The 72,089-nt window shown below is 42.5% G+C and overlaps 3 protein-coding genes and 1 pseudogene across 8 annotated transcripts; all 4 read left to right on the top strand.

Moving 5' to 3' along the window:
- The first annotated feature begins 19,600 nt into the window (after positions 1-19,600).
- LOC148011943 (uncharacterized) lies at positions 19,601-55,497 on the top strand. Of its 6 annotated transcripts, none has more exons than XR_015689284.1 (4): positions 19,601-20,032; positions 20,846-21,109; positions 47,768-48,021; positions 55,226-55,497. XR_015689284.1 is itself a non-coding variant. In XM_087670034.1 (3 exons), exons 1-2 carry the CDS (start codon positions 20,023-20,025, stop codon positions 21,103-21,105), a joined length of 309 nt encoding a protein of 102 aa, XP_087526160.1. In that variant the 5' UTR covers positions 19,605-20,022; the 3' UTR covers positions 21,106-21,109; positions 46,867-47,715. The 6 variants fall into 6 exon arrangements, 4 of the variants coding, with proteins under 4 accessions (XP_087526160.1, XP_087526158.1, XP_087526159.1 ...); XR_015689283.1 differs by having other exon boundaries at positions 19,611-20,032; positions 20,807-21,109; XM_087670034.1 differs by lacking the exons at positions 47,768-48,021; positions 55,226-55,497 and adding an exon at positions 46,867-47,715 and having other exon boundaries at positions 19,605-20,032; positions 20,807-21,109.
- LOC148011946 (uncharacterized) lies at positions 26,059-27,489 on the top strand (annotated as a pseudogene).
- LOC148011944 (uncharacterized) lies at positions 27,407-46,167 on the top strand. Its single transcript, XM_087670030.1, has 2 exons — positions 27,407-27,515; positions 37,036-46,167. Exon 2 carries the CDS (start codon positions 37,383-37,385, stop codon positions 38,655-38,657), a length of 1,275 nt encoding a protein of 424 aa, XP_087526156.1. The 5' UTR covers positions 27,407-27,515; positions 37,036-37,382; the 3' UTR covers positions 38,658-46,167.
- On the top strand, positions 30,995-34,341 carry LOC148011945 (uncharacterized). Its single transcript, XM_087670553.1, has one exon. The coding sequence runs from the start codon at positions 33,006-33,008 to the stop codon at positions 33,654-33,656; it is 651 nt and encodes a 216-aa protein (XP_087526679.1). The 5' UTR covers positions 30,995-33,005; the 3' UTR covers positions 33,657-34,341.
- Positions 55,498-72,089: the final 16,592 nt, after the last annotated feature.

The raw sequence follows: 72,089 nt of genomic DNA, 5'->3' as shown, positions 1-72,089 counted from the left end.
ACTTTGGTCCACCGCCACTTCGGCTCATTCATGAGATCCTCCAGTGGTTTGAGATTGGCAATTGGGTTACCTGCTAGCTCTCTTATCAAGTATTCAAGGATCCCCTGGAGCTCGAGTTTGCTAGACAGAATTTGGAAAAGGAAAAGTGTTGGGAGAGCTCTTGGTCATCATGCAAAGTGGTACTAATGGTAGGGTCTTACCCTTTGGTAGTTGAGATTTGTGGCTTTACAGGACTTATTGTGACTATCTTTGCAACCTACTTATAATCCTCTTGATCATCTTAGAACGACAAGTCGATGGTGGCCAATACATGCATCCAATCCCACTCATCCTCAGGGCAAGGGATATACTTCATTAATGGCCCATAAGAATTCCTAACCTGTGAGTCTCCTTTCAAGATAACAAAGATGGCATCTAGGTTAGTTAGAGTGGTCTTCCAGGTATCCATCTCGACTCTTACAACCTCCATTCTATTGCCTAAGAATATAAGACCGTTGCTCCAATCTTCTATCACTTGTGTGTTTTGCATCCAAGGTCGGCCTAGCATGATGTCATAGTCCACTCCCTTCATGACTATGAAGTTCACTGAGAACTAGACTCCCGCTATCTCCAAGGGCCAATCTTTTAGCACTCCAAATGGTTTGACCTTCATTCAATTAGCCAACGTGACATTAAACCTTGCGTTCTCCATAGGTGGGTAACCCCAAGCTTGTAGGATTGTATGGCTGAGCACACTGACCCCTGCTCCTATATTTACAATTCCCTTACTTGTAACATCTCCTAACTCACTGATAGGCAAAACTATGTGCATCTCTGTGCCTTCCCAAAAAGCATTTGCGTGCAAAGAATTATGCATTGAGTTCAAGGTTAAGCTCGATATATGTGTTACTACATCATGGTCGGGCAAGTTGGTCACTCCAAGCTCATCAAATCATTCTATCCTCTACTTCAACCCTTGCCTTAGCATTGGATTCTGCCTGAGCATCTCTCCCAAAGATAGAGTCAGAAGGGCTGATACCAATGTTGTGAGTAGGTTGCTAACTGCTTGCTTTCTGTTAGGCTCTACACCCATTTGCCAATTATCTTGGCCAGTATGTCTACCTATGGCATCTAGGCTTTGTCTATGTAGTTCTACGTGGGGTGCAAATGTGTGTCTTGATTTGAATTGAGTGGGTGAGACCAGTGTGCTCCACCAGAGAACTCATTGATTTCGTCTTTGATAACGGGTTTCGCATCTTTTAGGTGTGCTTGGGCTTCTCTCACCCACTCCTTGACCTTATCAACCACTTCTAAATGGTACCTTGGATCATGATATTCTCCAACCTTGGCACTTCTCTTTTTTTATGTCTTAGGAGTAGATGTCTCTACTTTTGCATCCGTAACTTGCTTCCCCTTTGGTAATGTGGTAGCACTATCTATCTCTTAAGCGTAATCTTCATCTTAGCCCTTTTTTTTCTTCTTCTACTACTTTTCTTCCCTATTGAAGCTATCTCAAGGTTGCTAGGTTCGAGTAATGAAATACCGACATGCTTTGCCTGTGCTCGGGTCATGACATTCAAGAGAATTGGCGTGGCTTTGCCATCAGGTGTTTCAACTCCAAACATCCCCAATGGTACAAATGGCATGATAGCCTAACTAGTGGAGGTTTCCACCTAGGGCTCTCGGCATACAAGTGTGTGATCCAACACTCATGGCATCTCAAATTCACATTGTCTCAATTAGCTTGCTCCCTTTTGGGGCATTGAGATGAGATGTGTCCTTGGCGGCATTGGTTCTATCCTCCTAGACCTCTAAGGACCTCTACCTCTTCCCCTGCCCAATGCCATCACTGGTAGTGGTATGAAATCCATCAAGATGGGATTGCCCTCTTCATGGTACATGATGTAAGGGTTTATGTATGCTTCATCCTCGTTCGACTCCTCTATGTAATTACTGGAGCGTCGCTCGGTGAGTGGGTCACGATGAGTCCAAGTGTTCTAGGTATCCCTATGGGGTTGATATCCATCCTAGGGACAGCTGGCTTTGAATCATTGGCTGTGCTGGGAGAGCGAGTGGAGCTCTCCTTTTGAAATGTGGCGGTTTATTCCCTAGGTAGTAAGGCCAATTGTATGGCTATGAGTATGGCAATAGCCTTGATAATTGGGAATGCATTGTATCATGGCCAAACCTATCGCAATTGGCATAGGGTCTGGATCTAGGATCCATGCACTCAGTTGGGAGGTGATTTCCTTAGCAATGCATCCATTGCATATGAGGTCATGTGGGCCTTCTCATCATTTCTTGAAGCTTAGCTAACTCTAACTTCATATCTGCCAACTCTTGGCTTTGGTCAACACTCTTTCCCTTGTCTTGGGTGCTCTAACTAGATCTTTCGCTAATGGTCATAGCTCTCTTTGAGGATCTAGTGGTACTGCCATCTCGGGTCGTGGTTCTAGAGCTTCTCTCCTTAAGGAGGTCAGTCACACGTATGGCTTCTTCAAAGATCCTAGGTAGCACGTTCCTTTGCAAGTCTGGGTTGCTTACCAAAGGCCTTATAAAGCTCTTCATTTTGACTTCTGCTTATAAACATGGTGGAGACCACTTGTTTGCTAGGTCGCTCTCTATGTCTAGGATTCTCTTAAAGAGACTGTGCACATGGGTGATGTAGTCTCGAATATCCTCCTTGTCCTTTTGAATAACATTCATCAACCTAACTATGAGGTTGTCAAAGTATTCCACCTTAGAGAATCTCTTGATGAAGAGACTCTTGAGGTTATTGAAGTTATTGAATTCAACATTATCTAGGCTAGTGTATCATGTCCGTCCTTTGTCTCCTAGGCAAAGTCCAAAAGCTTGTGCACATTGAGCAAGGTCCGTGAGGCCGTTCGCCTCCCATACTTACTAGAACTGCTCCACAAAGCTATATACGTGATTGTCAGGCTAATACTTGTCGAGTTGCTTAGCAACCACAGGTATCCTAGTCTGGCTCTTAGAATTCGAGGTGATTCCCAGTCGTCCTGCTAACAATATAGTCGCTAGGGCTGCTCCGCCTCTGTTTTGCAACTATGTTGTCTAAGAGTCACTTCGTGAGAAGCTCAATTACCCTAAGATCAGCCTCTAAAGCTTTCTCCCTCTTAGCATTTGGTCCTATCTTGTTTCTATTGGCAAGAGCTATGACATGTTGGACCTCATGCATTTTTATGCCTTGTCTTAGCTTTTGAGCTTGTTGCTCTTGTTGTAGGCAGCTTCTCTCCTCCTCTCCTCCTCTAAATCAGCTATGATGTCCTCGACTAGTCTATTGTGAAGCTCCATTTCCTTGCCAACCTTCTCTCCTCCTCTAAATCAGCTATGATGTCCTCGGCTGGTCTACTGTGAAGCTCCATTTTGGTTTGCAGGTCATACCAGGTGATCAGTTGTTGGATGTTGACTTGGAATTCTCCTAAGTCAGGCTCATCATTTTTCAGGTTGGCACTGGTTTGTGACATGTTGCTAGTTTCTTGGGCAACTAGGGTGTTGATCAAATCGATCAAGTTGGGTAGAATTACATCCCTAATAGTGCATGTTGTTGTTGCTCCCTAAGGGCCTCGATGATTTAAGTCTCTCAATATTCAGTGATTGGGATCCTTGGCCACTATTCTATGTTTGGGGTTCTCCTCCTACTAGTGGGTTCATTTAGCTTATCTTATCTTGCATGAATTCCTTGTAATTCAAAACAATCCTCAATGTTGCATGCACTCAAATGCTAGTGGGGTGCTCCTCAATGTGCGCTATGAGAAATCAAGCTTTCAACTTTTCTGGTTCTAGGCTGTCCGATTCTGGATTGTTCGAGTCAATGGTCAAACTATCCGCTTTTTGGAACCATTTGATTCTGGAATGGTTAGTGTTTGTTCGATCGAACGATCTAATTGCGTTTGATTTTGAAAATCGGTTGAGTTCAAGGCAATTGGACATTCTGATTCTAGGAATCAGATAATCCAAATGCGGCGGTGAAAACTAATGCAGACCACCTGAAAATCCATTGTGATGCTCTTGATGCCTCGTCCTAGTCCCAGGCAAGCTCCAGAGTGCTATCAAACCAACTCAGTGATAGCCCATGAATGTGTTCAGTCATCATTCAAATTGAAGCACTCCTTACTTGATTGCTCCCTTGCAAACAACCCGTCCAACTCTGCCTCTCAACTTTGAATGTAGAAATGAGCTTTCCTTTGCTCTCTCTACCTCTTAAACCCCTTGTTCTTCAATCTTCCACTCCCCTTCTTCTGTCTTTTCTCTCTCAATGCATTGAAGCCCCCTTTTTCTTCATGTTTTGCTATGTTTACAAAAGCAATCCTACTATTTGTTTCTCTATTTTTCCTTACCTAGATGCATCCAAATCACAAGCAACCACTTACATTGATCCCACCTACTTACCTAAATTGAAAAAACCAAAAAAACTTACTTGCAAAGGAGATCAAATATTCTTTAACTCCCTCGCTTCCTACCTATCTCAAGCACCACTTCGAGGCAAACCCTACTTCAATGCTCGATTCAAAACGCGCAAGCACTCAAAACTTAAATCCATTTGTCCCAACAATGGAACCAAAATGTGGGAGCTTCTCACCCAACCACTAAGACCCCCCACGGACCGCTTATTGCTTCAAGCATTTCAAGCCAAATGCAACGACTACCTCTCCCATAGTCATACACACTCTCACACATATATTGTAATGAGCTTACCTCCATGCTCGATCAAGTTGCCTCCTCCCTTAATAAGCACTTCGGTAGCTCCACGATCCAAGGTGTTAGCTCAAGCAAGCTTGATCCTTAAGCTCCAAGCTTTATGCTCCATTGCCATGCGCAAGACAAAAGAAGAGAATAGAAGAGAAGAAGAAGAGAGGAAAAGATAGAGAGCTTCTCCACCATGGTCCCTCACCCTCACCACACTCACTGTCTCACACCCCCTCTCTCAAGCACAAGCTCAAGCAAGCAAGAATAAGAAGAAGAAGAAGAAAAAGAGGAGATCTAGTTTTGGCCACACACAAGAATGAGCTTCTTCATTCACTTTTTGCCTTTTATACAAAACCCTAATCCCCTTTGGACACCCATCCCTTTTTTATATGCCCGGCCGTTTTAGCCTAGGTCCCTTTTTCCTCTTTCATTTCCATTTGCATTGTGCCTTCACCCATGCCTGTCTACATTTACAAATTGCATAAGAGGAAGTATGTCGCTCTCTTACAAAATTTAGGGTGTGCCTTTGCATTTAAAATGTGTCTTTCCTCTTTTGCACTCACCTTTTGTGCTCGTCCTAAACTTTTAAGGTTGTCATTGCGCTTTTGGCCTTTTTTTCCTCCTATTTCTTCAGTTGAGCCGCCTTTTTCCGCTTTGCCTTGTATCTTTTTAATTTTCTTTTTTCTTTCTTTGCAATGGGGTTAACAAGGAGCCTTCAAAGAAGTGTCCAGGAGCCAAAGGTGATTGAGTCGGCTAGGAAGAAGAGTAAGGACAACAAGCGCAAACACGTTACCAGTAGCCCCTCTTACTTCTGCTTATATTGGTGATGGTGAGGCTTTAGAAGCACTCTAAGGTACTCAAACACCACACAAAGCCCTAGAACATGCCTCAATAGGCCTTGGTAGGTGTTGGAGCAATGAGAGGTCACCGCATATCTTGAAGGTTGAAGCTATGGCTGCCCATGATTGTGAACTATTGTAGGCCTTCAAATGGAAGCTAAAGCAATGTCGGCTCAAGCTCAAGCTCTTAGGGAAGATGGCTTTGATACTAGTTGTATGGAGTGAGCCCGATAGAGTGGAAGCACGCGGGTGGAAGCAAGAGCTATGGTGGAAGAGAGAGAGAGAGAGAGAGAGAGAGAGAGAGAGAGAGAGAGAGAGAGAGAGAGAGAGAGAGAGAGAGAGAGAAGATGTGGGAACTCCAACAGTCATAATGTGTGACCGGCCTTCCCTTATTCAAATGTCACTAAAAGAATAAAGAATGAAGTGATAGTGATGGGTGCTTGCCACCTACAATATACATGTGTGTGAATATTGTTAGTGTAACTAATACACGGGTAGCTAGGCACAAGCGCCTTTACCCCAACACATTTATACTACATTGAACAACATAATTCCATTACTTAAATTGGATAGAGTGTGCGAACCTAATGTGAAACAAGAGCTTGATTTACGATTGTATCCACCATTGTACATTGACTTTGTATTGTATTTTAGTAAAACTATCTCTTATATCTCCATAATCTAGTTGAAGTGATCCTTGTAAGAGCTAATACAAGGGCAAAAACAATTTGATTGATTGATTAGGGAAATGCCACAAGGCTAAGCATGGAGTGGATAACAATGGTTCATGCTAGAGCTTCTATCAGATAATAAAAAATAAAGATATTAAAGATGTATGTTCAATCTTACTATATTTGGAGCAGGCCACTATGATTGGCACAAAAAAAGGAGCTTGTGTCTATGGAGAGAAGAAATGGAGGAAGGAGAGAGAGAGAGAGAGAGAGAGAGAGAGAGAGAGAGAGAGAGAGAGAGAGAGAGAGAGAGAGAGAGAGGATAAAAGAGAAGAAAGAAAGTGTGTCTATGGAGAGAAAGAGAGAGAGAGAGAGAGAGAGAGGAGAGAAAAAAATGGAGAGGGTATCTTGATCATTAATTCAAACTTTTTCACAAAAAAAAGAGGGGATTGGAGAGAGAATGTGTGTGTAAAAAGAGAGAAAATGGTGGGAGAGAGAGAGAAGAAGAAGAAGAAGAAAATAAGAGATTGAGTGAAAGGGGAAAATGGGGAAGGGAGGGAGAAAGAGAGAAGCAAAACCTAACTTGCCTTGGTTTGGGACATTCTGATGGAAATTTGTTACCACTACAATTTATGCATTGGACATAGACCTATAGGTATTCCTAGGCTTTAGACTCTCTACTTATCTCATCAATGCATGGCTTTTCTACTTGTGTGACAATTTCTTGCAATATATTATTATCATCCATTTGGTGACCTTTTCTTGAAAGAAAGTATGCTCATCCACTTGGCTATCAATACTCCTTTCCTTATGCAGGTCATGGACTTGGATTACTTCTTCAAAACCTCTATTTAGATCAATTGAATCTATGCTAGAGTTGCTAGCAATGGCTTCATAGAGACTCACACCTCAAAGTTGATGAGAGCCCTAGAGATAACCTTCTTTGGAGGTTTATCATTTCTTGGTATTAGTTTAAACCAATCTTGGACTCTATATACATAATCATAGATGGATTCTTTCATGGGTCAAACTATGAGATTGCCTCAACATAGCCTACCTTAGTGAATCTCTTGATAAAGAGATCCTTAAGGGTTGAGAAGTCAACGTTTTTGGTAAAGTCTAAGATAGCAAACCAAGTTTTCATTTTCTTGCGTAGGCCTAGGCAAAAGGTTTGAGCTATCTTGTCCATAGTTATGATACCATTGAATTCACAAACTTGCTAAAAAGCTATAGGAGTCATCTCCAAATTAACTAATTTATGACAAGGGATTTTGTCTTGCTCCTTGTTTGTGGTCCATAACCCAAATGACTAAGTAGATTTGTTGCTAGTTTGAGTTGTTTTGTTTGTAGATTTTTGGATGCCTTTTAGCCCAACTTTCTCATTTTTTAACTTATTTGAACATACTTGCCTAGTCATCCTGGTCTATTATTACTCTTGTTATGGTATCAAATCTATGATCTTTTATGTACTTAATTTGTTTCCTCAACTACTCTTTAGTCTTTCCTTCTAGGCTTCCAGATCCTATATCATTAATAAGTTTAATGGAGTCATTGGATCCTTTAGGGAGTTGTGAAATAAGAAACCCTTTAAAAATTGGGTTTATATTAGGGCATGACATTTCTTGTAGAAGCTCAATTCTACTTACAATATCCCCCACAAGTTCTTCTTTTACTTGGACTTCAAGGTGCTCTAATTTGACTCTTCAAATTACATGTACCGCTCCTAAGTTTGAGGATTTAAATGTTTTTGAAGCTCTTTTAAATTTCATTTCTTTTATCTCAAGGTTTGGTGTAAGCTTTGTGGCTTTAGGTCTATTAGTATGTGCTCTCTATGTTTTCAATGGAATGCAAATTTCCTAGTCTTTGGGGTTTGAGATAAGTGATTGAGTCCCTAAATTATTGCACCATTTAGAATATAAAGATACTAAGTTTTACTTGTTTTGGATTGTTATTTTCCACCCTTAGATGTGCAAACTAGGTGCATCGAGAATGAAGCATACTAAAGATAAATAAGCAAACACCATCTTGAGGTGGCTAAATTTTCACCTCCCTCTCAGCTTTTGGACTTGCTCAAGCAAACATTTTCAACTCACTTCCCTCATTTCTTCCTTTTGGACATATTTGAGGTTTGAATGTTAGTATTCTCCCTCATAATTTTCTTTCTCCCAACTCTCTTTCTACCCTTTTGTATATGCTCACCTTTTCTGTCTTACATTTGTCGCTCAACTTCACACACACACACACACACACACACACACACACACACACACACACACACACACACACACACACACACACACACACACACACACACACACACACACACACACACACACACACACACACACACACACACACACACACACACACACACACACACACACACACACACACACACACACACACACACACACACACACACACACACACACACACACACACACACACAATGTACTTAATATGTGCATGGAACACTAGATTCTATGCAATTGCCAATGTGCTCTGACTTTTAGTGAAGATGGTGGTGACAACTGACTATCGAGCACCCAAATTAGTCAAAAGACATCTAAGCCAAATATACTTGACCATACTTATGAAGGTTGCCATGTACTCAGCTTCAACCAAGTGGCCTATGTCTCTTACATTCAATGATTGTCCCCCCCAAAGAGCAAGAGGAGCCTATAATCTTAATGGAAAGAAGTCATTTCTAGGAGAGAAAGATATGACATATTAGAGGAAGTAAACACAAGTACTATTACTAAATTAGCCTAACTATGCCATAATTACTAAGCCCTCATACAAGCTCCTTATGGTATTCCTGTGGATTAAGGAATGCCATGAAGCTTACGAGAAGCTTAGAAGGCCCTAATTTTCATATCTACATTATGATCCTCACATAAGACATCACTTTGCATGTGCATATCGATGCATCAGAAAGAGCTATTAGGGGCTTTGCCTACCTAATGATTATAAGTTTTATTAGTTGACAACTCAAGGAAGCTAAATTGAGTCAAAAGCTCAATGAAGCTAAATTGACTTACTCCATGATTGAAACAAGAGGTTTGAGGATGGTTTACATAATCAAGAAATCTAAGCATTACCTTCTGGCCACCCCATTCACTTTCTTTGTTGATAATCAATCACTACTTTAACTTGTAAACAAGGCATGTGCTACAGGGCAACTAGTATTATGGTTTTTTTTTGTTGCTTGATTTTGACTTCTTTATAGTGGTGTGAAAGGAGAAAAAATATCACATTGTAGGCCACATGTCTCAAGGGGGAGAACTTGCCTAAGGGAGATGACAGCCTTCCCTACACCCACTTGTTTTTACTTTAACAAGAAGAGGCCAAGCTATTCAAATCTAAAGTGACACCATATTGAGTAGATCACAATTGAAGCCTTAGGTAATGGACTACTTGAAAGGCCCATTGAGAAAGCATGATTGTGAACACTATTTCTTAAAACTGGACCTAATCAATTGATAGCTAGATCATTGTATTGGTTATGTTGATATAATATTAAGTAGATGTGTGTGCAAACACGAGGTTGTCAATGTTTTTCAAGAAGAAAATGGAGTAATAGCTAGAGAATAATTCAATGTTAATACCATTGAACCATTGATAGAAACTTCAATTGGAGGTGTGATAGCCTACCTTATTTAAGGATGTAGTGCAATTTGTCAAGCATTGTGACATGTGCTAGCATATTGAGGTCTCAATCAAGAAAGATAGTATGAGTTTGATACCCATCATAGCCTATTAGCTATTTGAGAAGTGAAGAATAGACTTCATTGGCCTTATTGGCCCAATTTTGCAATGATCATAAGCACAATATATCATTGTTTCTATGGATTATCTAATGGAGTAGGATGAGGCAAGAGCCATAAGAAAGAATGATGCCTAAACCACAACAAACTTCCTAATGAGAGCAAGTCATGTCAAGAGTTGACAATCCCATATGTTGGGGGTAAAGGCGCCTCCGCAGCCACCCGTGTATTACTACACTAACAGTACCCGCCACTGCACAGTGCAGGTGGCGAGCGCCCATCACAATCACTTATTCTTTATTCTTTTAGTGACAGTTTGAATAAAGGAAGGCATGGCCACACATTGTGGTTGTTGGAGTTCCCATTCGTGTCTCTCTCTCTTCTTGCTCTTGCTCTCCGCCATAGCTCACTTCCAAGCAAGCTTCAATCCTTCTCACCTTTCAATTGGTATCAGAGCAAGGCTTCCCAACTTCGTGAGCTTGGTTCGTGGCATTCTTAGCTTCCATTCAAATAGCTACAGCATTGGGTCTCCTTCCCGGCAGCCATAGCTGACCTTCCCAAGCTCCCGTCACTCCCCGGCTTCCTGAGCACCTTCCCGGCCTATTGAGGCACCCTCAAGGCATTGCTAAAGAGGTATTGAAGTGTCCTTTTAGTGCTTTTCTTCATTTCTCAAGTTGTAGTCAAATAGGGTAGCCATAGCTCAAACCCTTGGAGCTTGGATCTTACTCCCTCTTGCATTTGGGCACTTGAGGCTTGTTGTGGGCCTCCCTTAGCACCCCCCGAATCCTTCAACCACTACCATTGAGGCCACGCGGATGCACAGGAGTAGAAGAAGAGATTAGCAAATTTGCACCATTTTTTTGGCTATTCTGGACATCACACTACAACAGCTCACCTACTACTCATTGATGGCTATGTCTTGCTTCTTCGGGCTTGGCAATGGTCTTCAACTTCGGTTGAAACCTCCTTGATCATTGGTATCAGTTTTGGGTCTAATTTGTACATTCCCAGGACTGTTTATAGTAGTCCCACAGTCATGTTATACAGAAGTAACATTGGCATCTAATGCTATGCTTGTTTGGGCACTTCTACTTAACTAGTTTGGTACCTATTGATGCCCGATTGTTTGGGGGATGCAAGGCACATGTTATGCCATCATTTTCGACTAATTTTCTTGCTGAAAATACTCAGTTTTGAACAATAAATCATTGATATGCCACAGTAGGCTAAAGCCTATTATCTCATGTTTGGTTATGCCTATTGGTTTCAGGCTATGTCTTTGGGATATGCAATGAAGTATTGACCTTCGGGGTACGACATTGATCTTGTATTTGGTTCCGGAATGCTTTTGAGCTTGTATTAAGCTCCGACTTGGTTGTTCTTCACTACCATTTGGCTTCAGTTGGCATGCTTTGGATCGGTCTATGCCTATTGTCACTGCTTGACATTTATGCCTCTTGCATTTATGCTTTGGTTAGATATGGATGCCACTTGGTTTGCCCATGCTTGATAGTTACTTGGAGCTTCATCTTTAGATGTATTTGAGAATTTTGGATCTACTGGGCATTACATTTGGTTGTCAGTTACATGCTCTCTGAATGCTTCCAGGCTTATGCTTTACGGGTTTGAGAGAGCTTGGGATTTATGCTCCGGATGTACCCTATTGGGATTTGGCATGTCTGATGCTATGTATTTAATGTATTAGAGTGTTGCTTGCTCTCTTTGCATCTGATTTCACTTCCAGTGGGAGCCTCTTGGTATATTCGGATGTACGCAGAGTCTTATTTACAGATGAGCTTGAACTTGTGGGATAGTCACATGCATTTACTCTCTTGAGAGCTTTATGCCAGTAGTTTGTCTGTAGTGGGCTGATTTGATACGACTATTGAGGCACGCACCTATCTATGTCACAGGTTTGTCAATTTTGTATGCATCTTCGATGGTTATGTATTGAGCTTCTTGCTCTATCAGTTGTGCTTGTGCTTGTGCTGCTTGATCTCTTGTCTTATCCCAAGACCCATTACATGCATGACTTCTGGACCTATGAGATGTCTCTTGCCTGACAGGTTATTGGTTTGACAGTTCTTGGTACCTTCTTGCCCCTATAAACTCATTGTTGGATGTATCTTGTTACCTGGCAGTTGCAGTGACATATGTATCAGTGATTGCTTCATTTTTGGGATAGTTTTACATACTGCTGTCATTTATTACAGCAAGCTGAAATTTGTAGATTTTGAGCACTTCTATGAGGGTCATGCTTACTATTTGATGTTATCTTGGTCATATTTAGTGGATAGGTGCTTCTCTTGGTGAAATCTACCCTTTCAGCCAGTTTTAGCAGTGGTTTTAGTGCATTTTTTACTAATTACAACAACTTGCAATTTTACTTTTTTGCTTTGATTTGGGATAGTATGGCTGGTCATTTGAAAGATATAGCTCTCTTTAACATTACCGAATTGGATGGTACCAACTATGGGTATTGGAAGTCCCAAATATGGCAGGTTTTGGTGCAGAAGTTGCATATTAAGCCCTTGCGTTTCAAGGATGTTAAACCTGAGGATATGGATGATGATCTTTGGATGGAAGTTGATGATCTATGCAAGTTTACCATTATTTTGTCACTCTCAGAAGAGGTCCATTATAATGTTGTTGAAGATGAGAATTAGAGTGCATGGGATTTATGGGAGAAGATTCAGGAGCTTTATGCGCAGCAGAGTCCTGCGTCACAGATGTATTGGCTGAAGCAGTTAATGGACCTTCACATGAAGGAGGGGACCTCACTTTCATCTCATTTCAGTCAATTTCATGCTATCATGAAGAGTTTGTTGTCATAGGGTATTGAGTTCAAAGACAACTTGCACCCGTTGTTTCTGCTTGGCACAATCATGGGATGTATTCCATACTGCCATATGCACGAACAAGCTTGATGGGCTAAAAATCAAAGATGTTGATAGTGCTTTATTGACTGAGGAAATCAACAAGAGAAACAATGATGCTTCCCGCTCTTCACATGCATTGACCGTTAGAGGTGGCAGAAATGGTAGGCATGATAATGATCATAAGGGCAAGGACTCTCAGAAGTCCAGGTCCAAGTTACATGGTCGCAGTAAGTCTCGTGGATGGAAGTCTGATCTTACCTGTCATTATTGTGGGAAAGCAGGACATATTAGGTCGTAGTGCCATAAAATACGCAATGATAAGTGTAAGGAAAAGGGAAAAAAAAAAGTTCAGGAAAAGTCTTATGAGCGCAGTATTGTACCTGCAAATTCCAATGTGAAGATAGAAGAGGTTAATGTCATGCAGGCCACTGATTCAGATGATGATTATATACTTGCAGCTTCTTCATGCAATGCCTTACAGGCTTCTGAGATACATTCTATGTATAGCTGGCTCTTGGATTCGAGTGCATCCTTTCATGTGACACCTTGTCGAGATTGGTTTCATACCTATCGTACTATCTCTAGTTCTATGCGCCTTGGTGATGACAGATCTCTTGACATTGTGGGCATTGGAGATGTTAGGCTGTAGTTTCCTTCTGGTAGTTCTTTTGTTTTGCATGATGTATGCCATGTACCTGCGTTGACTCGCAACCTTATGTCCACTAGACAGCTTGATGATACAAGGTTTTTTGTGTCTTTTGGAGACTCTGCATGGAAGATTACTCATGGCAGGCTTGTACTTGCAAGAGGTGCCAAGTTTGGCAGCCTCTATCCCTTACTTGTATCAGGAGCTACATTGGATCATGTTTTGTTTGTGGGTTCTATTCCCCATGTATCCCTTTGGCATACTCATTTGGGGCATATGTCTCTTAAAGGAATGAAAATGCTCCATGCTTTGCAGTATCTTCCGTCTTTTTGACTCCACATTTTGATTCTTGTGATCATTGTTTATATGGCAAACAAACTAGAAATACGCATAAAAAGTCTGGTAAGAAATGCATGGGTGAGCCCTTGGCTCTTGTGCACTCAGATGTATGTGGATCCATGCCCTGTCAATCACTTGGTGGGGCAAAGTACTTTGTTAATTTCATAGATGATTACTCACGTAAGGTTTGGGCTTATCCCATAAAAAGAAAATCCGATGTCTTAGACACATTCCAGCATTGGCTTGCATTGGCAGAGAACCAGTCTGGGAAAAGGCTCAAATGCCTAAGGTCAGATAATGGGGGTGAGTATGTATCACGTGCTTTTGAGCAGTTTTGTGATGAGCGGGGTATTAAGCGTCAGTTGACCGCCCCTTACACCCCACCCCAGAATGATATGGTTGAACGCATAAATAGGACCATTCAAGAAAGGGTCCGTAGCATGCTTAGCGAGGCTGGCTTGCCGCAACACTTTTGGGCTGAGGCAATTACTACTGCAGTGCATCTCATTAACAGGTCGCCTAGCAATGGCATAGACTTTCAGGTTGCAGAGGAGGTATGGGCAGGCAAGCCCCCCTCTTATGATCATTTGCGTGTCTTTAGATGTGAGGCATTTTGCCATGTGCCCAAGGACAAATGCAATAAGTTGGATCCTAAAAGTGTTAAATTCATTTTCATTGGCTACAGAGATGCAGGAGAGATGGGTTACCGTCTATGGGACCTGTAGGCGCGAAAAGTGACTTGCAGTCATGATGTCATCTTTCATGAGAGGACAAAATGCATATGCAGCCTGAAAAAGTGGTTGAGGTACGAAGAGTTATCTTTCAGGAGGAGCCACCTGCTCCCATTCAACCCGCCGCTCCACGACTAGCTAGACAACGCGTAGCATCACCTGATGCTCATGGCCCAGATGTTAGACATGCTGATGTTAGACATGATGTTGGTCAGGTAGCAGAGCCTCGATTGAGGCATTCTACTAGAGATGGACGACCTCCTGACCGTTTTGCACCCTCTATGGATTATGTACTGGTTACAGATGCAGGAGAACCTCTCACTTATGATGAGGCTATGCATAAGGGTGATTGTCACTCTTGGGAGAGGGCTATGCAGTCTGAGCTTGACTCATTGCATAAGAATGAGACTTGGGATTTGGTTTCCTTGCCTCAAGGTAAGAAGGCTTTGCCATGCAAGTGGGTGTACAAGCTGAAAAGTACCCCTGGATGCCCCAAGTCGGCATACAAGGCTCGATTGGTTGCTAAGGGTTTTAAGCAGGAGCATGGTGTTGACTTTGATGAAGTATTTTCTCCAGTGGTCAAGATGACCACCCTACGCTTAGTCTTGGCCTTGGTTGCACAACTTGACCTGGACTTGTACCAGATGGATGTCAAGACAACTTTTTTACATGGGGACTTGCATGATGAGATTTACATGGAGCAGCCAAAGGGCTTTGCAGACCCTAGCAGGGAACACCTAGTGTGCAAACTAAAGAAGAGTATATATGGCTTGAAGCAGGCACCTAGGGAATGGTACCATAAGTTTGATGTATTCATGCAGTCACAGGGCTACAGTCGCAATGCTATGGATCCGTGCTTGTATACAAAGAAAGCCCGTGATGGTTCTTTACTGATTTTGGTACTCTATGCGGATGATATGCTTTTAGTAGGGACAGCTCGTGAGGAAGTAGATACTCTTAAGGCTCAGCTCAAGAAGAGATTTGAGATGAAAGATCTAGGACAGGCCTCTCATATACTTGGTATACACATTATGCGCAATAGATCCCAGGGACTACTCTATTTGTCACAGAGGGAGTACATTCATAAAGTCCTTGAGTGCTTCCACATGCAGGATGTTAAGTTTATTAACTGCCCATTACCTTCTCACGTGAAGGTTTCACAAGCTGATTGTTCGCAAATAGATGAGTAGGAGGGCCGAGATGGCCAAGATTCCCTATGCATCAGCCGTGGGCAGTCTTAGTATGCCATGATAGCCACCCGTCCAGATATTGCTTTTGCAATTGGGGTTGTGGCACGTTATATGGCTACACCTAGCAAGAAACATTGGGATGCCGTGAAGGGTATCATGAGGTACCTGAAGGGCACAACAGATATGTGTCTTTGTTATGGCAGCTAGGATACAGGAGTCGTGGGGTACACTGACTCTGATTATGTAGGACACGCCGATAGTAGGAAGTCCACTTCTGGCTATGTCTTCACTTATGCTGGAGGGGCTATCTCTTGGATGTCCAGGGCGCAGAAGTGTACGGCTCTTTCCACTACAGAGGCCGAGTATATTGCAACCACTGAGGCTTGCAAGGAGGCTATATGATTAGACCGTTTGATTGCAAGCCTTGGTATGACAGATGCTATGCCTGCGCTGCATTCAGATTCTATGAGTGCCATTCAGCTGGCCAAGAGTCTGGTCTTCCATGCGAAGACGAAACATATTGAGGTGAGGTATCACTTCATTCACAAGGTCGTTGAGGACAGATCTGTTGACCTTGTCAAGATTCCGATTGAGCAAAATCCTGCAAACTTGTTCATGAAAAGTCTCACTATCGAGCGCTTTGCCTTCCTCAGGAGATTGATGGGCATTGGATGAGATGACGTCTTTTTCCTCATCCTGTTGTACATTTGTACATGTTGTATTGTCTTTTCTTTTTTCTCGCTCAGTGGGGCAGATTCACCTTTAAGTGGGAGGTTGTTGGGGGTAAAGGCTTCTCTGCCTAGCTGCCCGTGTATTACTACACTGACAGTATCCGCCACTGCACACTCCAGGTGGTGGACGCCCGTCACAATCACTTATTCTTTATTCTTTTAGTGACAGTTTGAATAAAGGAAGGCCCGGCCACACATTGTGGTTGCTGGAGTTCCCATTTGTGTATCTCTCTCTCTTCTTGCTCTTGCTCTTCGCCATAACTCACTTCCAAGCAAGCTTCAATCCTTCTCACCTTTCACCATAGAGTTGGTGAGTCACCAAGAAAAACACTTCTTAAATGAAGTAATCAAACTTCTTTTGTTGACCTTTTTGGTCATTCATGAAAAGTTATCTTTTCTCTACCCACAAGAAAATGGATATTTTGAGCCTATGGATAAAACTTTGATCACCATATTAATGGTGATCAAAGTTATGTTCTCTCTATCCATAAGAAAATGGATATTTTGAGCCTATGGACAAAACTTTGATCACCATAGTAATGGAGGTAGTCCCCTCCACTCGAAGAGAGTAGGACAATAAGTTCATGGCAACACCATGGGCTTATCAAAGTGCTTACAAGTCAGCAACTTGGTAGACCCCTTTTATGCTAATGTATTGACATTGACACAAATTTACCCAATTTTTGGTCTTGAGCTTGAATTGCAATTCAAGATCAATGGGATAAACTGGAGTGGACTAAGAGACTTGTGCAAAGAGAGAGAGAGAGAGAGAGAGAGAGAGAGAGAGAGAGAGAGAGAGAGAGAGAGAGAGAGAGAGAGAGAGAGAGAGAGAGAGAGAGAGAGAGAGAGAGAGAGAGAGAGAGAGAGAGAGAGAGAGAGAGAGAGAGAGGTATGCATGTGTGTTCATGCACACACACAAACACATAGTATGTGTTTGTGTGAGTGTGAAAGTGCATTGAAGGGAGAAGCCCTTCAATGCACTGAAGGGAGAAGTCCTGAGTGGAAGTATGCGAGTGGAATCAAGAGCTATGGTGGAAGAAGCAAGAGAGAAGAGTAAGATACACAAAGTGTGTGCTTGTTTGAGTGTGAAAGTGCATTGAAGGGAGAAGCCCTGAGCGGAAGCATGTGAGTGGAATCAAGAGCTATGGTGGAAGAAGCAAGAGAGAAAGAGTAAGATACATAGGATGTGGGAACTCCAACAAACACTATGTGATTGACCTTCCCTTATTCAATTGTCGCTAAAAGAATAATAAAGAATGAAGTGACAGTGATGGAAGCCTGCCACCTATAGTACATATGTGTGCGGGTACTATCAATGTAATGAATATACATGCAATCAGGCACATGCACCTTTACCCCCAACAACTTCCCACTTGGAGGAAGAAGCAAGAGAGCAAGAGAAAGAGACACATGATATGAGAACTCCAACAATCACAATGCATGACCGGCCTTTCCTTATTCAAATGTCATTGAAAGAATAAAGAATGAAGTGATAGCGATGGGCGCCTATCACTTGCAGTGTGTAGGTACTGTTAGTTTAATGAATACACAGGCGGTTAGGCACATGCACCTTTACCCCCAACATGCATGGAAAAAGCTTTTCTTTTCTTCTTACTTCCTTTCTTTTCATTCCTTCTTCTCTTTGATCATGGTAGTGATTGTGTTCAAATTGAAGAGAACAAGGTTATGGTAATCAAGTAGCTTATCCAATAATTGCGAGACCATTTCTTACTACCTCCTGTAGCCTTGACTACAATAAAAGAGAGAAAAGGGCGAGTGTACTATACCATGCTCGTTAAGCCATTCTTGTGTAGTAGAGCATAAGGGGTGCATTGCTTGGATTACAACATAGAGTACGAGCCAACTAGGTGAGTGCTAGCTCAAGCTATCAAGAGTAGAGTGCTTGAAGAACTAAGAATTTGATCTAGTCCCGTCATGGTTTGGTCTAGCTTAAAGTACACAATTAGCTTGAGTAGTAAGCCTTTAATCTTTAATAAGGTGAGAAAGGATCTAGAACATAAAAATGGCACTTTAGCTCGAGTAGTAAGTCTTTAATCTTTAGTAATGTGAGGAAGGATTTGGAACATAGAAATGGAACCTTAGCTCTTAATGCAAGGGAGAAATGGAGATGTCCTAATTATAGTCCCAAAAATGGAAGAATAGGCTAAAGCTAGATTTAGTATGGTTTTAATGGAAAAAATATATATTGTTAAGAAAGTGCTTGTCTTACTTGGCAAGCTTAAATTCAAAGCTCATAAATCTAGATTGGTTTGTAAGACAGTTAGATTAGTTGCTTCATCATGTGCCTTGGAACTTTTTCTAGCCCATTGCTTTTTTAGCACACTTGCCTTTGGTGAGTAAATGTTACTACAATATCTTTTCACATAAAGAAAAACAACCACCAACAATTGCTAGTACGTAATAACTTGAGAGAAGGAGATGAAAATAAGTGAAAATAGGAGAATGAAAGAAAAAAGAAATCATTAGTAAGCACACTTCTCTCTCATTCACTCCTTGCTCAAGAAAGTGAAAGAATGTTGGAGAAAAGTAACCTCTTTCTATGGGATCCATTGATCTCTTTTTGGGGGGTGATTGGCTACTAGCGTACTTATCTTAGACTGAGAGTAAACCATGTTTAGACCTTGGCAATATCTACAAAGTGCATTATGACTAGTGTTCATGAAAAATATTTTTGGTAGTAGCAAATACAAAAACTTTTGACTTGAAAAATTGGAGGGATGTTTAGACCTTCTTCTTTGAAATTCTAAAATTTTTTGAAAGAATTTTGCAATTCATTTCACATTAAACCTTGGTTTTATTGTGAACACACTGGTCGCATGACTAGGCCCTTGCCCTTGTACCTTGAGTCTTTGAGTCTTAAGATCATGTGAAAGACCATATATAGGCAATTAGTTGAGTCTTAATATCATAAAATTAAATTATACGTGTGATTATCTTTGGCAAAAACTTGCATCTCATGTTATTTTACATTAAACCTCGGTTTTTCGCGAACACTTCTTGCACAATCAACCCCTCGAACCTAAGGCTTGGATGTATAAATATAATGTGAAAAACCACATATAGCAAATTACACATTTGAAGCTTTAGTATCATCTCGAAATCTACATGGGAAATTAGATTAGACGCCTGATTATCTTTGGCTTTCCTCTTTGTTGGCTCTTGTTTTTAGCCTGACATTGGAAGGGCATCGGAAGAAGAGAGGGCTGCTCCCAATTCTGGAAGCCTGCACGATTCGATCCTGTTTCTTGTTCCTCCATGGAATCAGAGAGGCCTTGCCGACTTTCCCAGTGATATCACACATCCTTTTGTCTTCTTGTTCTTTCTTCGTATCAGAGAGGCCTCTTCCATTGTCTTATCCTTGAATAACTTGCATTGCCCTTGCCTGAATGGATTATATTGCCATCCATATAGATACAACCTATCCGAGCTTGCCTCCACATCGCAGCTTTTGATCCTGAGCACGAAGATGGTTACCAAGAATTCTGCGGAAAGAAGAAGACATCTTACAAGTCTTTTCCGGTTATGAATGAAGGTAATCGCCTGGTTCATTATTTTCTAATTTGCTCTTTTTTTGATGATTAACTGATTGACTTACATGTTTTTTTCTTTTTAGTGATTGCCTAATGTTGTAGTAATTCGGTAAAATCTGCGTCGATCCCTGAAGATCACAATGTCTCATTGTATGCACAGTCACACTGCTTTCTGATGTTTTTAAGTTTTAAGTAATTTTCTTACAGGTTTTTGGCCTTTTAGTGATTGTCCACCAATGGTGTAGTAACATGTTCATTTTCTCATGTTTTTGAGCTTTAAGTATTGCCTTACATGTTTTTTGCCTTTTGATGATTGTCCAAGGGTTTAGTAATTCTATACCAATCTGTGACAATCACTGAAAATCACAATGCCTCATTGTATGCATAGTCACACTGAAAATCACAGGTCATTTTCTTATGTTTTTGAGTTTTAAGCGATTGTCTTACATGTTTTTACTTTTTAGTGATTGTCTAATGGTCTAGTAATTCTATAAAATCCTGTGATGATCACTGAAAATTACAATGCATCATTCTATGAATATTTGAACCTTTTAAGTGATTGTCTTACATGTGATTCCTTTTTACTGATTGTACAGCGGTCCAGTAATTCTATTCAAATCTCTGATTATCACTGAAAATTACAATGCATCATTGCATGAATAGTCACACTCAAAATTTCAATTCATCTACTGAACAATCGTTGAAACCTTCCCATCCATTTTTTAATATGTGTAGTCATATGCATGCTTCTTAGATGTGTGGGAAAACTTGTGCAGGATTTGGGTGCCGTGCACTGAAACTGTTGCTGTTGGAAGGATCTCTTCTGTGTGGCAAGCTGGAGCGTTTTGCTGTTTGGGTAGGGGCTAGTGTAGCCTCTGCCTTCTTTGCATCTTTGGAGCGCTGCTCTTGCATCAATCTGGAGGTTGCAGATGCTGAGGAGGATGAGGAAGCGGACATCAGACCCTTGATACCAGTAGATAGAGAGCCTATCCATCATGAAAGATGTATTGCCAATCAGCCTGAGCGACAAAGTCAAATGGACGAGAAAGCAGCTAGTAAACCAGGTGTTGGCTGAAATTGTAAGTGTCTTCTCCTAATCAAACAGTCAACACCTTTCATTGCATTCATTCAAAATTGGTTGTGCTTGCAGTGCTTGTGACATTCATGTCTTACAAAGTTGTGTTATAAATGACATGGATTATGAATACTTTGTTACGGTTGTACAAGTTAAACCTTACCTCTGAGACATCAGTGGTCAAAACCCTTTTCAACTGTAAGCTGAACAAGCCCCCCCAAGACCAAATCCCAAGCAGCACAAAAAAAAATCCCTCCCCAAAGAAAAAATTATCACCCCTAAAAGAAGAGGAGTTGGTGCTTCTAGTTGTCTTAGGTGGAAAGTAGGAACATTGTATCATTAGCTTTTTTTTCGTTTTTTCTTATTTTTTGTAGTTGAAACTTTGAATGTTCAACTACAGGGAAAGAGGACATATTTCCCCTGATTGTCCATATCCAAGAAGAACATGAAGGGAGATGTATCCCATGCCACAATAGAATGCTAGGCAAGATAGCATATAGCAGCAGGAACAATGACAACTTGAATCTGCTAGGTAACAATTGAAAAGGAGACATGATGAAGGCTCATTTGGTATATATCTAATTGAAACCAACATGTTTGATGATGAAAAAATGTAGATGGTCTAGCTAATAAGAGAGCTAGAGAGGGTGAAACCAACCTTCCTCCACGGATAGGGTGGTAAATAACTTGATTAAGTACTAGTTACAACAAGCATAAAATTCATGTAAACTAAAAATGCACACTTTACCACTTTAATCCTGGACATTAGACATCCGGTTGGCCCCAAAATTGGCACCCCTTGCAATATTTCATCTTATATTAAAAATGGAAGGAGGACAACTAAGATTCTCTAATCCCCTCCGCTAATCCAAGTGTCTCTTGTTGTAAAAAATGACTAGCAAGCCTTTAAACTATTTTATCTTTTGGTTTGCTTAGGGATTGGCCTTCACCTTACTCCTTGAAATACAAATTTAGTCCCAAATCTGATATTGACTAGTTGGCCTTTTGAATCTCCTTGAAATTCCTCAATTTCAAATGCTGGAATTCAAGTCCTAGGTTCTCAATTTTGAGCACGCATCTTGAGGCGACTGCCAAATCCTAATTTCTGCTGTAAATTAGGGTTTATATTGGAGATTGATTACAAACTCTTCCTTTGATGGCTCAAATTGCATGAAAATGTTGAGATAACTTGAGAAATGGCCGGGGAATGAGAGAGAATGCCGTAGAGAGAGAAATTTCAGAGTTTCATTGTCGTGAGAAACACTGAAAAACTGTTGCTGTCGTGCTCAAACAGCCATGGAACCTATTACCTACAGCTTAGGACCACCAGAAAGACTGCTGTCTCCTCTTGTATATTGTCACTTGCACCAGAAGGACCTTGGGTTGTTGTCATCTGTTATCAGATTAGTCAGCTCAGGGTGAGTGTGTGCTGTAGAGGTTGTGGCCTTTTTATAGTTTTTTTTTTGGCATTTTCTGGTGTCCTTTTTAGGGCTAGGGAGCATTTAATGCTGGTCGACCAACATTAAATGCTGGCCGACTGCATTTGATGCTCCCCCCATTTTATACCTATATATTGTTGGGGCTCCTTCTCCTCTTCAGTACTTCAGCCATCATTTGTGGATTCTTCTGGGGAGAGAGGAGCCGGTGCTAGGGTGCCCACACAGCCACCCACACAGCCAGTGACTCACTGTTGTATGCTGTTGTCTCGTGTTCGATATGGATTCCGTTTCCCGAGCATACATTTGAGTTCTCATCTGTATTCGTCTTTATTCTTTCTCTTGTCTTGTGTTTCAGTAGTTTATTGCAGCATGTTGTTTATGCTTCCATTGCTGCACCACTTCTGACATGGTATTAGTTTTCAGGTGTTGTGTTTCTGTTGTGTTTTATTGCTGTTTTTAGGACTGATTTAACCCTCTGCTGCCCTGGCGACTGTTGTCAACCGGGTTGCGACCAGATTTTGCTTTCATACTCTGCGTTTTGATCAGCATATGCATCATCTGCCTGTCCAGCACCTCTTCCTACCTGTGTTTTCCTCATCAGGTTGCTGGCGACAATTTCCTACACTTGTTTAGGCAGAGTACAACCTGCGTTTTGCTATTTACAGCACTATTTTGGGCTGGGCGATTGGCAGAACAAACCGTTTTTGCTGTTTCTAGTAGATTTAAACTGATTTTTTGACATTGTGCAGCAGATTTTGGCTTCTTTTGATCAGTTTTTGGGTTATCCTACACGTGAACTCTTGTTTTTTGCAGTCTGTGCTCGTGGTTTGGCTGTGTTCCCTCTCCCAATCCCTTCTTTTCTCTACTTCTTTTCTAAATCCTCTCTAGATGGCTCCTCCATGCACATCCACTGATGACAAGCTCCATGGACCTGATTATTACACATGGAGTGTAGTGATGAAGGCTTGGTTTATTCAGAAGCGGTTATGGTACGTGGTTAATAGAGTTGCGGCACGTCCTCGACAATCTTCTCCAGTTCCATTTGATTTTGATGCAGACAACCATGAGGAGGCAGTGCTTACATGGGATACGGATGATGCGCGTGCTTATTCAGCCTTACTTCGATGTATTTCCAAAGAAATCCTATTGGCAGTCACCTCTTGTACGACGGCTTCAGACGTATGGTTGAAGTTAGAGTTGATGTACGAGGCTTCTTCCACCATGTGGGCCGTTACTCTCTATGGCCAGCTCCAACAATTAAAGTTTGAATCCAAAGATACGATTCAATCCTTCCTACTTCGTGTTACCCAACTCCAGGACCAGCTTCGCACCATGCAGTCTTCCCTATCAGAGGCACATCTTGTTGGTACGGTACTCCACAAGCTTCCTCGGGAATTTGATGGAGTGGCGAATGCTTTACGGGCGCAGACATCTATGACTCCTGTCAGTTTTCTTTGCATGTCCTCCATGCTACTTGAGCATGAGGCTACTTTGCGACTACAGGGGAGGCTTCCGTCACATTATGGAGGTTGAGGTGAGGCTTTTGCAGGATTCCATGGTCACATGTTTAGAGATGTTTGGCAGATTGGTCTTGTATGTGTTGAATGACATAGGTGACATAACACAGAGAGCTGCTATGATTCTTCTCTATTTTCAAGGTGGTGCTATTATGATCGACATCGACGTTAGATACTCTCAGAGGCATCTTGGTGGTGGGCTTGGATATCCATGGTTCTGGTGGTTCTATGTTGTATAGTTTATGATACCCCATCATTGTACTATTGTATTGTATCAGATCACCCCTGATTTGAGAGAGGGTGTTAGCAGATTAGTCAGCTCAGGGTGAGTCTGTGCTATAGAGGCTGTGGCCTTTTTATAGTATTTTTAATGGCATTTTCTGGTGCCCTTTTTAAGGCTAGGGAGCATTTAATGCTGGGCCAACCAGCATTAAATGCTGGCCGACTGCATTTAATGCTCCCCCCATTTTATACCTATATATTGTTGGGGCTCCTTCTCCTCTTCAGTACTTCAGCCATCATTTGTGGATTCTTTTGGGGAGAGAGGAGCTGGTGCCAGGGTGCCCGTACAGCTAGTGACTCACTGTTGTATGCTGTTGTCTCGTGTTCGATATGGATTCCGTTTCCCGGGCATACATATGAGTTTTCATCTGTATTTGTGTTTATTCTTTCTCGTCTTGTGTTTCAGTAGTTTATTTCAGCATGTTGTTTATGGTTCCATTGCTGCGCCACTTCTGACATCATCTGCTCTTGTAAGGCTCCAAATTGCTGTCACTTGTTGTAGGACTAGTCCATGGTGGCTGCAAATCATATCAACAGTATCTTCTTGCTCTCTAACAACCTTCTTCTCTCTCACAATGGTTGGAATCGACTTTACAAGCCCCTAAAAGCGTTTTTTCCACTTGCATGGGCAAGTTTTACTAAGTAGCAGCTTTCTAATTCCATTTTTCAACATTATCCAGCTTACTAAATCAATTTTCAGAATATTAATTTAATAATTTCTCTAGTGCTAAAAAAAATAATTTTACTAGCCAAAAATTAAATTGGTTAGGCCAAATTGTCTTCCAAGTATCCCTGAGTAGTTATTGACCCTTAGACCAGTATTAATTAATTAATTAATACCTAGTCTCTATTACTCTCTAATGTCATCACTGACATTAGTGGCCAATAAGTGGTCTAGGCCCATAGTTTCAAAAAATGGCGTATCTGGTGCCCAAAAACGGGACGGCCGTTCCGGGCCGTTTCCGTTTTGGAAAACGGCGTTTCTGCCAGACAGGGGACGGGTAGGGTAAAACCCCCAAAACAGGCTGCGTTTCTTAGTCGCCTGCATATTTCGTCTCTCCCCCTGCCCGTTTTGGACTCTCCTACTGCTGCCCTTGCTCGAACTGAAGCAATTGTGCCTGAACTGCTGTACATCAGCCCGTGGTCACTGTAACACTGAAAGCTCTCTTCTCGAAAGGTAACCTTCAGCTGTGAACATTCAGCTTGTTTTCCTACATATTTCAGACCTGAATGTCTGCAATTTTCAGCCAAGATATATGAAATTTTTTGTCTTGTCAGTTGTGTGTGCACTATTTCAGTCTTGTGTGTCATTTGTTTGTGAACATTCAGCTTGTTTCATGCAGATTTCAGACCTGAACGTTTGCAATAATCAATTTTCAGCCAAGATATATGAAATTTTTTGTCCTGCCAGTTGTGTGCACACTATTTCAGCCTTGTGTCATTTGTTTGTGAACATTCAGCCTGTTTCATGCAGATTTCAGACCTGAATGTTTGCAATAATCGATTTTCAGCCAAGATATATGAAATTTTTTGTCCTGCCAGTTGTGTGCACACATTTCAGCCTTGTGTGTTATTTGTTTGTGAACATTCAGCCTGTTTTCACATGGCACATGTAGATTTCGGAACTGAATTTTTGCAATTTTCAGCCAAGATATAAGGAAATTTGTCTTGCTAGCCATGTGCACATTATTTCAGCCTTATGTGTTATTTGTTTGATGTTTGGACAGCTTGCAGCCAAGAAAATACCATGGCTCCTGATCCTAATTGGCGCCATGTCTCTCATAACCTCATATGAGGGGTCGGGTGGATTTAAAAAGTGGAAATGTATTTATTGTGGCATGGTGAAACCAGGGAGTATCACTAGGGTCAAAGACCATCTTGCTCATGTGCCAATAAGAGACACAGCTCCATGTGCAAATATGCCAAGAGATGTGAAGCTTCCTTTTGATTTATGGAGGAGGCAACGGCTTGGTCTTCCGACAGTTGGTGCAGAACAGGATCAAGACTTAGCCACAGCTCAGCAACAAGAGGGTAGCACAAGTGTGGTTGGATTGTCAAAGAGAAGTAGGGCTGCATCAAATCCTGTTGCAAGTGCATCCCCTTTAGCCTCGGTCTCTAATTCATGTGCGACGAGGACTCCTTTGCCTCAGCTTGATGTTTCAGGTTCTCCTAGAGGTTCATTACAGAGGGCTAGTATACATGATGCTATGCAAAAGCAAGCCATAGCTGAGGCAACTCGAGGGTTGATGAGATTGTTCATTAGATGTGCTATTCCCTTCCATGTGGCTAAAACAAATCAATGGAGGCAAACCATAAAAGCCATCAGCTGCATTGGATGTGAATGGGAGGGCCCATGCTCAGAGGCATGCATTGAGGTTCAATTAGAGCCATTGAAAGATGCATGGAAGAAGTATGGGTGTACCGTCTTGTGTGATGGATGATTTGACGCCCGTAGGAGAAATGTGTATAATGTCATGGTCTCATGCTGTAAGGGCACTATGTTTGTGAAGGCCATTGATGCCTCTTTGCCAGGCCTTGTAGTGATAGGTGCATTTATATGGCAACATTTGCGAGATGCCATCTTGAAAATCGGGCATGAATATGTTGTGCAGATTGTGACCGATAATGGAAGCAATTGTGTCTCCATGGGTAGCATGTTAGAGGAGGAGTTTCCAAGCATTGTATGGACACCATGTGCTTCTCATTCCATTGATCTTTTGATTGAGGATATAGGCAAAATTCAATGGGTTGAGGCCATATTCAGCACGGCTACAAGTATGGTCAATTTTGTGAGGAGGAGGTCCAAGGTTCTTACCATATTTCTCTCATTTAGCCACCTTGAGCTCTTAAAACCCTCCACCACCAGATTTGCCTACATCTTCATTGTGCTTGAGAGATTGGTGCTCATTCACAAGGAGTTGGTGCGCACTATATGGTCTGATGAGTTTATGCAGTGGGATGAGTATGATTATCCAAGGACCATGGCATTTCTGTGCAATGTCATGGATGATACTTGGTGGAAAGATGTGGAGGCTATGATGAGAACTCTCAATCCTATCTACACAGTGCTACGCATTACCGATATGGAGGGTAGCACTATGGGTCTTCTTTATGAGTATATGGATAAGATAGGAGAGGCTCTTTAAAAAAATAACTTTTTGCCCTCGGACAAGTAAGTAACTCTTGAGTCTTTATTTTACAAATTGATATTATATATGTGAATTTTGAAATTTGAATAACTATTCTTGAGACTTGAATTGATATTGCTTCAATGTTGACATCTTAAGGACTGCTCAAATCGTAGCTGTGTGGGAGAGGACATGGAATTGTTTTCATAGACCAATTCATGCAGTGGCCCATGTCTTGCATTCTCTTTGGCGAGATAATGAGCAGGGTGAGTGTGAGGAGCTAGAGGAGGGATTCATGGAGTATATGACAAAGGTGACAGGTGGCGATGTGTCAATGCTTCAAAGGATTGAGGATGATCTTTTGACATTCTGCAATGAGAGCTTGCATTTTGGTAGAGAGAATGCGAAGTTGAGAGAGGACACAAGAAGATTAGTGTTAACCAACAATAGTTAGTATCAAGAGATACTATGTACTTGATGTTGAGTCTTCTTCTTGCTGATTCAAAGTGGTAGCTTTGCTGAGAACTAAGTGTTGTAGCAGATCAGAGAGTCAAGTGGCATCATTGAGCCAAAGGAAGTGAGAGAATGAAGTAAAATATAAGCTTGGAGATCAATGGCTATGGCTGCCCTTTAGGGTTTGTAGGAGGCGACTGTTTTTTTCTTGATTGCAGCACGTACAGGTGATTATATGGCAAGAGATTTGATGGGGAGGTAGCCTAGATAGTAGGCTTCAAAAGCCCTATGGAAATGGTCAGCATTGTTGCGCGTGCAAGTGGAATGAACAGTACAAACAGAGATGGCACAATTTGGGCAACGATCTGTTGTAGACACAATGCTGAAGCATTAAGTGCATGATGTCATGCTCTGAGGTGATAGGAAGGAGCGCTTGGAGCACAGGAAGAGATCTCTAGAAGGAAGCACGGGCTGATAATGCCTCTATGGTCGTGTTGCATGGAGTGCCTCCTTGGCGATTGTGACCTTTGGGATTTTGTTATAGCCCTATACCTTGACCTATCGTGGATCCTCGTGTTGGTGTGACCATGGATTTAGCAGCTTTATGGGATTGGTTGAATGCCAGAGTCTGCTCTTTTTTCTTATTGAGTTATACAAATTCTGTGCTTATGCATTTTTGATGTATCCGGACCGTTGGAGAGATTTAAAATAGTTTGGCATCTCTCTTTCCGATCATCTGTAGGATGGAGGAGATTCGGGATTAGCTTTCATTCCTTGGTATAGAAATTTCTTCGGAGGACCTAGTTGTGATGTTTCTTTTACATCTTCTATCACCGACATATGATGTGTTTTACACTAGTCTTATCTCTTCTCATAGCTAGGAGACTCTCACTTGGGAGGAGCTTGTTTCATTGGTGCTTCAGCAAGATGTGCGTCAGAGTGAGCTAGTTTCTTGCAGAGCCCGTGCATATTGCCGTGCTTATGCAGCTTTATCTATAGGTATAGGACAAGCCAAGTAGAAGAAAGAGAAGAGGAAGAAGTTGGAGTCTTCTTTCGACTCTGATATAGCTTTTGTGGGGTATCCCACGTGTCCTCATTATGGGAAGACCTTGCACCTTGAGGAGAAGTATTGGAGGATATACCCTCACCTTCATTCGGGAGTGAAGGGTCGATCTACAACTGAGCCTTCGTTTACCTTTCCTTTGTTACCTGCTATTATCATTGAGTCCGTGTTCCTACACATTTATCAGGTGGAGAACCCTTCTTCGACTATCTCGTCTTCTGAGCAGCCTTGGCTCATTGACAGTGGTGCATTGAATCCTATGACTCCTCGAGGTGATTTATTATAGGTTCTCCGATCATTAGAGGGTATCACAATTGATGGCGACATTTCTTCGATGCCTATTAGTGGTGTTGGCACCTTGCCTCTATTGTCTAACCGTTCATCGAGCTTTGTTTTTGCGGCCCTAGATGTTCCTCACTTGGGACTTCCCTCGCCTCGTCTTCATTGAGTAGGTTGTCTTTGTTGAGGATTCTTCTACCGTAGTCACTTTTGTAACAGGTCGGTATGAGAGGGGGCTATCTATGCTTTATTCCCTTTCTTTTGTGCAAGGTTCTTTGAGGTGGCTTTCTGTAGCCACACTCGTTTCCGCTTGTGCACTATTCATCCCATAGGTTCCATCCCATCCCTCACCATGTCCTTTGGTGGTTCCCTTATACCTCCCATCCCTTTCAAAGGGGAACGATATTGGTGATGCTTTTGTGGATTTCCTGGCCCTTTGTGTTTCAAAGGGGGCTTCCAAGGACCGTGAGGAGTTGCTTCAAGGTTTTCAGTCTACTTTGGGCCTTTCTTTTATGCGGCTACCCCTTGTCTTCGTCATCGAACCATCAATCCTTGCAGCTTGGTCCTTGGTCCTTGTTTCTATGTAACTTATGGTGCCTTCAATAGTTTCTCACTATCGTCTTGTAGTTGGGTTAGAGGTTTTGCTAACCCATCCCCCTTGGATTTTTCTAAAGTGATCTGTTTGAGGCCTCTCCCTTTTCATTGCCCTTTGGTGGCCTTCCGTTTGATTGGATGTTTATATGGAGAGGGGGGTCTTTCTCCTTGGTTGGCTTTCTTTATCGATGGACTACATCGGCATTGGCACTCTTCCTTCCACCCTCGGATCTACCTCTCCTTTGGCCTTCCACCACATCCAAGATCTAAGAGGGGGTGTTAGCAATCATGTGTCTTGTGTGGTCATCTCCTGCCTGTGAGCCTCAGTCTGAGTCAAACGAGGACATTGGGAGCTTTGACATTGTTTTTGTTTGTCATTTTGTGTTTTAGGCACTTTAGATGGAGGGCACATTAGTGCATTACTTTTTTGCACTTTTGGCTATTTTTTAGGGTTTGACCATAGTTAGGGTTTTTTGTCACAAGACTGTGACAACTAGTACCTTTTTGTTGATTTCTTTATTACATATTTTATTTGGTTTTCCTTTTTGGAAGGATCCCTCTTGAAATCTAAACGCCTGAGTTGCATGGCAAGTATGTGAAACAAACAGGAATGTCTAGTGAGTCAAGACTGGATAGTTAAGGTCCAGTACAAGTCTGGAAGAGACTGATGGCACTGTAGATTGACAAGCTTGGAAGAGACTTGTGAAAGTGTATATGGATAAGTGTGTTGAAGAACTAGCGTGGAAGAGACTAGTTCAAAGTGAAGATGGACAAATCTTCAAGAGATTAGTCCATGTGGGGTCATCAGTGGAAATTCACTTTCAGTTGAGCTACATTGTAAATTTGGATGTAGCCATAGTCTGCAAAGATGGTCAGAAGACTAGTGGGATGCAATAGAAGCAACTCCTAAAATTTAGGGAGTTACTATTTTTGGACCTCAGAATCTGTTCGCGTCATTACCTTCCTTTTTGCACGAGGATCAATTCTCTGGACTGTGCCGAGGTCAAATTCTGCACCGAGCATGGAGAATTTTAGACTGGAAGGCTGAAACGGGAAATATCTTCTAGTGCTGCCACTTGGCAGAAATGTGTGCACTTACCTCTTTAAAGAGGGCTGGCGTGTAGTTTTTGGGCTGTAAGGGGTTCATTTGTGAAAAACAGCTGCAGATGGAGAGCTCTTGAGAGCTGGTCTACCTTGTCTATGATGCACAGAGGGCTGAGCTTGCTTCCTACTCTCTCTCTTTCTCTCCTTGACAGTATGGTTATGCTGCAGAATCAAGGGCCTTTCTTCTGATTCAGGTACAGCTATGTGGAATATGCTGTTTTTGCATGAGGCAAGAGCCTCTTTTCTTCAGGAACAGGAGCAGTTGTTGCAGTTCCCAGCAGGGATAGATGAGGGTGTTAACCTCACCAAGCAAGTGTCTGAAACAGCACTAAACCAGAACTGATTCTGGACTGTTCAGAGGGTATTTCAGAGCCCAATTGATGTCAGAATCAAGGGGCACTTGGCACAGATGATGCAGGACAGTACAGGGAACAATATGAGCTGAAAACAGGTGTCAGAACAGGTCTGAACCAGTAATTACAGTGGGCTGAATAGTACAGGGAACAGTAAGAGTTGTAAACAGGTTTCAGAATGGGTCTGAACCAGTAATTGCAGCAGGCTGAAATGGTCAAAATTCTGCACTCCAACCAGAAGATTCAGACTTGGGCAGAGTTTCCCCTCTTGGTTGGCTTGTTTTGGGTCACTAATTGTACTGTTATGCTGCCAAATTTCACCCAGAATAGGTGAAAGACAGCCCATTGTACTCTCTCTCTTTCTAAAGATAAAGAAATACCGCAAGGGGCGCCTAACTTAGGGGCCAACAGGGTGTCTGTGTGGCAACAGGAGCATTCTAGCTTCCTGTATTTCTTCTTGAATTTGTGTCTTTAAGTTCAGGTAAAGTGGGTGATTATTAAATTGGGTGAAAGCATTTATATATTTTGGTTGTACACTACCGCTCTTCCCAGTGAACAGTCCGGTTACATGGTTCCGTTGCCGGGACCGAATCACTTTTTCCCTAAAGAGTAAGCCAGGGTTTGTTTGGGTGTAAGACACAGAATTGTGCATTATGGCCGATAGAAAGGAAGACACCAGAGAGGAAGCGTCTGCATCACAGGAGATCCCTGTTGTTCATGAGATGGGAGAGTCTTCTAGACCTCCACAGTTTATTACTCCTCCTGTTATGGTTGAGCCACAAGTTCTTACGGCTTCTTCTATGAATGAAGACACTTTCAAGACTCAGTTAGTTGCTGTTGTGAGTATGTTTGCTCAAGTGATGCAGAATCCAAGGCTTTTGGCATTTTTGCAGCCATCTGCAAAGATTTTGGATCCAGTAGAGGTCCAGGATAAGGGTAAGCATGCTGCAGATTCAGTGGAAATACCAAGGCAGCTTGCGGAGTCAATGGAGACTCCAAGATTGGTTCCGATTGTCTAGGAACAGGTGGCGGAAACACTAGTTACATAGGCATTGCCAGTTCAGCCTGCCACTTTACAACAGCCAAATGTTGGCCTAAATAGACAGGGAAACAGTTTTCAGGCTTTACCACAGGTTCTCCCACCGACCTCTGTACAGCCTAGGTACTTTGGAGGTGGATCTGTATTTCAGAGTATGGCTGGTTATGCGCTTGGAAACCAGATTTATGTACAAGGAACAGTGTTTGGGGGTACACAGGGTTTTATGCCAAACCCCATGTATGGCAATATAGGCATGCAGCCTGGATTTCAGGGTGTTCAGGGCAGTTTTGGCATGCCACAGGGCACTTTTGGTATGGTTGGTTATCAAAATCAGCAAGCAAGTATTGTGTCTATAAGCCCTGTAGTCAGTGGTCAGGCAACTCCTATGCCACCGGTTAGTGTTCCTATGTTGCAGGCATATCCTATGGACCCTTTGATGGCTCATGAGAAGCCAAAGCCATACAAGGAAGGTGGTGCAGCTGTATAGTTTGACATCTTTCGAGGATTTGAAGATAGGACTAAGGCTCTTTCTTTCTTACAGCAGTTTGATGCCGCATTTGCAGGAGGGAACTTTACAGAGCCGTCTAAGGTCCGGAAAGCTGCCACTTTTCTTAAGGACAATGCTAGTCAGTGGTGGAGTACACTGTTGATGCAAGGACAGGCTCCTGCCACTTGGACTTACTTTAAGCAAGTATTTGCTTCTGCTTGGTTGACCAATGAATTTGAGATCGATGTTATGTCAGCTTGGCACAATTTGGATGCATCTAAATGCAAGGATCTGGAAGACTATAATAAGAAGTTTTGGGAGGCTTTACTTCCAGTCACTTCTTACAAGGTTGTGCCATTGACTGAGCAGATAGAGAAATATTGCTGTGGGTTGCCTAAGGAACTTTGGAATTATTGTACAAAGACAAAGGTCACCACGTTGACTCAGTTAATTGAGAATGCTACCACAGGAAATGCATTATTGTTGGGACAATCAAGTGGTTTTGGGGGCAGCATTAAACAGGACAAATCTGAAAAATTTTCAGCAAAGAAGCCATTTGGTAAACAGGTTTCTCAGATTTCTCAAAGCATAGGTAAATCTTGGCAGTTCAAGGAGAAGCCAGCCAAGTTCTTTGGACAGCAGGCAAAGGACCAGAAGAAACCTTTTGTGCGCAAGTCTCTTGAAGAGAGAAAGGCTTTAATGGCTGAGAGGAAATGCTTTATCTATGGGCAGACTGGTCATATTGCGTCTAACTGCCCGGACAAGAATAAGAGATCAGCTGATGATGATAAAGAGGACAGGAAAGGAAAGTGAAAGGCAAAGTTGCTAGAAGGTATTTGGTTAAGTTCAAGAACTATCCAGCTATAGATGCTAAGTGGATGGATGAAGGTGAACTTGCAGAGTCACCTAATGTGTTGGAACTTTACCTTGAAGCATTTCGCTTGCAACCTACCTTGACCCCTTGTATCTCTAAGCTGAAATAGATTGTCAAAGTGACAATTACTTAAGAAAGAAATTATGTACAGAAACATATTTTGTACATGTTATCACTTATTGTGTCCATATGGTTTTCTCAGTGCTAAAGAAGTAAGTATTGCTTGCAAGAATACAGTTTTTACTTCTATTGAATTGAATACATGTTGTAACAATGGTTACTCGATCGGACATGTATTCTGTGAATTGACTTAGTGGGGATATCATTTTGATGTACCGGCCACTAGATCTCTAGTCAGGGTGATGTGGAGTTATCAAATGAGAATCTGCCACTATGGGGATATCATTGTGGTGTACCGGCCACTATATCTGGAAACAGTGATGTGGAGTCACATGATGATAGTCTGCCATGTTTCACAGTTAGAACATACATGTGTTAATAGTGTGTTCAGTACACAATGTTGACTGATAGCATGTATGTGTTGTGCATGTGCTGCCAAGTGTAAGTTCACTGGGTTAGCTGGAAGCATGTATGACATTTATGCAAACGAGGATGTTTGCGATTTCGAGAGGGAGATATGTCACAAGACTGTGACAACTAGTACCTTTTTGTTGATTTCTTTATTACATATTTTATTTGGTTTTTTTTTTTTGGAAGGATCCCTCTTGAAATCTAAACGCCTGAGTTGCATGGCAAGTATGTGAAACAGACAAGAATGTCTAGTGAGTCAAGACTGGATAGTTAAGGTCCAGTACAAGTCTGGAAGAGACTGATGGCATTGTAGATCGACAAGCTTGGAAGAGACTTGTGAAAGTGTATATGGACAAGTGTGTTGAAGAACTAGCCTGGAAGAGACTAGTTCAAAGTGAAGATGGACAAATCTTCAAGAGATTAGTCCAGGTGGGGTCATCAGTGGAAATTCACTTTCAGTTGAGCTACATTGTAAATTTGGATGTAGCCATAGTCTGCAAAGATGGTCAGAAGACTAGTGGGATGCAATGGAAGCAACTCCTAAAATTTAGGGAGTTACTATTTTTGGACCTCAGAATCTGTTCGCGTCATTACCTTCCATTTTGCACGAGGATCAATTCTCTGGTCTGTGTCGAGGTCAAATTCTGCACCCAGCATGGAGAATTTTAGATTGGAAGGCTGAAACGGGAAATATCTTCTAGTGCTGCCACTTGGCAGAAATGTGTGCACTTACCTCTTTAAAGAGGGCTGGCATGCAGTTTTTGGGCTGTAAGGGGTTCATTTGTGAAAATTAGCTGCAGATGGAGAGCTCTTGAGAGCTGGTCTACCTTGTCTATGATGCACAGAGGGCTGAACTTGCTTTCTACTCTCTCTCTTTCTCTCCCTGACAGTATGGTTATGCTGCAGAATCAAGGGCCTTTCTTCTGATTCAGGTACAGCTGTGTGGAATATGCTGTTTTTGCATGAGGCAAGAGCCTCTTTTCTTCAGGAACAGGAGCAGTTGTTGCAGTTCCCAGCAGGGACAGGTGAGGGTGTTAACCTCACCAAGCAAGTGTCTGAAACAGCACTAAACTAGAACTGATTCTGGACTGTTCAGAGGGTATTTCAGAGCCCAATTGATGTCAGAATCAAGGGGCACTTGGCACAGATGATGCAGGACAGTACAGGGAACAATATGAGCTGAAAACAGGTGTCAGAACAGGTCTGAACCAGTAATTACAGTGGGCTGAATAGTATAGGGAACAGTAAGAGTTGTAAACAGGTTTCAGAACGGGTCTGAACCAGTAATTGCAGCAGGCTGAAATGGTCAAAATTCTGCACTCCAACTAGAAGATTCAGACTTGGGCAGAGTTTTCCCTCCTGGTCGGCTTGTTTTGGGTCACTAAGTGTATTGTTATGCTGCCAAATTTCACCCAGAATAGGTGAAAGACAGCCCATTGTACTTTCTCTCTTTATAAAGATAAAGAAATACCGCAAGGGGCGCCTAACTTAGGGGCCAACAGGGTGTCTGTGTGGCAACAGGAGCATTCTAGCTTCTTGTATTTCTTCTTGAATCTGTGTCTTTAAATTCAGGTAAAGTGGGCGATTGTTAAATTGGGTGAAAGCATTTATATATTTTGGTTGTACACTACCGCCCTTCCCAGTGAACAGGCCGGTTTCATTTTTCCTCTTTTTCACCTATATATAGGCAACCTGCACTTCCACTTTCATTATCTATCATTGTTCCTCCTAGCCTTCTTATTCTATCAACCAACCCTCCTCATTCTTTCATCCCTCGTGCTATTGTCTGGGGCTCACACCGACACGTAAAACTGCGTGTTGTTGTGCTGAGAATTGCTCTTAGCCACTTAAACAGCCCCAAAATATGCTTATTTTAGGATTATTTTAGCCAAAATCCTAAAACGGGGAGTGGATCGAGAGAGTTAAGTGGGAGAGGATCTAGAATCCTAATTTTCTATGAATTGGCAGCCAGTCCTCCACTCTTTCCTGAATCTCGTTTTTGCAGGTTTCAGGTGTTATCAGCTTGCTGCCCACACCCCGTTCACGGAGGACATCTCAGCCCTTGCTGTCCATCACTGTTTCCTATAGTCTGGCACCTTTTTCCAGCCTTCCACACGCTGATTGCTGTTGTTTCTGCTTGGCGACTGACTGCTGATCATCTGCACTGCTGTCGTACAACCTGCCACGTCAGCAAACTACTGTGTTTGCAGGGCCCAGCTGCCGCCCTGACAGTTTTCTCTTTTGTTGCAGTCGCTGCAGTTTTTCTCTCTCCTGTAAGCTGTTCTGCCTGCGTTTTTAGTCTTTATCTCTCTTGCAAGCTGTCCTGTCTATGTTTTTAGTCTTTCTCTCACCTGTTGCGTGCGTTTTAGTCTTTCTCTCTCTTGCAGGCTGTCCTGCCTGCGTTTTTAGTATCTCTCACCTGTTGCTTGCGTTTTTAGTCTTTCTCTCACCTCACTACTGTCCGCGTCAGATCCAGCTTTTCACTGCTGCGTTTGTTGGTGTTCGACATTCGGAGGCTGCCTTGCTGCGATTCGGGATCCGTTCGGAGTACGATACACTCTCTAACTCATTACCCCTGCCCTAATTCTTGAGATACAAGAGTTCGAGGTTTAGTATTCATTCACTGCATAGTGTGTTTGCTGCATGAGCATCGTATTATTAGTAGTCATATCATTTTATTTATTAACTGTGTTCATTGTCTCTGAGTTAGCCTAATGCTAACCCTAACTGTGTTCTTTTATTAGTCTGTGCTTTGTCATACCGTTTCTGTTTATGCTTCTGTGTTAGGGTATTTTCGTTACATGGTATAAGAGCCCGGTACTCTTTGAGAAACCTAGGCCTTTGATCTGAGAGCTCTTCGCAAGAAGCAAGAACAACAGTAGGTTCAAATGACTTCAAACACATCAACACTGATTCTGTCTCCAGAAAAGCCTATGTCGAGAACTGAGCGAGACTAGGCCGATCAGCTTGCTCCACAAAGTTCCAACATGGTGGAAGACACATCTGAGTACATGGAAGAAAAGATAGACAAGGTGACCTCTGAATAATATAAACTGATCATAGTCTATCGACGAAAGAAGATTGAGGAGCTCGATCGAAGGATTGCCCTTCAAGAAAAGCTTTTGAATGAAGGTATGCATGATTTTCACTCTTCAAATGTTGCGTGTAAGTCTGATGATGTTGCAGGGCCGTCGAGACCTCCATCAGGAATGGATCTCCCTCTTGGAGAGCAAGATTCGGAGTATTTTCCATTTTTTCAGACTCTTCCGTCCTCTCCTGTGCAAGGTACTTTTGATTCGTCTTTTGTGCCTTCTTCTTTTACCTCTTTTGTTTTGCAATATACTAGTAGAGATCATGTGGAAGAAAGAGTCCAGTCTGTTGACTACGGAAAAGGTCCTCTTGAGGACCAATTCTTGTATGTTAACACACGTCGTGGGTATTACAAGAAAAAGTCACGTACCCCTTCTTCTGCCCTTCCTTCTTTTCCGTCTACTTCATATAATCAGAATGAATTTGGTGTTTCTTTCACTTCATTACATGGTGCATCATCATCTTCACAGTTTCATTTTCAGTCTTTAAATGATAAAAATGAACAAAAAGAATCTGTATCTCATACACCTCACTTTCAAAAACCACCCATCCCACCACATTCTTCCGTTGCTTCAACACTTGCATTTACACCATTTACATTTCCATTTCAGACACCTCATGTCACACCACACATCACATCGGGGGGTTATGGAAACATAGGCACATCCTTTAGGACCTCATCCTTTCCTCAGCCGGATGGTGTTCCACCTACCTCATATACACTTTCGGGATCACTACAGCCTGGGTATCCTACTCAGTCTCTCCCGAGTGTGGATCAGTTGCCTCCACAGTTTGCCTCCATGGCATTGCCTAGTGGATCTTATGGTTATCCTGCTGTATCCCAGCCTCACTTTGGACAAGGCTACCGTGTCCCAGTGTCTCTAGCTACACCGGCACCTTATGGAAACATTCATGTTCCAGTGCCTCCGTATCGATCGGCACTCATTGAACACTCACAGCCTCCTTCTGCCTACCCACCTCTTCCCCCTTCCTCTTTCTCTTATCAGACACACCCACCTCCATCATCTTTTCCACCATCATCTTACACCATCTACCCGACACCTCATAGTTCTAGCTCATCTTCTACCAATAATGCATTTAATGACAAGACTCGTTTTAACGGGTCAAACTTTACTACTTGGTCGAATTTGATGAGACATGTCCTTGACTCACAGAACCTATGGGATCTTGTACAGGGGTTGAAACCCCAACCCGATACCGCATTTGTTTCATACAAGGTCGTCTGCTCATGGAAGGCTAGGAATGCCTCCGCTATTATCGAGATGGTGCAGGGCTTATTGCCTGAGTTTCATTCTTAGCTTCAGCATTTTGACTTAGCGTCAAAGCAATGGGCACACTTGACCGATCGCTGTGCGGCTCGGGATAGGACCCGTCGTATTAATCTTGACCATGAGCTTCAGCTTTTCAAAATCACTGACCGGGATGACTTGAAAGTCAAGTTGATTGAGTATCGGCGTCTCCTCGCTGAATTCTCCACTACGGGGACTCCCAAGTCCTCTGACGATCAAGTCACATTGTTCCAAAATAAACTCCCCAAGAAATACTTTAATTTTGTGGAAGGAATAGTTTCAAAGGCTACCATGCCTACATTCTATGAATTTGAGTGTTAGCTGTTGCGTTATGCACGGTTGTTCAATCAGTTTCATATGAATTCCTCTTCAAAGGGGGCTCTTCTTACTCATTTTTAGAAAGGGCAACAAGGGAAGGGCAAACCAAACCAAAAGGCTCTTCTTGCTCATTCTCAGAAAGGGCAACAAGGGAAGAGCAAACCAAACCAAACCTCTACTCAAAATCAAAATCAAACTCAAAGCTAAATCAATCTGGGGATTCTCAAGGAAACTCCCAGTCACAACTTAAACTAGGGTAGCAGAATGTACCTAAAAAGAAAAGGTATTGTCAACTTGGCCATTTTGACGAGGAGTGTTGATCAAAAGTACGAGGCACAACACCGAAATCTAAGTCTCAGGCCCTTGCCCCTCAGTCGGGTAGCTCTCAGTAGGGGAGGCAAGGTGATGGGAAGGGGCAGTTTAAAGGTCAGACTCACACTGCCACCGCACAACCATCTCAGTTGACAACGTTTTAAACTCCAGAGGGCTTGTTTGACTGGTCTGTAGAGGCCCACATCGTCTCCGTAGAGACATCCGATGCTTGTCTCATTCACATCTGTGAGTTGCCTCCTGATGAGGTTACTGTAGAGGCCAACTCGTCACAGCCAAGCACTTCAGCTCCAGTTTGGATTGTGGACAGTGAAGCTATAAATCACATGACTCCTATAGAGGACATTTTCGGTACTCGAGCCCCTGCAGCCGGGCGGGTCTGTATAGGAAACAACTTCTCGGTCAAGATTTAGGCTCAAGGTTGCGTCAGTTTTGCCACTGACAAGGGTCCAGAGCTGGCTTCGTTGGACAATGTGTATCATGTTCCTCAGTTTGGAGTGAACTTGTTATCTGTTTAGCAGCTTTGCCGGTTGGGGCGAGCAGTTTTCTTTATAGCGACCACAGTCGAGGTCCTTGACTCTCAGACTGGTTTAGTAATTGCTCGCGGTGAGGCACAGCCTAATGGCCTATACCACATGACTCATTTTCTCACCGAGCCGACTGCCGAGGGCTCCGTGTTTCATAGCTTCCGGGCCTTAGCTACATCTCGGGAGCCTACGTACAATCAACGTCTTTGGCATTTTCACTTAGGGCATCTTGGTTATGACTCACTTTATGAGTTGTCACGCCGTGAGCTGGTTGAGGGCCTTCCACGCCTGAAGCTAGCTCGAGATGTCTGTAAAGCCTGTCAGCTCGAGAAGTAGCACAGTACCCCATGTCCTCAGCAGTCTACACATAGAGATGAGGAGCCTCTTAGATTGATTCACGTTGATCTTTGCGGGCCGACATCCATTGCCGCTTTGAACGGCACGCTGTACTTTTTTTTGATAGTGGATGATTATTCTCGATACATGTAGGTGTACTTCCTCAAGCATAAGTCAGATGCTTTCACATATTTTTCTGCTTGGATGTTGCTGGTTCATAACCAGACTAGTCGTCGTGTCAGGTGCATGAGGAGTGATAGCGGTGGTGAGTTTATCTCCCACGAGTTTTTCGAGTTTCTACAGAAGCATGGCATTTCTCATCAGCTCACCTCTACCAACTCCCCCTCTCAGAATGGAGTCGTAGAGCGTAGGAACCGCACAGTCATGGAAATGGCATGCTCTATGCTGTTCGTAGTAGAGCTTCCTGAGCGCCTTTGGGTCGAGGCTGTTAATACTTCGGTGTACATCCTCAACCGGTGCCGACTGCGGCTCTTCCTTAGAAGACCCCGTATGAGGGTCATAAGGGGTAAAATGGAATCCATGAGTCTGTAAGAACTCATCCACTCTATGGAACCAAGACCGCCGCGCTTGCTTCAGCCCATAAAGAGTCTTCTGCAAGCGGAATACCTTATCCCTAGGGTTCCTTGAAGGAAAGCCCGGTGGCTGCTCCACATAGGATGACTTTCTTATGGCTAGGACGATCCACCAATGTCCAAGTTTCATTTCGGTCAATACTCTCTAGCTCCTTTTCCATGGCCTCTCGCCATTGAGGATGTTGAAGAGTCTCCTGCCATGTATCTGGCTCAAAATGCGCTATGTAATCAGCTATAAACAATGTTGCAAATGATGCCTGAGGAGCAAGCTGGGTAGATCTTCTAGGTCCCTCTGGAGAGGAATCCGATGGTAGGATCCCCGAATCCCGCACGGTCTGCTGGTACCAGTGAGATAACAGGTCTCACGAAGGGGGCATGGGAGCTGAAGAAACTGCAGGAATGTCAGGAGCAAGAAGTAGACCAGGCTTAGTAGGCACGATCTCGGATGATGTGGAAGAAGAAAACGGATCGGAATCCGATGCAGAAAACTGCACAATATTCTTCTCATCAAAAACAACATCCCGTCTAACGATCACCTTGTTTGTCCTAGGATCGAACAAACGATAGGCTTTCGCTTCAAAGGAATATCCCACAAAAATAAAGAGATCAGCTTGGGGAGTAAGCTTACCTATCTTATCATCAGGCATGTGTGTGTACGCACAACACTCGAAGACTCTGAAATGGAAAATAATAGGCCGGAAAACTTCTTTGGTTAATTCACACTAGGCTATATTTAGCTTACTCAGTTAGCATACTCAGTCAGTATTTCACAGCACCTAGGATGTCACATTGGATTGCATGTCTTCGTGTGTTGCATTATTTGCGGTGTACTTCTTCTTATGGCTTGACATATGGTTCTGGTTTATGTTTGCAAGGGTACACTAATTCTGATTGGGCAGGAGATCTTGACACCTGGCGTTCCCATGGTGGCTATCTCTTTACCTTGGGTACGACTCCCATTTCTTAGTCTAGCCGTAAGCAAGAGACGGTGGCGGCTTCCATGGCTGAGGTTGAGTATCGGGCTCTCCTCGATGGCACCACCGAGGCCATCTATTTGAGGATTTTACTCGCAGCGCTTCATTTTCCATGTGACTGTCCCATAGTTTTCTACTGCGATAACTAGAGTGTCATTGCCCTTACGGGCAATCTGATTATCATATCCTGGACACGGCATGTGGGAGTCCACTTTCACTTTTCCAGAGAGCAGGTTGAGCTAGGCACTATTCGCCTAGAGTTTGTGGCTTGATTAGATAATTTTGCAGATATCTTGACCAAAGCGTTCGTTCTTCAGTACCTGCTACCCAGGATCGGCTTGGGTATACCCTCCCCTATTTCTATAGTTTGCTGGGGAGAGGGTGCTTCCCTCTTGCTTTCCCTTCCAATTTGAGAGGGGGCGGCCTCTACTCTTGATCGTGACAGTGATGATGCTTACAGTTTTTAGACATTATATTCACTTATTCTTTTATATTGTATTATGGGCATTTATAACTTCATCCGCACCGTCAGGATGACCTGATTGTAAAAGGGCACTTGGACAAGTGAACAATTTTCCTACGAGGGTACTGTCCTAGTGGCATTGTTGCATAGCATATTGTAGGAGCATGACATCTTGCATCTCCCTTTGCATTACCCCATGCATTGCCATTCTGTTTATTAAAATATGCATATGTGCGCATTTATCCATTTTCGGTCTTTTGGAGTGGTCGACTCTAGGATCCACCATATTCGTAGCATAACTCATGGCAGTTCTCCTAACGGTAGTTTCCCTATCCTTGCTTGCTTGCTTGTTTTGCTTGTCTTGCTAAGCTCACCATCCTCTTTTTGCCTTTCCATATATTCCCTACATGATTGACACATACACACACTTTTTCTCATCCTTAGGCACTTATCCTAATCAGTGCGAGGGATTGGATTGTTAGTTTTGTGCTTGACTTGGGTTCAAAAAAAAAAAAAGGTCTATTGATTCCATCCGCCTTTGTAGGACTTGGTAGGCCCTTGGATAGCCGCCAAGCACCCTTGGTCCGATGCCCTGGCCTCTCTAGGATGATCAATTGGGCTCCCTTGGTAAGATAACCATCGCCTCTATAGTCTTGGTAAGCCACTGGGCAGCCGACGTGCACCCTTTGTCTGATGCCCTGGCTGTTTTGGGGTGGGACGCCTGGGGTAAATCAAAATTTAGGCTGGCCTACTTTTCTTGCCCTATTTTGGACCTGAGAGGGGGTGTTTGTTGAGAATTGCTCTTAGCCACTTAAATAGTCCCAAAACATGCTTATTTTAGGCTTATTTTAGCCAAAATCCTAAAACGGGGAGCGTATCGAGAGAGTTAAGTGGAAGAGGATCTAGAATCCTAATTTTCTATAAATTGGCAGCCAACCCTCCACTCTTCCCCGAATCTCGTTTTTGTTGTTTTTAGGTGTTATTGGTTTGCTGCCCACGCCCCGTTTGTGGAGGACATCTCAGCCCTTGCTGTCCATCACTATTTCTTATAGTTTGGCGCCTGTTTCCAGACCTCCACACGCTAATTGCTACTGTTTCTGCCTGGTGACTGATTGCTGATCATCTGCACTGCTGTTGTACAGCTTGCTACGTTAGCAAATTGCTGCGTTTGCAGGCCCAGTTGCCTCCCTGACAGTTTTCTCTCCTGCTGCAGTTGCTGCAGTTTCTCTCTCCTGCAGGCTGTCTTGCCTACGTTTTTAGTCTTTCTCTCACATGCTACCTGCGTTTTTAGTCTTTCTCTCTCTTGCAGGCTATCCTGTCTGCGTTTTTAGTCTTTCTCTAACCTGTTGCCTGCGTTTTGTCTTTCTCTCTCTCATTGCTGTCCGCATCAGATCCAGCTTCTCACTGCTGGGTTTGCTGGTGTTCGACATCCAGAGGCTGCCTTGCTACGATTCGGGATCCGTTCGGAGTACGACACACTCTCTAGCTCATTACCCTTGCCCTAATCCTTGAGATACAGAAGTTCGAGGTTTAGTATTCATTCACTGCATAGTGTGTTTGCTGCATGAGCATCGTATTATTAGTAGTCATATCATTTCATTTATTAACTGTGTTCATTGTCTCTGAGTTACCCTAACCCTAACCCTAACTATGTTCTTTTATCAGTCTGTGCTTTGTCGTACAGTTTCTGTTTATGCTTCCGTGTTAGGGTATTTTCTTTACACGTGTTGGGGCTGATTCTTGCAACCTTGTACCTTCAGCCATTGCGGTCACATTGTTCCTTCTTTCTTTTGTGTTCTCTTTGTCCCCTTCTTTGCTTCGTGTTCACTTTCCTCTTTCCGTTGTGCACTCTCACAAGTGCTGCCATCATCATCAGCGTCAGCCTGATCTGGTGCCCTCATTGCCCTCTTTGTCTCCTCCTCTTCGTGTTCACTTTCCTCTTCCCGTTGCTCACTCCCACAGGTGCTGCCATCATCATCATCAGCCTGATTTGGTGCCCTCATTGATGCTGTGGGTTGTGTGCAGGGACTAATCAGTCCATCCCCTTTTGTATCATCATTCTTCTTTAGTTAGTGCAGTATTCTTCCTTCATCTTTTGCTCTCTCCTTATTTCTCTTTGTAATTTAGGCTATAGCCTGCGTCAAGACCAGGGCCATATTCTTGCAGGCCAACCTGCATTTCTCTCCATTTTCAGCCTGTTGATAGGCATCTTTTGCTCTGTCTCCAGCACTTGATTTTGCATACAGATTGAGAGGTTCCGATTGTAGATATGCACACAGCCCTTGTGCATATTCTGCCCTTTGTATTCAGCATTCATCTCTTTCTCTCTGTCTCTCTCCTCCCTATGTTCTGCATTCGTGGTCAGTCAGGTCATACATTTCTGCATTGCAGCACTTTGACTGGCTATCATTGTCCAGTCCACCGTGAAAGTGAAAATCGTGTTTCTACTTGTCATAATCATCTCAAGTAGGATGTTCCCTTTGGGAAAAAAAACGTAATCCAGGTCTGAGAAGTTTAGACTTTTGACCACCCCTGGATCTCCCCTTCAAAGAAATGAAAAGTGGCTTTGTTGTGCACTTGGTCATGCAACCCTGTGAATGACAAAAACTGGCACTCAAAATGGAAATGTGGGCATATGAAGCACTGAAATAACTTGTTGCATGAAATTGAATTATTTAGGAGGCAGCTTGTTTAACAATAGCATAACTTCATCAACAATAGTATAACTCTATCATCTTCTGGCTTTGAAATGCAAGTGGTAGCAAACTCAGCAAGTAATCACCTGTATTCAGCTACCCCCTCTACAAATGCAAAACACAATCGGAGTTCATGATCAAGATTGATATGTCTAGTGTGAGCACAAGTTTGCATCATGTCAATTAATGTAGCAACATGGGGAAAACACTATCAAGGGTTATGATTTTCCATGTATTCTAGAATCTGATTTTCTATGTATTATAGAACTTACATTACGTTCAAGGGGCATGACTAGATACGTACATGAGATGCATGTGTGGACATGTGGCCAAGGCCAACCAATTCATGCACTTAGGCCAATGAAATTGTGTGAACATGGGCTTAGGCCAACTAAGTGGTTGATGTGGCGAGCATGCATCTAACTTAATAGTGATTAATTATTGATGAACTAAAAAAAGGTTATACAAAGGCTGGGAGGCGAATTGACAGCTATACCCATTTCTTAATCCTCTCTTTGCTAAACCCTAATAAACTGATCAGACCAGCAAGCATAACAATGAACCTATCAGTGGTATCAACAGAGGTGAACAAATGGACAGCCAGGGCAACAAAATTTTCTGGCATGACTGCATAAACAGCAGCCACAACGGTCCTAGCAACAAACCTGTCAAACTGCAACATGACTGTAAATTTGGGTAGCACGACCTTACACAAGGCAGCATGACTGCATTTAAAACTTCCAGTAGCAGTCACAACTGTCTCAGCCTGCCACATCAGCAACTAGGTTGTTATGACTACATCTAATGCAGTAGACAGCAGTGACGTGGTCAAAACAGCTATGTCAGCCTTTGGATTCCCATGGGATCATTCAGCATTGTAGAGAATTGACATAGCAGCTCCCATATCATCATTTTCAGGTCATAGCAGTCTCAAAACAGTAGGAATTTTTTTTAGCACATTGCATATAAACCGTACATTTTTACATATCCCATTGTCTTTTCTAATTAGTGTATTCTGGTGGTCCTTGAACTGTCTAATCAAGCCTTTTGAAAAGGTAAGTGGGTATCATGCTCTTGGATGGCAACATCTGGCAATTGGTAATTTCAATCTTGAAAAGTACACAAGTGCACCTTGAGCCCTCCTCACAAGAAAACTCAATGAATTTTATTAGAGGGCCGTTTTTTCTGCCCCTCCAGCTTTTTGATGCAGTTTGCACAAAAACTAATATGGAATAGTACTTTTTGGGTCAGATACAGTTGTGATAATACAGGGTAACTTGTGCGGCAGGTATTTCCTCTTCCAGGTTTAGATTTTTTGAGAGTGGTGCACGCTTTTCTTTTGGACCCAATGGGCATGTGTATTACCTAAATGGATGTCTTTTCTTATCTGATATATGCATCACCTCTTGTTTGATAACAGGGTAACATTGTTACAAGTTCAAGAATTGGCTTTCTAGTGATCAAAATTTGCATGTTTTTTCATGTTTTCATGGCAGTTGATAAAATAATCACATGTTTCTGGTATATGATTTGATGTTTGGGTGCTCGCAGCCTTATTACCTTAGCATGTGGAAAAGTTTGCAATCTTACAAATATTGGGGCTGAAAGAGTAATATTAGGGGCTTCTTTGTTGCTCTAACGTTGTACTCTTTCACTGTGTGTAACACAATTTGAGTGCTGATAACCAATGATAGTCAAATTATGTATTGATGATAAAGAGGGCTTGTATAAATTGTTCTAAAATAGAAAATAAGTTTTAAGGTCTTGTTGCTCGCCAAAGTCATTCCTTTCAAGAGTGCTAAGGGGGTTTTAAGGTGTTAGTGAAAATACTTTGCCAATTATATGATTGACTTCATTTATGTAAAACTCCTTGCAAAGTTGTCCATTGGATGCTCGAAGTTTAGGGGATACTTTTACTTGATGTTATGCTTTGTTTAGCCAAAGTATGGAGTTAAAAGGATTAACATGTTTATTATTGTAGAATTTGAGGCTGTTGAAGTCAGATGAATGACTGTATAATCCACTGGGGACCACCAAAGTCAAATGAGTGGATCAATATTGTATTCACTAGGGACTAGAGACAAGTTTACACTAAAACTAGGGAGGTGGTGTAGCCTAGACTGTAGACTAGACTATTGCTGAGTTATTTTTCAAAGGTGTGTTTAATGTAACTTTTTGGGCCTTTATGTGACTCATTGTTTAGTTTTCCATGGTTCTTGAAACATTGCCATCCATGTTGAAATGAAGTAATTGATCTGATTGTTTTAAAGAATTATTTTTTTCCCTCTAGCCTAAGAAATCATTCCGGTCCTTAGTGAGATTTTGACCACAGAGTTTGATGACGAATATATGACACATTTTCAAATTCAACACAATAGAAGCAACGATAACAATCAAACCATGGAATTTATTGTATATGTGTGTTAAGTGCTTGTGAAAATTGGTTAATTAATAGTGCACGGAAGTATACAATTTTGCTAGTTTATAGCTTGTTAATATAGTAGTGTTATATGTCGAGTTTTTATAACAACAAGAATTCATTGTACTCTTTGGTTGGGGTGGTTTGATTGTGGATGGGTGATTGCTTGAGGAGACATTTTGATTGCATAGACCAAGTAAGGTTTTAGTGGAGGAGGATTTTGGTTGAGCTTTGATAGGACTAATCACATTGACAAGGAGGATTTTGAATGCATTTTCATATGTTTACAAATATCTAATTAAGGACTAGTCACTTTGGTGTATGTACTCCAACATTTTTGTAGACAAATTGACTATGTTGATGAGGGCTATGGTAAAATTAGTGAAAAACAACTTTCATCTCCTTTATGAATAAACCATTTTCTTGAGTATCAAGAAAAGTTTTTGTTGTTCTATTCATGTAGGTCTAGCTTTGCTGATGATAGCACGGTAGGATGCACTATGGAAGCCAAATGGTGAATCTAAGGCCAAATTGAAGCAGAATTCATAATAGCCATTTAGGAGGATATTAGTAAAGAGGTATATACTACAGGTAGATTGGACAATCGACAATGCATTGATAGATCGACTGCTGAAGGCTCCTTGACTAGTTGATTGAAGTGATTAATGTTCTATGTGAACATACTACGAGCTTGCACCTTGGACATGCAAGATTGTGGTGAGTAGTCTCTGACAAAACCATTTAAATCTACTAGTGTTCATGAAAAAAAAGAGACATGCTTTCACATTAAAATTGTGAAGAGACTTTTTGATTATATTACATATATTTGTGTTAACTAAAGTTTTTGTAATATTTAAGGTTTCAAATATTCTTCAAGTTTTTAAGATATTTTGAAAATTTGGAATTCATTTGATGTTAAACTCAAGGTTTTTTTGAAAATTGAAAAATTAAGGCTCACTACATATCGTATATAGGAGTCCATTACATGTTATAAAACATACACACATAGATAATGGATATAAATTAGACATGCTAGATAAATATGTAGGTATGTAGATATATATAGTAGATATGTGTACATGTGCATGCACATATTTTTAAAACTTCTCATAGGTTCTAATCTAAACCTTTATTGTATGCATAGAAATATATGAGCCATATATATGTTGTGTACATATAGAAATTGCAAGGATACAATTTAGAAGTAGGCCAATAAAAGCCTTTCACAGAGAGAGAGAGAAAGAAAGAAAGAAAGAAAGAAAGTTATATTAACGTCTTCTAAAGACCAAAACTGGTCTATGAGACAAACTGTGATACAACTGAAGAGGTCCAGCTATCCAAAATAAAAGTGCTGAATGAAAAGCTAAAAACTGGAAACTGAAAATACGGTGCTGTGAGTGTGATAAGTGTCGTGTATGTGTATGTGCATATATAGCTATGGTACTCCAGATAATGGCTACAAAAGGGGAACAAATGTCGGCTGTGATAGGGGAACAACTGTCGGCTGTGATAAAGTGGTGCGATGTGTATATGTAACAGATGCAGGGAGATATACTATCCTGGGATGTAGTAGCAGTCTTCGAAGTCGCTAATAGCAGGTGATCCCTTCTAGATGCAGGATGTGGTATATCGGCAGTGGAGAAAGAGCAAACTGGAGATCTGAGATCCAATGTGTCGAGTGTCGTCGGATCTCAGTCTATTGTCAATGTAGATCAAGAATCCTTCGGGTCTCTTGTCGGTGTGGCTGTGGGGTCCGAAACCCACGGATCCTCGTGCGGCGTCGGGTACGCTGGTCCTCAGCCTGCTGTAGTGTGAGCCCGGAGGTCTGGCTGGAGGCTGGTATAGTAGCTCACTCTGTCTGTCTGAAAGAACTGTGTAATAGTCATCTGGGTGGGCCCCTCTTTGACTGGGACCCGCTGTGTGCTCTGCTCTCTGATGTGCCATGCCTCTCCCAGAAAACGGCCAAATGATCTCTGATCCATATCAGTCATACATCCCTGAAGTGAGCTGCTCAATGTGTATCTAGATCTCAACTCTGAGTATGCCGAGCATCTGAGAACAAAATGCTTCTCACTCTCCACCTCTGATCTGCAAAGGGGGCATATCCTCTCCTCCCGCGGGATGCCACTGGCTCTGCCACTCTCAATCATAAGCTGATGTGATGATACCCTGAGCTGTCCAATAAGAACTCTCAATCGATGTGGCATATAGATCTGCATATATCTCGGAATCTCTATGAATCCCTGCTCTGATATCCTCAAGAACTGTGTATAATAATGTGCCATCTTCGATGGCAGTGGCTGTGCAGGGCTGACCCATGTCCTCTGTATATAAATATGCCATATCTCTTGTCTGATGACTCTGTTTCTCTCAGAGAGAGAGAGGGTGTAAGTGGGAGCCTGAGTATCATATAGAAGAGGTGGGAGTCTATCAATGTCCAGCCCATGTCTGTCAAACCAAGCTCTAGTCTGTGCATACCATGATGTGGTATCCCCCGCTTGAGCCATCTCTTGAGATGCCATATATGCTCTATATGCAATGCGATCTCTGTCCATATCCTGAAATCTGTATAGGAAGCAGACTGTCTGAAATAATGCCTCAACTAGTATGGGCGGTGTGGCAAGCTCTGCTCGCACAATGTCATGTGGGACTGAGGCCTTACTGCGAATCAATCTAGATATCATGATCACCTGAGGTCTCTCCATCAATGTTCATACATAATCGGCAAGCCCCCATATTGCTGCTCCATATATCAGTGTTGGAGTGACTAGAGTATCAAAGAGCCACCCCTTGGTGCGGGGCTCCTGGAAATGTGCCTGATGACACTGTCGCTCCATAAGAGCCAATGCTGAGTATCCTCTAGTGAGGCGGTCACGAGCTGCTTGTGTCATCGAGAAAGTCCTTGAAGCTGCTGTAAAGGTGACTCCCAAATATACATATGATCCAGTGACCTCAATACTCCCTCCTGCTGCCATGAAAATACTATGTCTGCGTATTTGAGCTGATGTATGAAATATAAGAACCTTGGTTTTACCAAGGTTCATTGTCATGCCTCTATATGCAAAAATCATCCAATGCTAATAAATGCTGCTGTAATCCCTGAGCCGAGTCTGAGACCAACACAATGTCATCTGCATATAGTAAGATATGAACTGTGGCTCCACTGAGATCTATATCTCCACCAGCTCGCTGTTGAATAAACTCTGCTATCTCATCAATGTATAGCCCAAATAGAGTCGGTGAGAGTGGGCATCCTTGCTTCACACCAATGGTGCTCACAAGGGGATCTGATATACCTCCCGGACATTTGACTCTGCCAGTAACCCGCTCATATAGTGCATAAATACCCCACATCATGTCATCATCCACCCCCAGATCAAGTAGGCGTCTGAAAAGCCTCTCTCTCGGAACCGTGTCAAAGGCTTTGCGGAAATCCACAAAGCAACAGTACAATCTCTGTTTCTTCACTCGTGTCTGGTCGATCAGACAACGGAGAGTGAAGATGTGGTCTATGGTAGAAAATGCCCGTCTGAACCCTGCCTGTCCGGGTGTGCGCATGCACTCTCTCTTTGCCAGCGTGTTGAGCTCCTCCTCCATCACCGTGCCATAAAGTTTGGACAAAACTGGCCCAATCATGATGGTCCGATATGTGTTAGGATCCATAGGATCCCCTGACTTGTGGATAGGTACGATGGTGTGCTCTGTCCACGAGTCAGGGAACCCCTCAGACAATGCATGGTTGAAGAGGTGAGCAATGAGTGGAGCCAATGTGTCTTTGCCATATATAATATGCTCTGCCTGAAGATCAAACTGGTCTCGAGCGCGGCCATGCTGTAACCGTGAGATAGCATGTTTCACCATACTAGTGGTGAAAAAGGATGAAATACCTGGTCTCGGTGTACATGGTGTGGGTATCAGCGGCTGTGCGGGTACATGATATAAACTCTGTGCGTATCCATGCCATACTGCAGGGTCATGTATCGGTGTGGGTGAGCGTGGTTCTCTGATCTGCCTCCATGCCTCTGCACAATCTCTGCTCATAAGAAGGTGGTATATATCCCAATACCTCTCCTCCTCCCATTCCCGCTTTTTACGGCGGGTCAAGCGGTGCATGTGTCTCTGCGCCTGTCTATGTGTGATCTCTCCTCTGGCTTCCAAATCGCGTAGCTGTCGACGTAGATCTCTGCACTCATCATCATACCACCTGTTCTGTGGCATGGTACCGGTCCGAGGGGGGTGCGTGTATGTGTGATGTGGAAAACTGAGTGTAGCAGAATCATGCAGAATGCGTGTGATATCAGTGGTCAGTGTATCAAGGGGTGCGTATGGATCAAGTGACGTGATGTGCTCCTCCAGATACTGTGAGTAAACATGTGAGAGCTCATGAGTGAAGTGTATGGTAGTATGCATGTGGGGTATGATATCTGCAGGTGGTGATGGTAATGAGGTGAGGAGTGAGAAACTGAGAAAGGTGTGATCAGCACCGAGTGGAAGTCTCCCAAGGCCGAAGGACTCGATAGTATGCATCCCATCGATCGGTCCGAGCAGATAATCTACAGTACTCTCGCCCCCTCCATGTGGGAAGCATGTAAGACCTCCTGAATATGGCCATTGTGCCATCCCGTTATAAATAACGAGATGATGTCTACTACCAAGCTCAAGCAAATGCCCTCCATACCCTGTGGCGTCTGGCCCAGTATCTGCTGACTCTCTACTGATCCCCAACTCCTCAGGGTCTAATGCTCTCATGATCTCTGGTTGCTCCATATCAAAACTCTCACACTGTCGGCTCTGTGTGCGCTCGTTGAAGTCCCCCATAAGGAAGACCTCACCCAAACTAGAATACAGAATAATGTCCTCTGAGAGCTGTGAATAAGGGGAGGGGGAATCTCTGGCTTGAATATCACCCTGCGTAGTAGCATATCTGGACCCTCGTGGTGAAAAGTAGCATACTGCCATATAGATCCATCTCTCATCTGATATCTGCACTCTGATCCATATGTAACTGGCCTCCTCATCTCGTCTCACTAACTGGATATGTCTCTGTATCCCCTGACGGAATAGAATTGCCACCCTTCCTGAGCCCCTAGATGTGCTCTGCCTAGTAGTAGCCCGGTATGCAGATACCCACTCAAATCCTGTAATGCGTGGGAGCCCTCTCTCTGGGCTCTCATGTGTCTCTGTGAGGCATATAACATCATGGTCGGGTAAAATCTCCTCAAGTCTGTCCGGTCGTGACCATAGGGACCCGTTGCAGTTCCAAACTGCCACACGTATCGGGGTCTCCTGTACAGTCCTTTGCCCCGTCTCATAGGCCACACCCCCCTATTTGGTGGGGCGTCCATCTATAAAAATCCGGCCATCTCGATAGAAGGCCTTACGGCCTTCTCTACGTGCTTGGAGTATCTGTGGCATGCATGCTCGTCTGTGTGCAATCTGCATCTGAGTCAGGTCATCATCCATGAAGATGGGAGCCCCAGTCATCCCTCGGAGCGAAATCCGCTTCCGAAAGAAAGCAGCTCTGTCCTCCGGTGTGCTCATATGTAATATCAGAGCTCTGACCCTGGTAGTATCTCGTCCTGCACGCCATGCTTGAGTAAAGGGCATGCTCGTGTACCCTAGTGGGGTGCATAGCCCACGTGCGTCCTCCCCCGGAGAGGCCCCTTCGGGGAGCCCGGTAATACGCATGTTCAATCTACGTGCGTTCCTGAGCCTCTCCTCCTCTAAGGTCTCTTGAATCCGGACTACCTCCTTTTTATTTTCTTCCTGGACCTCCTTCTTAATGTTCTTCTTCACTACCTCAATCCACCCCTCCTTATTCCCGAGAGAGAGAGAGAGAGAGAGAGAGAGAGAGAGAGAGAGAGAGAGAGAGAGAGAGAGAGAGAGAGAGAGAGAGAGAGAGAGAGAGAGAGAGAGAGAGAGAGAGAGAGAGAGATCAAATTGGCCTATGAGACCAAAATGTTACATATGAGAAGTTTGGGAGTTTTTCATGTACGAAGAAAGTTGTCATCTAATGCTAGGACTAACTAAATGGAGGAAAAACATAGAACAATACATAGACGATGAGTACAAAATGATATGTAAGTTAGATACAATGTGGAATTGCTTAGGAGGCACTCATCCCAGGATGCCTCTCATGGGTCTATCTAGCATAGAGAGGTTGAAGCGATGAGGTAGGGTCCCCTAGTGGTAGTGTAGTCCTCTATATTTGTAGATGATACCTCCTTTGAGGGTGTGGATCAATTGGGTGTGGGCAATGGGCGTTGCACCTCTTTGTGGTTGTGTCTAGGGTGGTTCCTCATGGTGGGGGACCGATGAGGGCCTTGTAGTGGAGGGAGTAGTCAATGCTCAACAGAACTCCATGAGTGCACGTTGGTGTGTGGCTTTGTGTCTTTGGTGTTGGGTCCATAAGAGGTGCTTAGTGGCAGCGTAGCTCTAGTAAGAAGAGCTTGAGATATCTTTGATCTGAGAAATCCATAACCTTGGATAGTGGCCCAAATCCCTCTCTAAACAAGTAGTGGAAGTGCCCTCAAATCTCGTAGTACATTGGGCATTTGCATAAGTAGTGCTCCTTTGTTTGTAGCTTGAGTTGACAAAGTTGGCAAATCCTTTCTTGTAGGGGGAGTATGTGTCGTATCTACCTGTTTCAATTCGGAGCTAGTGTGAGGATGCATAGAGCTATCCAATGGTGCATCGTACACAATGAGACAAGTGTGCATTCATGTATCTTAGGCAAACAACAAAGCCATCGAGCAATGTGTAAAAGATGCTTTCGATAAAAAGCCATATTTGTTTCTAGATCTCCAGTAGGTGTCACCCATGTCAGGGCCATGTGTATCTGAATAATGTCCATCTTGATGATGGGTTTGAGCTCCTCTCGGTTGAGCTCCAAGTGAGGGCAATCCAAGTTGTACTATAGTGGTGAGAGGTGATCCATGTGTAATCCATGTAACTATAACCATGCCTCTGTCTGGGCATACCAGTACTTGAAAAAGTAATCAAAGTGAATCTTGGCCTTGAAAAAGTTATCCCCAAGTAAACATATCTCTAGACCACCTCCAATATCTCCTCTTTGTATGTGAAATGGGGTATTGATGGTCGAGAATCAACTAGGAGGAAGTATTGAACACCATAACCTTGGTTTTCCCAAGGTTCATTGTGAGATCTCTGTCCTATTAGAAAGCATGTAGTGCATCTAGGTGCTGCAATCCTTCCAAGTGTGTTGGAGATGAGGACTATGTCATCGGCATATAGTAGTACGAGTATCAATGGTGGCCCCCCCCCCAAAAAAAAGCTAGCTCCCTCTCCTCTTAAGTCCATCAATGTAGTCTAATATCTCATCAATATTAAGGGTGAAGAGAGTAGGTGAGAGTGGGCATCCTTGTTTCATCCTAATGGTGTTGGTGATCTCCTTTGATAGTCCTACTAGTGCTTGTACTTTTCTTGTAACAAACACATATAGTGCTAATATTCTCTATCTCATCTCCATCGAGACCTCTAGCTCTTGTAGTCTCTCCATAAGCCTAACTTGTGGTATTGTGTCAAAGGCCTTACAGAAATCCAAAAAGTAACAGTATGTTTGCCTCCCCTGTGCCCTACTCTCCTCGATGATGGCTATGAGTGCGAGGACATGATCAAGATTGAACTAACCCCTTCTACACAAACACACACACACACACACACACACACACACACGCACGCACGCACGCACGCACGCACGCACGCACATCTAAACTCATGTTTAGCTAACCATACTTTGTCTTTCTAGATAGCATACAATTTTTTTTAATTTTTTATTTGCACACGTCACATCAAAAGGAAAATAACATTTTATATAAGATATACCGTCTTTGCATGTATGTCTTAATGTTTATAGATGCACCAAAACTCTTATGGAAAGTGGATTGTGTGATTTTGACAGGACTATGTATGAAGGTGACAACCTAAGGTGCAAGAACTCTTACCCGCTATACGCACAAGCATTATGCAAGAAAATTCAAACTTCTAGTGCTAGTACCCAATACAATAACTAAACCAAATATGGCCTACATGTGTCAATTATATGGGATGCCTAAGGTGACAATGTGAAAAATGGTATACTCGCTGTATACCTTAATGCTATGCTTGCATGAATAATGTGCTCGAAAGATTGACTTGTAAGTTCTAACACATTTATGTTACCACCTTTGTGCACATGGGTAGCTTCTTGAACTAATATTTGTACAAGAATGTGCTACCATGGCTCCTTGTAAAATGAACATTAATTATATGCGATTGCTATCCTATATGCCCTAGTGTGCCTTATTAGGAAAAAATCACCTTAAAAGATTTGGATGATAGCTCAATACTCACATGTAGATAACTTGAGCTAGTTAGGGAAAAGCACATGCACTCTCCAACATATGTGGCCAAATGTACATGAGTTCATACTCAGAGGAAAAAACAAGATCATATCCACATAAGGTTTGAGATGTTTACTCTTCCACATTCATATAGTGTTACACACATGGAACATACACACCTTAGGCACATGTTATTATTCACTACTCAGGCTTATAGGCACATGCCTAAACATAATGATCATGGTGTGGACATGGCTCCACAATCATGCTAGCATCAAGCACAATACATGGTTCATATACATGATCAAAGCACAAGTGATCAATACCTATACAACATAGTAATATCTCACGTTGAGCCATTGTACGAAGGGATCATGGCATGAGCACATAGCCATATCACATATCACATAACACAGCATGACCTGGCATAGGCACAAACAGGCAAGAGTGAGCACAATAACACATGCTAGCTCATCACTACACCCATGAGCATGGGCATAATAGGACGGCTCCTCACACAACACTTAGCACACACAATAGAGTACACTTAGCACTTAGAACATGCATGCTCTAACACACACTCTCAAGCACGTAACACATGACCCTTAGCACATATCACTTAGAGTTAGATAACCTTTGAACCTTAGTCTCATAAATTTTCAATTACCATAGTAATAATAACACTGTCAGCTTACGAATGTCTGTCTCAACTTGTCTTTGCCACACACACAAAAAGGAATCTTCACTCAATGATTATAGCATGATGACGAGGATTGGTACTTTGTAATCGATTTCCTGATGATGGCATAATGATAAAATTGTAGCCTCTTTAATAGCCAATAATCTGTAGATTCCTTGATTAGCTATATAAAGGCTATTTTCTCAATTCCATCACTGAAGCCATTCTCCTCCTTCAAGTCATTGTTCTTGTCTTGACATGCATCATTTAGTAGTTTCTCGGACACCTAACCACAAACAATACCATCTGGAGCCAATTTGGATACATGGACTTAGTTGGTCGGATAGTGTCTGAGTCTACCTCTTGCAGCGAAGCATCAGGGCCTCAACCCAGAGGATGGATCTAAGTGTTCCTAAACTATTAAGGTCTCCTAAACAATAGTCTAACACTCACCTAAGATGGGTTACTTTATAACTAATCAAAGGTGAGAGTGGGCTAATACTACACTTGGTTCAAAGAGAGTGGAGCTGTCTTTTGGACTTCCATGACCGTTAGGACTTGTACTCAACTGCTCTATGGTCCCCTAAAAGGATGTTAAGTTGGTTAACTATCCTACTAAATTGGGGGTCATATTCTAGTAGCTCTATCCAATGTTTAGGAAAGTTACTCGACTAATTAAGGAGAAGCTTAGTGGGTTTCGACAAGGCTTCTACAAAAGTATAGAAGAGAGTGAGAAAGCTAAGAGAGAGATCTTCCCCCTAGCTTCAATCTCACTCACAAAGTGGTGCCTTGTTGAGGAGATTTGTCTCTCCTCCAAGAAAGTTGTGTCTCCTCCAAGATGATTGTGTCTCTCTATGTGGCACCCTCCTCCCCTTTATATGCGAGAGAGAGAGAGAGAGAGAGAGAGAGAGAGAGAGAGAGAGAGAGAGAGAGAGAGAGAGAGAGAGAGAGAGAGAGAGAGAGAGAGAGAGAGAGAGAGAGAGAGAGAGAGAGAGAGAGAGAGAGAGAGAGCGAGAGAGAGAGAGAGAGAGAGAGAGAGAGAGAGAGAGAGAGAGAGAGAGAGAGAGAGAGAGAGAGAGAGAGAGAGAGAGAGAGAGAGAGAGAGAGAGAGAGAGTGTGTGTGTGTGTGTGTGTTTTGCTTTTAACATTTGCGGCTTACATCATTGATGACTAACACAAACACTACCTAATTTGAGTGTCTTTGAGAGATTTTACTTCAATTTGAAAGAATCCATGTTTTACAAATTTAGAAGTCCAAAAAAGTCAAAAACACAACCCTTTTGCACTTGTGTGTAAAAATTCCATCACACAAAACTAAAAGTGCCATTTAGGTATAAGCCCCCAGTTATGCTGAAGCCTAGGCAAACTCCTAGAACCTTATATGAGATAGCAACCGAGCAAGCCCTTGTTGAACATAGAAGTGTTGCTGAATGCTTAACTAAGTTGGATGCTAAGCTCAAGGTGTTCGCACGTGTCTACGTCCTTGCGGACATGGGGGCATTCCCTAAGGATCAGCTTGGAGAATACTTGCCATTTCCCCTATCCTGGGAAGAGCAAGAACATCTTAACGAGTACTATGTCAGGCTCCTACATGAACGCATGCGACTCATCTCTAATGAGGAAGCCGACGAACTACGCCTAACTGTAATATTCAATGATGTGCTCTATCAACCAAATCTCTTAGAGATAGAGCAACTAAAGCGACAATCGGAGGGTCAAAGTCAATTTGAGAAACGTTGGTTTGAAAATCGTGTTGCAATGGCCGAAGTAGGAGCCCAAATCATGACAGTCTCAGAAGAGCGGTTGGTCAAATGGCAGCCTCAAAGAGACCCGACCTATGTGGTGCCAACTTCCTTTTGAGTGCTAACTGCCATTCGGGTTATGGACTTAGCTGGAACTAGCCAAGAAAACTCTTTGGCTGATAAGATTCTCACTGAGGAGAAGCTACATGTTGCAAGTAGACTCGGACAAGGTACCATGATACTTGACGTTGCAAAATACTTGATGTTATTAAGAAGGCTACCACGAGTATTGGATGCATGTGCCATACTCCAGTACGATCCCGAGTTCTACAATTGGTTTTTATCCTCGTGAAGTGACATGGATTCATAAATATGTACATAAATAAACAATGAATTTTGTGACCCTGTAAAGCTAATATCAACACACACAAGAAATGATAGTCAAGCGCAGGAGAAGAGTTGGGTTTGACAAGCTGAGCTCCTCAGGTCCTCCTCTCACCACACATTTAGAAGTTTTGTGACCATTCCCACCTCTAGGTGGAAGGCATGCAACCCTCATTACTACCATAGGAAGCCCTGACCAACATCTCTGATGGTGTAGACGGGGTACTGTTACTTTCTATACACCTTTCCCCCTTTCCGGTCTATCCTTCCGAGGATAAGCCCTGCCCCACTCCATGACAACCAGTCCATGCAACTTAGCATGAGCCAAGATCTGATAATGGCTGGAGGCAAAATGAACATCATCATGGGGGCCATCCCTCTACAACAAACACTGCATGCCTCACCTCTCCCCTCCTCATCATATGCACTTGATAACCCACTATATAACCCCTTCCATGTGAATAGTTTTATCCTATCTCAAGGCCTAATCCTTGGTTCGCATTTTGCAAGTCCCCCTACGGTAGCAGTCATGAACCATATAGTGCAGTTGGCATGCAAGGAAGCTCTCTGCCGTCGGAAAGAGCATAAGGCACTAGCGCCCCCACCAGAATGCTATGTGCCTACTCTAAAGAGGTACGCGTCGAAAATAGGCCCCAAACGACACTACCTAGGACGCAGGCCGAAAACCTCCCAAGCCAAGAGGACGAGGGCTCAAGGGAGCACACGGGGCATGGCAACACCAGCCGTGCAGGCTCCTACGAGACACTTGGGCACCAGGTGCTCAAAAGAGGAGAGGGCAGCTTGAGACAAGCAAGAATTTGATGCATTGTTTAAAAGCATTCTGGAAACAGTTGTGGCCAGGGACTACACCATCCGGGTCCCAGCCGACATCTTCCCTGCCCAGCCTCACAGGAGCTCCTCACCGGCACAGCCTCAGTCACCCGACCACCCGGACTCTCTCCACCTCGTACAAATAGAGTAGCCCCACATTATGTAAAAGGCTTATCAAATGCTACTGGCCATGACTTTTTGTGTCTAAAGGGTTATGTGCTGACATGTTCCCCAATTGTACAAACTTTTCATATTTGCATTTACTATGTTTCACATCTTTAGCAAAAGAAAAAGATAATCAAGCGCAGGTGATAAGTATCTAAGTCAACACCATGGAATTCAGATAAGTGATGTCTCCTTGTGTTGCACTGGTTTATTATAGTTGTGGCATGTGCCGTGCATGTACTCTCATGAAGTGACAAGTGGATGTAGGATGACGCAGGTCCTTGTGCGAAAGTGTTCATTACCTAAGTCACCACAAGACCACCAACCCCACGAAGAGTCGCGACAAAGCCACGCTGCCGAAAGCAAAAATTACCCTAGCCGATCACCCACATCGCATGGCCCAAAGCATAGTCATGGGCTACACTCTCTTTCTGGGTCAAGCTCTACATTTGGTTCACGACAGTTGTTACCTCAATTGTACCGACATTGCTTGTCACAAAGAGGTTTGCAAAATCTCAAGTGTATCTCCCCATCTCAACAACTGTTTCTCTAACAACGAGGCTAGGGCACAATCATCACTGTAATATCCATTTCTTGAGCCTTCGAAGCTTGACATTTCCCAACCCATTGAAAGGCTAATAGTCTCAACATATTGCAATGGTTGTACTTAGGCAAGTTAAAAAAAAAAGAAAAAAGAAAGAAACAAAAAAAGAAAGAAATAAAAAAGAACAAGAAAAAGAAAGGAAAAAGAAAATGGAAAAGGAAAAAGAAAAGAAAAGAAAAGAAAAGAACGAAAAGATAGAAAGCACCCACGATCATAGCACATCACCTAGGGGTCCTCAAATTAGGTACGTCCAATGACCTTGGTTGGCTGGCTCCGTCCCTAGTCCCCTACCCCTTTAGCATCACTCACAATTGTTCAGGGAACATCAAGGGCAAAACATACCTAGGGAGTTTGTCTCGCCTATGGTTAGACTTGTCACCCTGACCCATTCACACGATTCCCTCTTGCACTCAGCTTTAATACCATTGCAATCAATTGTGATAAGCACCGCACGAATGGCCATGAAAAGTACATCGTTCTCATCAAGCAAGTCCAATAGCTCCCAACTACCGACAGCCCGGTGTCCCTGTGTTCAATTATGCTACGTCGTGCAGTCACAACGCAAAGGATGTCTCATACACCTTCACATGTACTTCTTCTCAACATGGACAACTTTGCTTCATCCACACATTGTTACGAGAAACCAACCCGCAGTCTTCTAACTACGTAATATCTAAATATGCACGAGCACTCACATAATATCTGCACCGAAATATATATACAGTTTGGGTCCTCAAGTGCAGGACAATACTCTCTGCTTGCTTAGAGTTCGACCTGTCTCCCAAACTAATTGAACTATGTCTTGTGCATGATATAGAAGACTAGCACTAACCCTAGGGAGAGACCACTTATGAGAGGTTTTCAATTGCAGGTATTGAAGACTCCAACGAAAGTGTAGCTCGCTCTTTATTGACACCCAAATCTGAATTCTTATCCTTTATCATCCTGCAAGCCCGCAAAGAATCGTCATGTGTAGAATTCCCAACAAACCAACACTTGTGCTGGCCATCAGGGCCCAACAAAGAACATCCGTACCACCAACACCAACAACCCTACCACCAGTCACCTAGGCCACCAACGTGCCCCCAACGACCTTCCTCCACACCACCACCAACACTCCTCTACGGCAATCACCGATGTCCCTTCCACCCACATCTTCAGTATAGGCCAAAGCCTGCTACCTACGACGGTGAGGGCCATGGGACTGGCACTCATCTAGGAGGGGGGTAATGTTAACCGTTAGACGAAAAAGGTGGAAAATGTGGAAAAGCTAAAGTGTAAGACAAATGCCAAGGCAAAGTGAAATGGAAGATGAAGGCGCGCCAAGAAAAATCTAGAAACACAAGAAGCGCAGAAAAGTCTGAAATAAGGGAAAAAGGCGCACAAGGAAAAGCGCAAGTCAATACTTTTGTAAAAGAGCACAAGCGCATCATGATTTAATTTAAGGAGCGTTGGGCTCTCACCCGTGCAATTTGTAAATGTAGACGGGCGGTGGAAAGGAAGCTAGGAAGATAGAAGGACAATGGGAAAAAGGGCCTAGGCCACGGTCGGCCATGTAAAAAAGGGGATAAGGGGATGACTGCCCAAAAGGGATTTAGGGTTTTGTATATAAAGTTGAAAAGTGAATGAGAAGCTCATTCTTGTGTGTGGCCAAAAGTGGTTCTTCTCCTCCTCTTCTTCTTCTTGTTCTTGCTTGCTTGAGATTGTGCTTGAGAGAGGAAGTGTGAGAGTGTGAGGGAGTGAGTGTGTGAGGGTGAGGGACCGGGGAGGAGAAGCTCTCCATCTTCTCCTCTCTTCTTCTCTTCTCTTCTCTTATCTTGTCTTGCTCGCGGTGATGGAGCTTGGAGCATGGAGCTTGAGGATGGAGCTTGCACTTGGATCGTGGAGCTACCGGAGTGCGCAAGAGAGGAGGTAACTCGATCAGCATGGAGTTAAGGTCACTACACCCGTAGATATGAATGGCACATTGGCTATGTGAGAGGTAGCCATTAGTGCTCGGCTTAGAACGCTTGAAACAATAAGCAATTCGTGGGTCTTGGCGGTTGAGCAAAAGCTCCCACAGGGGTTGGGTGGCCTATTGGCTAATATTTGTTCCAAGTCCAATCATGTGGCAAAAGAAAGGAGAAGTGCTAAAAGATACTTGTCGCCTTTGTAAGGGCTTGGTAGGTTCTTGGGTTCAAGTAGGCATGGGGCCACATGCTCGAGACTAATGCCGTGTCCTCTTTGGGATGAGACCTAGACGTGGGGTCTCTTTTTTCTAAGAGAAAATTATAAATTTTGGCTGTCACCTTGCAAGGTCTTGGTAGCGTGGCGTCGATGCCTTGATCTCCTAGGGACACTATAGTGCAAAGTGACTCATGTGCCATCACCACTAAAGAAAAGGGAGATATATATAAATTGGATTGACAAACTAGTTTCTAAAAGAAAAAATGGGCTTAGTGTTTTATCTTTCTCATTAATGGGCCCTAAGTATTAGGGAGTTAGCCTAGGCCTCTTACTTGCGTTGGTGAGTCTTATGTGAGTTTGGGTTGTTCCCTAGGTGGTTATCTAGCTAGGTTAGGATGGCATTTGGGTCACCTTGTGAGTGTTTGATACCAAGAACACTTATTAAGTGTCATTTCCTTGGGGAAACCCTTATCTCTTGGTTCTTTCTTTGGCCGTAGGATCCGTGGTTGTGGGGTTGACCGTTTATTCTTTTCTATGTTTGTTGTTTTATTTTTTCCTATCAATTGTGCTTTTGTGTGTTGTGTTGTCTTGGCAAGATTTGTTCATGGATTCAATAGGCTGGGTCATCCTATCCCATGCTTGCCAATGAGAGGCAGATTTAAAGGTGTGTGTGCTTTTTGAGATTTTAGACAATTTTACGCTGATCTGCAAGGCATTTTTAGTGAAAAACAAGATTTCCAACTTAAAAGTGGTTCGTGGTGTAGAGCGTTTAAGGCACAAAACATAGGGCATTTTAAAGCTAAAGGTGCAGTGGAGCACAAAGTTGCCATTATGAGAAGTGTTGGAGTGTCCAACCATCAATTTTGAGCCAAAACCGTGTTTTTGTGTATGCAAAGTTGATGTTAAAATTACATTTGTTTATGGGGAGAGTGGTGAGATAGTCCCCCATAGGACATTTAAATGGCCCAATTTTGGCCAAAATTGAAAAGGTCTGACTAAAGGAGTAAAGGGGCCACCTAAAAAGATGAAGTATGGCATGAGGAAGAAAAGGAATGGAGAGAAAAACAACATAGAAGTAAAAAAAATGAGATAGATCATATTTTGCTTCTTCTCCTCCCACACTATACTGAATCAAGCATGTGAATATAGAAATCCTTTATGCAATGATACCACTCTGCCATGATGAATCAAAGAAATAAGAAGGTTGATTTTTTAGTATTTGTCTCTCCTACCTCAATACAATCTTTCTCTCTCGTTTCTTTCCTCTTGCATAATGACTATTCTTATGAGAGAAGGAGGATGGGTGAAAGAGAGAGAGAGAGAGAGAGGCGAGAATTATATGAAATAAATGACTTGTGGCATGTTGCTAGTCTCCATGGAGGGATTTTCAAGTGTGTTAGTGGCCATGGTAAGCATTAGTAGCCTTGGAAACCACTCGACGTCTCATTGATATCACGATATATAGGCAATCAACAGGTAAGTGGTCTAGTTTTTATAACAAATAAAATCCAATTGAAAAACTATTTTAAAGGCCTGTATAGGAAGGTATGAAGATAATTATTAATAGTTAACATTGGTTGTTTTGAGTTTTTTTAATTTTTAATTAATAAAATGAAAATTTAAGGAAAATAGACAGAAATTAGCAAGACAATTTAACAAGGCCACCAATCATAGGCAAAGGCAAGGCTCCACTAGAAATTCCCCTTCCATCAAAATTGTGGCAACCACATATCCCAAATTAGTCCATACAGTAGAAGACCTGGTTGGAAGAAGACTAGAGAATATGGTTTACGAGTTCATTCTACAAATTGTTGAATTTTTTCAAGCAAGATTAGAGAATCCATAGCCACATGCACCAAAATATCTATAGTTTTGGATATCAAGTTTGGTTAAAAAGAACCAAAGGCACTGAGAATGCAAGGATCATCAACTTCCATGCCTATAACCATACTAAGTCTGGTAAATGAGAAGTTGTCATGCTAAAAGACAACAATGACAAAGGAAAGGGATATGAAAGCTGCAAGGACAGTGCAAAGTCAAAAGGGAAAACCATGTGCAACTCGAAGGTCAATATATCTAAGCAATGAAGGAGAAACCAACGTAGAAGGAGAGTCAAATTAGTTGAAGCAATAGCATGCATGGCTTGTGAAAGTGACTAGAAAATATAGCAAAGGACAAAACCAGAGGGAAATAGCAAATCACTCTAGATGTCCTCATCACAGAGTGGCCAAAAAAAGGCCTAGAGCAAGCAAAGGAGAAGATGAATCGATGGGAGGAAATAAATAATGATGCCTTACAAAAATTGGCTACCCGCTTAGCTTAAATTATGTGAAAGAGACTTTGCAATTGATAGGGCTAGAGCAATAGAAGAAGTGATGCGAGCACATTAGAAAAGCTTCACCAATATATATGCTTGTAGTATGGGAGCCATGTGAGGAGGAAACTTGGACAATCTTAAGAAATAGCTATAACTTGCCAAGTAAGCACACAAGCATAGTTTGGAAATAGGAGTTTTCCAGGTGCTGTGACTCAAGGAAATTGGACTCTTGATAGAAGATCTAAGGTTAATTGGGGTGGTAGCCAATGAAGAGCCCACTCAAACTATGGAAGAGCCACTACCATCATCCCCTACACCTAAGTTAGATTGGGAATAAGAAGAACTTGAGGAACAATTGTCTTCACAACCAAAAACCACCACAAAAACCAAAAATTACATAAGCTATACAAAGAAGAAAAGAGAGAGTGGAGAGTAATAGAAGAAGACTCACTTTCATACCCCAACTAGTATCAGACGTGCCCATTTCATAGAGATGGGAGTACATCTCATCACTTGGTATAGGGAACTCAATAGTTGGAAGTAGTGGGAGGTCTAACAATTCTCCATGTAGTTCTCTTTCAACTTCTCTATGGACTTAAAAAGGTGCTACCACTCACCATAATGCAAAATGCAATTCAAGTATCCTCATGATGGGAAAAGAGATGTCGAGAGCAAAAGACTTGAGATCCTAGAATGTGGCCAATGAACCATTTGACCTGTAGCGTGCCTGCCTGTCGGCTATCCAGGCATGTTTTTAGCGATCCATCGAGAGACGAATCTAAGCGATGCTACCCGGAACTCCCATGGAATGTTATGGGGTTTGTTGCCTAGAGTTTCTCTAGTCCGCCTCGCAACGAAACGTTCACGGTTGAACCCACTGGGATCGACTTGAAATTTGGGTTCCTAGTGGTCAAGGTCTCTTGACAATATTCTAGCGTCAGTCTTGGTCATCCTACTTTACGTAGAGATACCCAAGCTGAAGCAAACCCATGCCACACTTGGTTCAAAGAGAATGGGAGATGAGAGGGATGCACCACTCAACCTCTCTACCTGTAGGGCATAGTCCCATTTTGGTCCCCTAAAACGGCATGAATCGGGGTTCTAACCTAACAATTTCTAAGGGCCAGACGCCGATAAAGCCTTGTGAGAAGCCTCCCAGTTCTTTGGGACCACCTTGCCATAGGGCAGACCCATTGGGGGTTTCGCCCACCAGCTTCCCTCAATAGTAGGTGCTCTTTAGTTATTTAATTAGGTCCTACCACATTTATGTGTGACATTTAAAAATCAGCTTCCTTAATTAAGAAGTTTAGGGAACATGGTTCGTTCGCGTAATTTATAGCACGGACACGAATACAGAGCAAGCAATCCTTTTGACAAACAAGTTCAAACAAGTTCCTTTACTTATCTTCAAGTTAATCTTTGTCTCCTACCCATACAAGAGAAATTATATATTCCTTATGCCCTACAAAAGTAATTCGTCCAAATCGCATGGCACCACGATTTCCATCCTTTATCTAGAATAGGATCTTCCAAGGCCACAGACGTTGGGGCAGTAGAGATCGTCAATTTTGGACTGGCAAGGGGTGTTTAGAGCTCCACCTAACCCGTAAGCTGCCTAGGAGTGAAACATTATTCCTGTGGTTGGCCTTTTCACCACTTGACCTTCAGCCCATGAATCGAGCAGTGCCCTTCTCAGATTGATCCATGGTGCGATCTTGCAGGTGATCCACCCGTGCAAAGAACCTTTTCTTAATTAATTCATTTAAGAATCAAGCACAGTCAAGGCAGTCAACCCTAATATCATCTTGCAAGAAAACATTCCTTTATCCCCATGGTAATTTGTCATCACAGACCCTTGCCATGAATTTACCATCAATCACAAGCACTTGGAATAATCATCCAAACGACAATCCAACAATCGGTTGAATGTAAAAGCATTTAAGTCATTGTTTGGTCAACCAACAAAACCAACTGTATTTTTCCAAACAATGCAAGAATAGATGCGATAACATTTCCATCCACATATTTGCTCTCCCCCTTGGGATCTAAGAGCGATACTATGCACAATTTTACTTAACACTCCCTTCCTTTAGCTAAGGTTTATGTCAAGGTCTCATACAACTATACAAGATGTAAGTTCTATTGATCAATTACATTGATTGACAACCCAACCTTCTTCCCAACAAGTATAAATGTATCGGTCTTTCCTTTGACTTAGGGTTTACTAATCCTTGAGCTCTTCACTTGCCCTTGAGACCTGGAGTTGTTGTTTGTATCTAGCCCAACCTCGAATTGGCTTGATGAAAATTGTAATTATCAGATGGCTCTCAAGACATATTAGTTTTAATCCTTATGATCATTACTTGTACTAACTACGTACATAATCAAGATCCCAATCTATCAAACATGAGCTATCAGTTCGTGTTGTTGGCAAGAGCTTGGGCAAAGGCCTAGAGCTTCTAAGATGAATTTTTTTTAGACTAGGTTTCTTACCATGCAATCCATTAGGCGTGCAAGCTGCAACATATGCCTTCAATGTGGCGAAAACATAACTACTAATTTGCAAGAAGAGGGAGTCGAAAATAGTTTGGAACCTTATATGGTGTTTATGCTACGTATGGATTTGTTGCATAGCATCTAGATGCAATTTACTTCTCTTGATACATGCACTTTGAAAACCCAATCTTTCAAATATTTGAGACAAAATTTATCCCTTTCAATGAACTATTCTCATGTAGTATAGTTTGGGAACTAACGTATCTCATGTGGGAAGAATCAAGCAGGCATCTATCAATTTTGAAAATATGCTACTTATGTCTGGTACCATAGTTGGATTGATAGAGATGCCCTCGCACAAAGCTTCATTGCTGGTTGTGGGATTGCCACTTGCATGTGACATTTCCTACTTGGGGGCCTTTCTCGATCTTCCTTTCTTTTTGGGGCAACTTCTACAGGAACTTCAACAGCCTCTTGCTCAAATAGAGGGGCGATTGGGGGAAGAAAAGGGTCGTGCCGTGGCATCTTCCTCTTTCCTCCTTGATGGGGGGGTTATAATGGGAGGGAGGTGGGAGAAAGGTGGTATGGGGTGGTGGTGGTGGTGTTCACCCACCCACCACCTATCCGTTAGCATGGCGACGGGGATTTTGAACCTCATAGTTGGCTGCGGACTAGGCGTGCTAGCCAAAGGGGGGGTGGTAGGCCATGTGGCCTCCCCCCTCTTCATTATCATAGTCATCGTCATCTCCTTCTTCACTCCTCTCCCCCTCCCGCCACCATTTCGACATTGATAGGGGGGGAATGAGATAAAAAAATTGGCAATAATTTAGGGGAAAATTAGGGGGGGGGGGTTCCTATGGAACATGCATGGGGGAGTGGTTTATTACACGACCATTGGCAAGACAAAAGTATTTAAGGTACAAAAGAATATGAAGGGCTAGAATCCCAAGCAACATAGAGAAGAAATATCCTAGATGACACTATGAAAGCATGGATAGCATTTTGCAGTTCAGTACCTTTTGAATGGGGCAATCACAACTACATGCCTTATCCTAGGATGCATGGAGCCAATTATGACTCTGAAAAGCATGCATGTATGATTTCTCTCTAATTTTCAATTTCAACACAAATAAGCCAAAATGCAATCTCAAGTTCTATGAGAAGGACTTGATCCTCTCTTTCAAATGTTTATGGAGGACTTCTTGGCTTGTCTAGACCTTGCTTTCATCACCACATATAACTATTTAAGGTAACTTCTCCAACTACTCAATCAAAAGACGGCAGTAGAAGAAGAGGGTCTACATCCACTCTTCTTTGATATAAATGCAAGAATAGATAGGTATACCATGGTAAGGCTACTTTGTCAAGGTACATTGCTATCAATATATTGCTCCAAATTTCTAGAGGATATGAATGTCATCTGATTCACTAGTTGTTGCAACCCATTCTTCCTCCTATGTGCACCTCTCATTGTAAGGCTAGTATTGAAGATTCGTATGATGAGCAGAGCATGCTTGGAAAGATCACAATGGCCACTCCCCTAGACGGCACTGAGGAACCAAAGGAGCCATAATGAAGTTCTCATATTTAAAAATAAAAATAAAAAAAGAGAAAAAAAAGATAAAAGTAAACAAATGTCTCACTTAGTCACAACACCTACGTGACTTCAACCCCTAGCCCTTCCCTACCTCACAGACTCAAGGCACCTCAAGGGTAAGACATTCGGAGACCATTGGTAGACCTATCACCTTGACCTTTAAACTGCATCTCCCTCAGCATCAACTAGGTCCGTAAGTGTGGGACTAGACTGCACCCATCTCCCAATTGTACTCACATGTGTACAATAATCACAACATGACAAGGTGAATACATACCCTTAGAAAGTGCACACATTCTTTTGTAATGAGAACTCAATCTAAAGATGGGCTCAACTAAACAAATGATATTGGTGGCTTGAGTCCTCCTATTGCACTACTACTAGTGGTTACCCTCTACATGATTGACTAGCACTAGCCATGGTGATATCCACCAAATTATAGAGTGCCATGGAACGAGTACAAGTCTAGGAGGGGGTAATGTTTCAATATGCCTAGGAAATAAATATTAAGTCACTTTAAGGTGCTAAGGCTGCCTTCTAGGAAGGCACGACAAAGGAAGCTAAAAAAGAAATACAAAAATTTATAAATTTAGAAAGACAAGAGAAGCAAAAATCATAGTGCCTATCCAATGCATGCAATTTTTGGGATAGAAAATTATTTTGCAAAAGAGAATTGGTGCAAATTGTAAATCCAGAGTGAGACATGAGCATAAGAGATGTTGACCCAAGAAATCAACAAAGACTTATAAAAAATAAGACTACGTGCAAGGTAAGAGAAGACCGGTCTAAGCCAATGAAATGGAAGGGTACCTATGAAAACTAAGGCCATCTATAAAAGCTAGAAAGTGAATGGATAAGCTCATTCTTGTGGTATGCAATCTTTGAGCTCTCTTCTTGTTTCTTGCATGCAACTTGCTTGATTGATTGAGAGAGAGAGAGAGAGAGAGAGAGAGAGAGAGAGAGAGAGAGAGAGAGAGAGAGAGAGAGAGAGAGAGAGAGAGAGAGAGAGAGAGAGAGAGAGAGAGAGAGAGAGAGAGAGAGAGAGAGAGAGAGAGAGAGAGAGAGAGAGAGAGATGTGGGAGAAGTTATTGTTGCTTCTTCTTCTTCTTCTTCAACATGAAGCTTGCTTGGTGATTGAGACTATGGAAATGGAGCCCATGAGATCTATTGCTTGGATTGTGGAGCTGTTAATGACTCTTTTCATGGATAGACTACAATGAGAAGGTAAATCATTGGTGAGTTCACTACATTTGTTTGGAGAGAGTGCAATGGTTATGTGAGAAGTAGCTATAGTCGTTGTTGAGCAAGCTGTGTGCGAAGATAATCCTCTCACACAACCCACAAAATGAAATGACAATAAGTTTCGGTTATTAAATTGACTTTGTCTAAGTACAACACAAAACGAAAATTTTCGATTTTTATCAACCATAGCACAACCAAAAGACGAGCACAAAAATGAATCATTATGCCTCTTGTAGTTTTAATTACTATGAAAACAGGCTCAATGTAGAGCATCAAAGATCTTGAAGAGTATGGAGAATGCGGGTTTCAAAAAATAATTGCATAATGTCATCATCATACCTCTTTGGAGTTGTTACAATACTTCGAACCTTGAGCATCGGGTTCTTTGGAAATTCGATGAACTCAAACAAGTCTCCACAGACTTGTGAGTGACCCTCCTCTCTCCTCACATCATAAGAGACAAGATTGACAACAATCTAGAGAAGGGTCCTTAATGTCTCACTCTCCCCCCTTTATATAGGTTTTGTCCTCTCCAAATTATAATAGCAATTTTTCTGAACTAGCTTGAAAAACTTTAGGTTGTCTCCTTGATCTATCACTTTATCACACCATCTCGCCTGACATTGCATCTCCAAAAAAGTTTTGTAGATGTTCCATCCATTCTCAAGAGTATTGCAAGTATAACGGTTTCCAAATATTTTCCCAAACAATGCTAGATCTTTATGCTCCTTGAGTGTTAAACAATGGCTCAATCTCATCAAACAAGATCCTATGAAATAGTTTGTGACATTTCTAGAACTCGGAACACTAGATAGCCATTCCAACTAATAACTCAAACACCAATGCTTGCGATTCACATTACGAGACATTCAAAAGATGATTGAAACCTTTTTCCAAAAATCTACGAGAGCATCTGGCAATGACACCTTCCAAATGTCTCAGGCTAGTAGAAGTTCCCTTCATAATTTTCCAAAAAAACATTCTTCCATTGATCCCTCTTGAGTCTTCTGTTGTTTTCTTCAAATGTACTTGCTTTTTCGCAATGCAATTTGTCCTAGCAAGAATACGCTGTTGAAGATTAACTTTGTGCTTCATCACACATGTTTTTGAGAAGAAATGCAAAATTGGATCCATGCTATGCAATCATACAAGCAATGCTCCACACGAAAAGATGGATGCACTAGAAAAGTAGTGTCTAGCCTATCTACATGTGTCAGTGCGTCATGCAAGATGCAAACACAATTCCTTGATTACTTTACATCCTTAACCTCACCTCTCATCACTCAGTAAGACAATTATTGCACTCTGCTCCACCCTCCCAAAATCTCATAATTTCTCAAGAAAAATAATAGTCCTCAAGATGTTGACAAGGTAAAACAACCCATCTCACAACTGACGGTGTCCTTCATGACCCTCAAACTCACCCATCCACCTTTCCACTTAACCAGAGGTTCTTATTTGGTGAAGAATATCCCAACTCTTGTGCATGCACAATAAAAGGTGCTCTCTCAAGTGTGCATGCATCTAAAATTTACTGCATATAGCTGCAATGGACATCATGCCGTGCTAGTGCTCAACGATGGTGCAAAACGTGCATAAACCCAACCCTTGGCCTGGAAGTAATTAATAAAATTAGGAGACAACCCTTGAGTGTAGTGTATTGGACAAGTGCAACATGAAGTGCTCATGAACCTATAATCCCCATTATGTGTAAGAGTGTGGACAAGAAAATATATTTGATTCAAGATGACTTGCAAACACCTTCAAAGTCTTGCTCCAATTTTTCCAGAATAAATACCAATCTCAACTAAGGCTATCAAGTTTCCACACACAAAAATCCAAACAAAAAGACAAAAACACTTCTTGAACTAGACAAACACAAAAAATTCAACTACAAAACAACAAAATAAACAATCACATAAACAGCTAGGCTACAAAAACTTACCAAACTAATGTTTTGCTAGGGGGTTTTTAGTTTACGCAAATACCCTTGATACCGGTTTGCTCGAAGCAGTTGAAATAATAAGCATTCCATTAAGGTTAGCATCATAGCTTGTGAAAGTGATGATATCACTTTGTTCCTCACTCAATTAGGCCATCAAAGGTCCCTCTTTTACACTCAATAGGGGTAAGACACTGCCTACATTTGACTATGGCTTCACGAACTTTTGTAGTTCATCTCAATAATCTTCAAGATTCAGATCCTACTACCTTGGATCC

This window comes from Lygodium microphyllum, chromosome 28 (assembly GCF_053477565.2).
Source record: "Lygodium microphyllum isolate KBCC chromosome 28, Lygodium_microphyllum_v1.1.10, whole genome shotgun sequence".
NCBI lineage: Eukaryota > Viridiplantae > Streptophyta > Polypodiopsida > Schizaeales > Lygodiaceae > Lygodium > Lygodium microphyllum.
Note: the sequence above shows the minus strand (reverse complement) of the source record. Positions and strands in the feature narration are given on the sequence as shown.

Coding starts and splice junctions, on each gene's coding strand:
- LOC148011945 (XM_087670553.1), top strand. CDS start 33,006: ATGCAAGGACAGGCTCCTGCCACTTGGACTTACTTTAAGCAAGTATTT.
- LOC148011944 (XM_087670030.1), top strand. CDS start 37,383: ATGCATGATTTTCACTCTTCAAATGTTGCGTGTAAGTCTGATGATGTT.